At 33.1% G+C, this 67709-nt stretch overlaps 2 protein-coding genes and 1 long non-coding RNA gene across 3 annotated transcripts; 1 reads left to right on the forward strand and 2 right to left on the reverse strand.

Moving 5' to 3' along the window:
* The first annotated feature begins 3293 nt into the window (after positions 1–3293).
* Positions 3294–5140, forward strand: LOC148271536 (uncharacterized). The gene is made up of 2 exons (XR_015825069.1): positions 3294–3404; positions 4970–5140. It is a non-coding gene; the product is annotated as an uncharacterized LOC148271536 (long non-coding RNA).
* A 2695-nt stretch (positions 5141–7835) lies between these two features.
* LOC148271537 (cytosolic 10-formyltetrahydrofolate dehydrogenase) lies at positions 7836–38428 on the reverse strand. The gene is made up of 15 exons (XM_088241272.1): positions 38136–38428; positions 37886–38027; positions 37326–37423; positions 25738–25874; positions 22347–22498; positions 21367–21485; positions 19870–20127; positions 17551–18155; positions 15843–16170; positions 15318–15480; positions 14949–15067; positions 13870–14067; positions 11567–11739; positions 9570–9769; positions 7836–8180 (listed from the first exon to the last, which is right to left on the reverse strand). Exons 1-15 carry the CDS (start codon positions 38205–38207, stop codon positions 8125–8127), a joined length of 2820 nt encoding a protein of 939 aa, XP_088097398.1. The 5' UTR covers positions 38208–38428; the 3' UTR covers positions 7836–8124.
* Positions 38429–46716: 8288 nt separating this feature from the next.
* On the reverse strand, positions 46717–61854 carry LOC148271538 (vanin-like protein 1; the record flags this gene model as incomplete). The annotated part of the gene is made up of 9 exons (XM_088241271.1): positions 46717–47131; positions 48370–48538; positions 49500–49633; positions 50957–51288; positions 52805–52891; positions 54598–54812; positions 57427–57596; positions 59321–59440; positions 61726–61854. Coding segments are annotated over 9 exons (1575 nt in total), but the record flags the coding sequence as incomplete, so codon positions are not given.
* Between the last annotated feature and the right edge of the window lie 5855 nt (positions 61855–67709).

The following is a 67709-nucleotide window of genomic DNA, read 5'->3' on the forward strand; positions in this document are numbered from 1 at the left end:
TAAGCGCTTGTGACAGCTTATTCCAACCATCTACGACCCTATTGCTCAGGAAATGCTTCCGTGGATTTAGATTGAATCTGGTTTGCTCCAGCCTGAGACTGTGGCCTCGAAGGCGAGCATCTTGTTTAAGATTGAAGAAGATGGGATCCAAATTTGGGCATCTATAAGGACGGTTGAGTATCTTGTATGTCTCTATTAGGTCACCCCTTTCTCTCGCCGTTCCTGCAGCAATGTGAGGCCGAGAATTTATTCTGAACCGTTTTAGATTTCGTACACTCAAAGACATCAACAGATGTCTTTGAGCTTCTAATAAGAAGCTTGATGAAACACTAGCACACGAGGAATTATTAAAATTATCACCACGACAGCAGTTCAAATGAGAGTTTCTGAAAATTGCCTAAAATTTCGAACTGCCAAAGCAATACCTAGCGGCCCAGAAATGGTTAAGCGACCATGAAATATATCATTTATTGAATTCTAATTAAGAATAATCTAAGAACAAATTAATTCCAAACTTGATGTATTTTTTCCCTTATATAAAAAAATAATTGACAAAACAAGGTTTGTCTTAAAATTGATGGATTTTAAGATCCCCATCAGAGATGGAGAACTCTTGTGTGGTCATTTACACCTGTAATCATCACATAATGGGAAAAAATACTGTTAAACACCAATCTTTCTTACTATCAAAAGTACTTTTTTTTCCTGTCAATAAATAAATCTTAATGCATATGAAGGGTTCATATGCACAGCAAAAATGAGTTCATTATATTTTTTGACATAGTGCCTTTTTGTTTCTCCTGAATGAGTTCTATAAATTAAAATCATCAAAACTGACGAAATTTATCTTCGTGTCTTATGAATTAGGAATAACGTCTTATAACGTGTTTTTTTTATTTCTTAATAGCCTATCAAACTAAGCCAAAAATTTGAAAAAAATATTTTTATGTACCATCATGATTTTATAAGTTTTGTAATTTTGAAATTGCTCCACGTGAGACCTTACAGGTTCTCTATTGTGAGTTGTCCTGATTGGTGGGTTGGCTTCCCGGTAACCGAAAATGTATCATGACACTGTCATCGGTTGATTTTGGAGAACTAGTGATGTCATTCAAAGTAGTTCATTTTTATGAATTTTTTGTACATTTTAGAGAATCTTGCCATACAATAAAATGCTTTAATTTTTACTGCTTGTAAGAAAACAATTTTTATATCCAATTTCCCGTTGCACTGAATTTCCTCATTATTGGGAAAAAATTGATATAAAATGTGCTCATTGTATGCAAAACATTACAAAAATAGGCACATTGTGTGTAAAACAGCAAGCTCATTGTGTGTTAAACAGCTAAAATATGGGCTCATTGTGTACAAAACAGAATAAAAACAAGCTCATTGTGTGTAAAACAGCACAAAAACGGGTTCATTGTGTGAACAGCGGTTAAACGAGCTTGTCGAAACAATTTATTAATTTTTTAATTAACAAATCCCCATTTTATTTTGTTTCTAAAATCTATATGCACAAAAATATTTTTCATTTATGAATACATTATAAACGTAATTTTGCATCATCATTCCCCGTGGAAAGTTGACTTTTTAAAATTAAATTCATTTTATGAGTCAGCACATCCCTGAAAACAATTTACACGCAACTATTTATAGAAAACTCATATTTTTATTATTTTACAGTATTTTATTTGTTTTTTGTTGATGTTAGTCCATTGCAGAATCTGTCAATTGATGTTAAGTACCCAAAAATCCTATTTAATATTTTTACTCTTTCTGTGGATCTGTTGATGTCATATTTATTTTTGTCATCATCATCATTCCCTTTCCGCACATCCACCACTTATGGTACATAGGGCACTGCATCGGTAAACCAATCGCAGTGTATCTTGATCAGAGGCGGTTCCTTAGTATGTGCATAAGTGCAGTACATTGCCAAGGAAAAATTTGTGTAAATAAATTAGTAATTTTATTGATAGTAAAAACATGTTATTAGTAGCTACAAAGAAACAGGGATTCGTTGCAATATTATACTCGTAAACATCATAATATTCAATACTAGCGCCAAAAAATGGTTACTAAAATCAAAACAAAATGGCCGTCTTTTACACCTTTGGAAAATGCGCCGAATGATACATCAAAGGCTTGGCATGTTCCGGGTCACACCGGTCAAGTGGGCTTCATTACTTCCATGTTGGAACATTTCTGCGGCTCCTGTAACCGTATCAGGTTAACTGCTGATGGAAACTTAAAGGTTTGCCTATTTGGAAATGCAGAAGTGAGTCTAAGAGATGCTATCAGAAACAGTATTAGCGAAGATGACTTGAACTGTCTCATAGGAGCTGCAATAGGTAGAAAAAAGAAGCAACATGCAGGCATGCTGAATCTATCACAAATGGAGAATAGACCAATGATTCTTATTGGTGGATAGCACACCTAATAATCAATAAAATATACCCAGTTACATCTGACACGGAACAAAATAAACCGAACCAAATATCACATTCCATTGCAGAATGTATTACTGAATAATTGGACTACTCCATCTTCACCCACACTCGCACGTTGTTACTGCACGGGTAAAACAGAGAAATGCAGCAAACTCAGTCACGTGGATGAAGGCGGCAGAGCTAACATGGTGGACGTCGGCGATAAAACCCCCTCCAAACGCATGGCTCGCGCGACAGGGTGCGTACGGGTCGGCAGACGACTTATCAAACTGATTACCGAAAACAACAACGTAAAAGATCTAGCGAGATCGACTCTAGCGGACGATTTTCTCATCTTGTCTACGCATGTGCAATCGTCCCCGTGCATATTCTGTTTTGCACAATTCTTTGCCCTGAATTTGTATGAAATATACCATATCTCCTAAAATTGTCATTTGAGCGAGACAGACAATGCTTCATACCGATGAATTGTGGGTTAGAGGGAGAAGATAATATACATATTCCGGGCATTGCCAACGCATGCGCAGATTTGAAGTTTGAAGTTCGTTTATAATGTCACTTTGAATATGAGTAATGACATGATATTAGTACGAATTTTGTTACCTTTAACGTGCGTATTATGTTGAGCACATTTAGCGTTTTTGGTTCCGATGCGCGGGCTGTCAAACTATTGCTCGTTTATCACGTCAGACCTATCATATTATTTTAATATTATAAAACTTAATATACAAGTTGACAAAATGCACTGCCAATGGTTTCGGTCAGGAGCCGCCAGTGATCTTGATCATATTTGTTACAGGAAGGTGAGATTTATTTTCTTATTTGTATAAAAATGTTTTGTTCTAGGCTGTCAGATAACTATTACTACGCTCGCGATGCCAGGAGAGAAGTAACTCCTCCAATAAATGCCATGGGACCGGCACTTCTTCAAAGCAGTGACGCCAAAACTGGGTAGATTATCATTATTATCGATTTCGTTTAGTAAAAGATGTTTTTAATTTTACCCTCCGTGGTAAGGTACTTAGCTTTTGGCTATCTGAATTCTGATTATTTTTGTCTTTTTGTTTGAATGCTTTTTTTATATTTTTTACAGATACTAAAATCCCACCAAGCTATTTTCTGTGGCTTGTTGGTGGAGATTTATATTAATAATAACATATATAATATTACCTAATTTTATAAAACAACGAGTATACAGATATAATTAGCAGCCGGAAAGATCAGTTGTATAGATAAAAATAAACTGTTTTTTTTTTCAAGTACAAGAAACAAAATACATAAAAAATAAAAATATTTACACATTAGCTATTATTCGGTCAATTTATTAGATAAAGAAAGACTGCAGATTTTATTAAAATTCTAATTTTTCCAGTGGCATGTATAGCGTTTTAAATTAGGGTAAGCAGTCGAAAAAATAACACATTACATATTATGTTAAGTTTTTAAACTTATCTTACCAGACAACTTCCTTTACTGTCAACTGTCAAATATTTGTTTTGGAATAATTATAATTTGCCATGTTTTTTTTGCTAATAGTGTGTTTTTGCTAAATGACTTAAAGTTATTTGAGAAAACAGTAATATTTTCAAAATGGTTTGACCTTGTTTTCTTTACCAGCACAAGTTTCATTTTTTTCCATTTGCACATTTTTATTGTTATATAGTGGTTTAAGTGGCCACTTAAACCAGAAAGTGACAGGTCATAAGCCCTGTTAATGCCTAGACATGTTTCTCAAAAATGTTTTTCCTCTGTTGCAACAAATTTCATCATCATCATCATCATCAAAAGCTCGACAGCCCCGGGTGGGCCTTGGCTGAATCCAGGAGTCTCCTCCACTCTTGCCGGTCATATCTGCGCTGATGCAGTCCATCCATCGCATTTTGGGCCTTCCAACGTTGCAACAAATTTAGATCTTAATAACTCCTTTATGAGGAAACCCAGCATGTCTACAAAACATTTGGGCATACTAAAAACATTGTTGAAGGCATTTGTAGTTTGCGTCTTTGACGCCACTGACCAATGGTGGCTTGGCGCATCGGTCAGGACGGTGCGGATGGAGTAACCGAATTATGCTGAATTGTTCTTGCGATTTAAAAATGCTTGATATAATTTATTGCATTTTAATTATTTAATGTTTATATTTTAAGGGATGATTTAGTAGGGTAGGTACTGCTTATTTGCCTGTGTGGAATACATGCCATTGAATTACGCCAACTTCACACTGCATGAATTCACTCAATTATTTTCAATCATTATATAAATTGAATCTCTGGTTCTTATCTAAAGGTATCGAACTTAAATTTTCAGGTGTTAATCAAACTAAGTAACTTTGAGCAAAAGTTTTTTATGTACTTTTCCGTCACAATGTTTTTTATCTACCCATTGATTAGTAAACAAACTGAAATATGACAGTAACTTATAAAAGTTATGGAGGTATTTGGCATAAGCCAGACACCTCCTTACCTACTAAAATGAGTGATTTTTATTTCCAAATTTGTGACTTAATATTTTTTCAGAGAACCAACTAACGTCGGCCTGAAAAGAATTACCCCTGGGAATGTGTTCAAATGGGATGAGCATCACTATTGAAGATGTCATAGTACTCGGTAGCCTTTCAATTACTCTTGTTCAAAATACACAGTCCATAGAAAATGTAAATAATTATCAATAAACTGATTTCAACGGAATGGTTTTAATTTAAATATGGTAGTTTATTCCAAATCACTTTTATAAGTTGGGGTGTAGTCCCGCAGTAGTGTTACGGACTTAAAGATCAGAGGTTTATAGTTTGTCGGCCTCGTGGTGCAGTGGTCATCGCGTTTGCCTACCACGCAAGAGGCTTCGGGTTTGATTCCCGACATGGTTGACATGAAATATTAATTGAAAACATTGTTTTTACACTAGTCCCTGGACTGGTACCTGAAGCGTATGACTGACATCTCTAACCTTCATGTATACTAAATGATCAAGATACACTGCGATTGGTGTACCAATGCAGTGCCCTATTGTAAAAACACCGTTTTAAATAAATATTTCATATCAATCATGTCGGAAATCGAACCCGAGACCTCTTGCATGGTGGGCAAACGCGCTGACCATTACACCACGAGGCCGACACAACATATATAAAAAACTGTCATTAGTTTAAAAAGAGACAATATATCTACTAGTCAAAAGTTTTCATCTGTTTTATTTTATATACAGGTTATTTATTTATTCATGTTAAAAGGAAACAACGTATTACAGATAATTATTTAATAACAGATATAATGCTATAATAATTCACAAAAACAAAGTAACATTAAATAAAATATATGTCATCTGGTAAGTATATTAGCTACTGTTTATGCTAATAAAAATATATATATTTTAAATTTCAATCATCCATAGTTGCTTCCATATCTTTTTACAAATAATAGGGTAAAAATAATTAATATTATTTTACAACAATAACATATTTCAAAGTGATAATTATTTTCCTGTGTCAATTTTATATTATCAATATTACATAACATTAATTTTCCACTATGCAAGGGTTGAATGACATGCTCTCCATCCCTGACCCGCTTCGAGCTGACCGGTCGAGCTGAGGTGTATGCATTATGTAGCCTAACATGACTATGTAAAAAGTACCGAGCGACAAGTTGAAACCTGCAATGGTTTAGTTACAAAAGGCCGCTGACCACTGCAAAATGCTGGTCAGTTCTAAAATTAAGTTTTTTTAATTTAAAGGGGTTGTCTCCTACTCAAGTTCATTGAAGAGTTGTTGACCACCTTAAACAATTCTGCAGTATGCATACCTTCTTCAAAATCAGATGCATTTAAATAATATGATTTAAATCCATAACTTGCCTATTTTTAGCGTTCATCATCATCAATGATGATATACTTCTAATGGTGCATAGGACAATGCATTGGTACACCAATCGCAGCGTATCTTGATCTTTTTTTTTGTTATGTGAAGGTAAGATGATCAGTCTTGCGCCTCGGGTGCAAGTCCAGGGACTATAACATATTCTAGTTTCAAAACACCTTTTTAAAATAAATATTTCATGTCAACCATGTCAGGCATCAAACCCGAGACCTCTGACATGGTAAGCTAATGCGCTGACCACTACGCCACAGGCAAATTAGAACAACAATATTTTTTTAGCATTTAGGTGTGGAAAGGGAATGGATGATGATGATGGTGATGAATAATAGTTTAAAAAAATAACACATTTTGAATGCATATCTACCAAAAAACATTAATGCATATTTTAAAATAATAATTTAATATCCACTATTCAACTTTGAGTTGTAATTTCACACAAGTAATTTATGACTGCTTGGTTAAATAATATAAATATAATGGCGTATTTTATAATAAATTAAAAACACATAAAATTAGCAAACATACTTTGTTATCAGGTATATAGAGTTTTCTATATTTACAGTAATTAAAATTCATGGTTTAATTCCGAGTGGGAAAGGAAAAGTGCTGTGAGTCAATATTCAAATATCTGGAGAGTCAGAGTGAGGTATATATATATATATATATATATATATAAATAATAAGTACTAGCCAAATAGGCAGATAAGTATTTAAAGCAGTTCTTTGCCAAGTAAAATAACTCATTTCTCTTTTCCTTTTCCACTCTGAATTATTTTCTAAAAATAAAATAATATATTAATGTACATATTTATAGCTCTTTAGCTATCCTATAGATAAATATAAATTTCTGTATTTTAGATAAACTATCGTAACTAATAAAATGACATTTGAATATCTTGAAATTCACAATTGTTTCATTCATTTTTAAAATGAAAGGTAGAAATTGATATAGTACTGCAAAAAAAATATTTTTTAGTTAAAATTTTAAAATGTAAAATATTTCAATGGGATTTTATACATACATAAAATAAAATAAAAATTAAAGTGAAAAATTCACACAATTATACGACATATTATAAGTTAGAAGAATTCGGAAGACATTTGGTAATTTTTTTTCAATTTGTACTTTGATACAAAATGAGAAAGGAGTAAAAATTAATTACGTCAAAGTGAAATTTTTGAGATTTTTTTAAAGTTATGAACTACGATGATCAATTTATAAAATCAGATAACTTATGCAATTACAATTTTAAATAAAAAAATCCAGTTTTTTTTAATTCCTAACGTACAGAGCTAAGAGTAAAATTTTTGATCCAATAGTACAGATTTTTACTAAGAAATGGGTTACTGGGCTAAAATAATAGTACTTTATTAAAAGGTGAGTATTTTTACATGTAAACATATTACATATTATCGTTGACAGCAATCCATCACCACACATGTAACATCACTGCCTGAGTCTTCCAGATATATCATTCAGCGGTAAATATATTAAATTAGTTTTTATAAAAAAAAAACATACATAATTGTAAAGTACGATTTAAATGTATAATTTAAATGTTGGACAAAATTAATTGCCATTTTACTGAACACACATTAATAAAAATATTTTAATCTCTCTCCTCCTAAAGTGGTCAAAATTGTCTTATGAGGTGATAAATTTCCGTCGACAATATATTGTATTACATGATTTAAAAATTAAATAAAGGCATTAGTCGTACAAAAATATATATAAAATCGGTGTGATTTATGTTCCACGGATCCAGTTTTGTTGACAGTAGATTTGTTTAAGTGTCTTTAATATTCCATAGTAACACACTTTGTTTTCAGGTATTCATTGAGAGCTTCTTGTCCTAAAAAATGAATATTTATTTAATGCATAATATTAAAAAGAAAATTTTAAAGGGACGTTTTAGTTCATTTAGGAGAAGAATTTGCGGTGCGGATTTAAGGATCATTTCATAATTTTATTATACTCTAATGCTGTTATGTCCGGTTCTGGACGGATGAAGAACACAATTCTGTGTGTGAAATAGAACCAGAACCCTGGAGGAATGATTTCCGCTCGACGGCTACTCTCAGGTAAAAATCTTGGAAAAGGAAATCGAGTTGAGATAAGTCTGCCTCGCAATAGTGATTGGCGCGTTCGCATGCTATGCTTGAGGTTTTAGGTTTCGATTCTTGACAGGGCGGATGTGAAATATTAATTTTTAAAATCTTCATGGACGGGCACACTTAAAGCTTAATGATGGAACGTAGAGGACTACCAGCAGCCAGGACACAGCTCTGGACGTTCTATTATTAAGACTGATCACTTTACCTTATATGCATCAAAAAGGGGCAAGATACGCTGCGATTGGAGTACCAATTCAGCGCCCTATGAAATGATTACAATGTTACACAACATAGTTCAGTCAGATGAATCTCACCTACATCAATAAAAATATCAGCTCTTTTGATTCATAAAAACCGACAGATGAAAGAGATGGGAAATATGAATGTTCAACCATAGGCAGAATGGCGCATGTTACTCAGCGTGAAAAGTGACCATTTAAACCAACCAATGACAGGTTATAAATGTTTAAATATATTTCCTCTCTGTTGCAATAATTGTCAACCTTGATAACTCCCCGGGGCGTGAAACCCGGCCTCGTCTACAAACATTTGGACATACTCAAAATTATATTCTGCCGTTGTGAACGCATGACTTCTGAATCTTCTGATTGTAATCGCCTCCCGGGAAATGATTATGCCACCCATTATTTCTTCTATAGCATTCTAGGTTTTTATTAATTTATTTATTTAAACGCCCAAAGGCCTTTTTACATTTTTATATACAGTATAAGTGATGAAAAAAATTACATGGGTAACAAAAAATACAAAAATAAAGCAAATGAATGAACGTGAGTGAAATTATTCTGATAATGAAAGCACTCATCCCCATATATCCGAAAACCGTTAGGAAGACCAGTTGACTCATACTAAAAAAATTTTTTTTGTCAAAAATCAAGTAGCTTTATTTATTTTCAATTCCATACCTGGCGATTTTAATTGAATTTGACTCTACTGCTTTTGTTGCCCCTTTCATATGGAGGGTTTACATCGGATATTGTCATTCTTCATGTCTTCCTCATTGCCAAATTTCAACTACATAAACACTGGCCAAAACTGCCCTGAAATGTCTGTGTAATGTTCGGCACCCCTAATAAAGTATCGCTTGGATTATGATATGATATAATTACCTAAGTCCTTCCCAAAGCCGGATTGCTTAAAGCCCCCAAAGGGCGCGGCCACATCAGTCTTGTTGTAGGTGTTGATGAACACGGTCCCAGCGTCGATCTTCTCCGCAAAGTTCATGGCCTTGGATATGTCCCTCGTGAACACCCCGCTCGCGAGACCGAACTCGGTGTTGTTGGCTCGCTTCACTACGCCGTCCAGATCGCTGGAAGAGAATTCATTTAATTTCTCGCGCTGGCAGTGTCCGTTAAGTTACATTGTAAAAATTGTTGAGGAGATTAATAAAATAATGTAGCTTTTGTGATGGACTTATTTTTTATGTTTTTTTATTGATAACAAAAAGGGAAAATACAAAATATATCAAAATGATAATTGTGTAATCTTAATGGAAGTCCCCGTTGAATTTCAACATTCGAAATTGCGATCAGCTCAGTCAGATCAAAAAGAGAGTTTTGTTGGTTGGAATCAGTTTTGGCAATCCTCAGATTCAAACAAGGGAATTTGATACAAAAATATACAAAATTCCATCCGACCCTCTCCCTGTTATCTTGCTTACAAATTGTCTAAAAGAATCGTCTCCAATATTATCAGACTGAGAATGGGCCACTGTATTGTGATTTACATTGTGTATTGTGATTTAATAAACATTTGTTTAAGATCAAGATAGTGGACAGTCCTTGGTGCGGGTGCGGGAATGCACAGACCACGCGTTGGTTGAATGCCCCACTCGGGATACATATCTTTTGTACTCTAAACTAAACCTTACCCTTCCCCTAAATTCATTCCATGTCTTGCCAGCCTTATCACCAGAAGTAGTTTTGCACTTGACCAAATTTATTATTTTAGATGATATAAATTTTTTGGTTCAAATATGTTTGCGTTAAAAGCGTACGGTATGGCACAAATCATCCGTGTAGGATGGGTTGCATTAACCAATAAAAAAAAAAATGAAATCAAAAATACTTTTAATAAAAAAAAATCACTTAACAGATCGTAAGTATACTGGCAAAAAGCTTTAACTCTCAAATCCCTGTTTTGAGAAATCAAGCATTTAAGTTTTGCTCCAATTTTACTCTTTTATATTTTATTTTAATATAGTAAGATGTTAAGTGCTTAACATGTTTTTAATGTTTCCGTTTCTTAATTTTATATTCAGTTACGGATTTTAGCCTGAATAAAATACCCGGTATACGACTTAACCTTAAATTTATTTTTAAAACTACAGATATATGAAATTTAATATGACTTAGTGTATTTTGCCAGTTTGTAGAGCGTTAAAAACTTTACAAAACTGCATCATTAAGTCAAATCCGCATATTTTCGAGATAATGTTTTTCGCCAGTATACCCACGAAATATTGCTGGCGCGATGACAATATAATATTTAGTTTGTCAATTTTTTTGGACTGGAATTTACAAGTCAAGAGATCTACGAAGTTATTAAGATTAAAATCTTACAACAGAGATCAGAACAATTTTTACGGGAATATGGAAATTTAAGTTAGTTACAGGGCTTGTGAGCTGTCATTTTCTGCGTCCAGACAGATGAAGAATACAATTCCGTGAGTAAAAAAGAGCCAGAACCCTGGACAAGTGTTTTCGACTCGATGGATGCTCTCAAGAAAAATCTTGAATAAAGAAATTGCGTGGAGTGTATTATTATTATTATTGATTCCTGGCAGGGTGGACTTAAAGTATTGATTTAAAAGGTCGATTGAACTGCAATATTTCATTGTTTACGGACTGGCACCTGAAGCGTAAGACTGATCACCTTACCTTCATGTAACATGTGATCATACGCGGCATTTGGTAAAATAATGCAGTGCCCTACGCACCACTTAGTATGGAAAAAGGGAAAGATGATAACGACCTGTCATAGACAGGGGTTCGGACCTCGGATCTCTGTTCCATGAGTCTGCAACATTACTACAGGACCATAACTTGACTCTTAATATTGTCTAGAGAAAAATGAGATGTTATGTCTCTGATTTTCATCAACTTACTTGTCCTCAAATTTAGAGATGATCATGATGGGACCAAAGGATTCCTCTTTAGCGATGTACATATGGTCCTCGACTCCCGAGAAGATGGCCGGCTCCAGGAAGTATCCCGGCCTGTCCAGTCTCTTGCCTCCCATCTCCAGTTTGGCTCCTTCTTTTACTCCAAAATCGCAGTACTGGAAACACAAACAGTACAATAAATAGACATGTCATTTCCTAACTAGCCGCATCTCATATTTAACAAATATTGTATGCAAAGGGCTATGGCCCTCAATCAATAAATAAAATAAGGAGACAGATAATCACGATACTCATGCAAACATGAGAGAAAGAGATTTACATATTTTTCGATATCTCATTGCCATAGATACAACACAAGCTGTCACTTATGTTCTTTAAAATGGTGAAACATTGAGAGAAAGATGATAATGAAGATATTACAGTTATTTACATTAAGTTATGTAAATGACTGTAAAGTCGGCCTCGTGGTGTAGTGGTCAGCGTGTTTGCTTACCATACAAGAGGTCTCGGGTTCGATTCTCGACATGGTTGACATGAAATATTTATTTGAAAAGGTGTTTTACACTTGAATATTTCATAGTCCCTGGACTGGCACCAGAAGCCTAAGACTGATCATCTCACCTTCATGTAACAGGAATGCTGCGATTGGTGTACCAGTGCAGTGCCTTATGGACCATTAGGTAAGGAAAAGGAATGATGATGTTATTTACAACTCGTTAAACGGCAATATCTTATGTAGTTAAATATTTGGCCTCATAACATAATTTAGTATTTGTCGTTTGGAGTGCAATCTGTTTAAAACTAACTCAAGTCGCACATCTGAAAACTGTTTAAAATGCAGACTCAAAAAAATAAAGTCTAAAAAAATTATAAATTTATACCTTGGTATGGGAATTTCAACGTTAACTGAAGTATGTTGTATTTATACCTTAGAAATAATAAATAAATATTCCACATAATGCTTGGGAGGTTCATTATCACTAAAAAGTTGATTACTTTAAGAATCTGTAACTGGCGTTGAAAATCTGTAGCTGATCTGACGATGCTCTAACACAACTTATTACAGTAGAACAGCGATATAACGAAATCCAAGGGACCAAAAAATAAAAATTCGTAATAATGAATTCCCACATATAACGAAAAAAATTAAAAAATCATACTAAGTTTGTATATGTTACGCGCCGTTGCAAAAAAAGATGAGCGGCTTCAAAAAACAAAACAGACAGACCGACGTACTCGGCAGTATTCGGAGAGGTTCGGAGGTTTTTCTTCACACACCCGCTTACATACATACACAAGCACACACTGGACACGCACTTTGACAGTTCTGGGTGCTGAAAGACCGCCGCGCGCCGCTGAAAAGGTGGTGGGTGCGCCTTGAAAGTGCGAAATAATATTTTCATCTTTTAACATTTTTTTTATTTCATTATAAATTTACGTAAATGTATTGGAATTTTTTCGTATGAGACAAAAATGATTTTGCTATACATATTAACGGGATTTCGTTATTATAAATGCAAATTGGTTTTAGGGAATAAATTTTGATTTTTTTTATATACGTCATTTTTTGCTATATCGTGATTTACTGTATTTGGTCAAATTATAAGAACACAAATACTTTTAATAACAAAAAAAGTCCTTAAAATGTAAGATAATAAGAATGACAGTTGTCAGAAAAAGTGACGACATAACTTTGTAGTAACGTCAAAGGAGTTATTTATATTGACACACGAAAAATCATTTGTATCTGGCGCGTTCATTTTTTATTATTACAATGCTTGAAACAAAAATCAACATTAATATATAAAATCAGCTTTAAATCTAAAAAAAAAACAAAATAAACCTAATTATTAACGACGTTCTTACAAGGTTACATAATTTTGCAAAAACGTTGGAGATGGGACAAATTGATCAATGTAATTTGATCTAATAAAAAAATCATTAATTTGATAATGTTCACGAAAAAAGTATAAATGTCTTATTTTTGGTAAATAATTGTATTCAACACACTATAATAGGCTTGTTTTTGCGTTTTTTTTAATCAATTTTCGGAAACAGAGTTTCATGATTGCATGAAATAACTGATAAAATAGATTTGATCAGTGATCAGTAGTTTTCCATCACCAATGAAATTAGTTTGACAGCTGTATTAGAAAATCAAGCTATATTTTAAGGACTATGGGTACATTTTATAATAAAATTTAAAGAAATCTCTATTCATGTATTAAGGTTTCACTAGATTTACATAAGTTCATTCGATTCAAAGTTACACAAAATTAGCTTACTTCGAGTAGTTTGAGCAGGTGTGCTTTGTGATTCTGCGGTCCGTGTGCCGTACTCCTACTGAGGGGGTCTCCGATAACCAACTTCTTGGTCTCCTCCTTGACTCTGCGGATGAACTCGTCATGGATGGAGGATGCCACAAACAGCCGACCGGCGGCGATGCAATTTTCTCCCTTGTTGAAGAATACAGAAGCCATGCCCTGATAAAATGAAAAAATAGTACCAGTTATTTTTGGTTAGTTTACACACTTTTTATCATAATTATCGTAAAGAATTTTCCACCAAAGTATCTTTGGAGGCTAATTTCAGGGAATAATAGCCTATTAAGAACTATTTATTTTGTATTATTACAAAACCTTAGATTCTGACGCAGTTTTTAAAGTTACTCAGAAACTAAGGAATTGCCTTTTGAAATTTTTAATTTAAAGTGGAAAATTCAAGTCTGACTCGCTCGAATGTAAATTCTGCATTTTAGGTCAAAACTTTTGTAGCTTTAATTAATGTGACAAAGCTGATTATCTTTTATGCGAAAGTATAATTTAAAAAAATGAGTTACAAAAAATAATCCTGAAAAACCTTCCAGATATTAAAAAAAAAAAAAAAAACCGATTCAGTTGAAAATTTTCAAAGACTCATTTAAAAAAATCATAACTTGAAAATGACGCAAAATCGCGGAACATACATGGGGGTGATTCGGATACCCCCATTGATGAGGCACATACATTTTTCCTTTGGAGGTCACTTCTACGGCCATCATGTATAGTTTAGAAATGTTGATAATTAATGATAATTAAATATAAGCTAATATTAGGACATTCATATTTTATAATGTTTGTACTATTTTAAGGCCAAATTTAATTTTTAAAAAAACATTTATTATTTATTTTTTACTTCGAGCATATATACTGAAATAGAATATTCTATAGAAAGAAATTCAAAACTAAACAAAATTACACCTTTACAAAAGTATTTTTAATGGAGAGAGAATATAGAATCAATTAGACTAAATGACACAATCTATTTTACATCAATATACATTTTATACAAAATGAGCTAAGTTAAGAGGAACACGTGTACTTACAATTCTAATAGCTTTTTCTAAATCACAATCTCCAAAAATGACCAACGGAGATTTACCTCCTAGTTCCAGAGAAACTTTCTTCATGTTGGATTCTGCACATGTCTTCATGATCACTTGACCTATACAAAAAATAAATAAATTATATTACTGGAATGTATTTTGCTATATGAAGTTTGATAAAAAAAATACGCAGAATATTTTAATTCTGAATTTAAATACAAAATTGTTAGAGCAAATTTTGTTTTTTAGTTTGGTACACATGTTTATAATTAATCGCTCACGCTTTGCGGTTTATTCGGGACATTTTTACGAAAAACCAGACCGCATTGACGACCCAGACACCAGAATTCAGAGTGAAGGATGGCCTACCGATCTCTGTACTCCCGGTGAATCCGAGTTTCCTAACCATGGGATGTTCCGCCATGGCCTGGCCACACACGGAGCCGCTGCCCGGCAGGATGTTGATGACCCCAGGCGGAAAGCCCGCCTTGATGGTGAGCTCGGCAAACTTCAGGGCTGTCAATGGGGACACCTACAATAAAATATTGAATAAATTATATAGGGTTATTAGTACTGACCACTTTCAATTTAGTATCTTCACCGGTGACCAGGTTTTATAGTGCTCAAATCAGCAAGCTTAGCGTCTAATAGCGATATTTGATTATTTATATAGCCCACTTTTTGATTAAAAAATTAACCAAGCGTGTAACGTTCAACTACTTAGCCCCTCCCCCACACAAACCTAATTTTAGTGCATGTTCGAACATGGTGGAGTCTTTCTATATATATATTGTTTTTAAATTTGGCTCTTCATTTGTTTTTAAGGTGTTTTTACATTCTGAGATATAAAAACACATTTTTCTATTTTTTTAAAAATGTATAGAGTGAAGATACCTGCGCTGGTTTCATAACCACGGTGTTGCCGGCCGCTAGACAGGCGGCCATCTTCCAGCTCAGCATCATGAGCGGGTAGTTCCAGGGGGTGATGAGCGCGCACACTCCGATGGGCTCCTTCCTGGTGAAGGTCAGGTTGCGGGCGGGGCGCGCGTGCGACACGGGGATGGTGCTGCCGTGCACCTTGTCCGCCCAGCCCGCGAAGTAGCGCCACGTGTCCACCGACATGCCCACGTGCGTCTTCAGGGCCAGCGTATACACCGCCCCCGAGTCGATGCTCTCGATGGTCGCCAGCTCTTCCTTGTGTTGCTCCATCAGATCAGCTAACCTGAGAAATATTTTATATATTTTTAATACGGGCAGGCGGGGGACATTTTGTGTTTTGATTTTTGTAAGTCTCAATTTCTTGTACACATAATTAAATGTGTTATTTTTTAAGATAATAAACAGAAGCTGTGCGAATGCAAGTTAAAATTCAGTCATCATTAGGGCAAACAAGGGTTAAATATCGCTAGTTAATTTTTTGTAGATTATTACTGGATTTAACCGGCCTGGGATTTTATCTAGTTCACAGAAATATTAACAGATGACGTTCTAATACTTTTGTATTAGAAATAATGCGTTAAAACGTAAGCGTTTGACTGCACATTGGAACCTGTTAGTACACAACTAAAAAAAATTAAAAAAATTAATGGTTTTAAAATAACACAAATTTTTTTTTATTTTTTTTAAACATTTATTTAATAATGCGTAATAGCAATATGTATATTGCTAAAATTATAAAACTTTTTTTTATTATTAAACTTAACCTAACCTATCCTTATTTTTATGATAACCTATTGTATGTTTATTGTTATAATTAAATGAGAACATTCCTTTTAAATATTAAAAATAAATGTTTGGTTATTGATCCAGATTTTAGGGATCTAAAACGTTTATTTTTATTTTGTTCTCAATAACTAATTATTTGTATCTGATACAAAGCAAGCAGAATGTTTGTTGTTTATGATAAACGTGGCTAGCCAATTTGTAAAATGCCTAATCTTCGACAAGCCGTTTTGTAATTTGCCTAGGCAATATGTAGTCTGCCTAAAATGACAATCTGTCTGCGAAATATCTATACAAGACAGACATAACAAGGATATGCCAACAAAATAAAATCATAAAACTAATATAGGGCTACCCTCCTGAACCTCTAGGTCTGAACTTAAAAACACGTCAGTTTGACATAAAATATCATCCAATGCCTCGACATTTTACTTAATAACATCTTCATCTATCTAGTGTCAAATAATCACAAAAAATCCACAGATCACCATGTGATGCATGATTAAACATTTGAATAATGGGCTTAATTCTTTGAAATGGGGGTCAAGCTCCCGACGTCATGCGACCTGTGAAGATCTATTGTGACGAATTACCATTGATTAATTCTCGCCCTCCGAGCCCAGGTCTTTAAAGAGCTTGTCTAATATGTGGAGGGCTGGAAATATACCCTTTGAAACTCAAATCCATAAAGTCGAAGGCAAGCCTTTAACATTCTCAGGTTAAACTAGTGTTCTCCCGAGGGTGCGGCTTCTTTTTATGACAAAGGGCTAATATTGAAATACTTAACTCTCGAGTGGAGCCAATGTAATATTTAAAAAAGCATACAAATCAGGTTCTGCTGTTTAAAAAGGATTGAAAAAAATATTTTGCAACAATTTACCTATAAATAATTTGTCCTCTCTCCCGGGCGCTGATCTTGGACCATTCTCCTTCTTCAAACGCTCTCTTAGCTGCTTTCACCGCACGGTCGACATCATTAATCGATGCGGACTGTACCTTGCAGATTTCTGTCTCATCGGTGGGGTTCACGATGAGCAACGTTTTGCCATTATCCGAGTTCACAAACTCTCCGTCAATTAAGAGTTGCGTGGGGAATTTAACCTTCATTTTGTTGATGAACATTTCGCAGGCGTCGTACTCGATTTCCTTAACGTTATTTCCACCTCGCGATTTCAACACGGCGGCGGTTATGAATTCTTCGAAGGTAGTGTTCATGAAGACGTCTTCATTTTGTAGTTCGAAGCCGAAAGCGTCCTTGATTTCTTCTATTAACCTAACGACGTCCATGGACCCACCTCCGCAAGCGAAGAAGTCGGTGTCATCTTCTATATCTATTCTGAGGATTGAGTTCCAGATACTTCTAATACTCTCTCTCATTTCTATCTCTACGCTAGTCAGTTCTATACTAGATTTTGATCCTTGTCCTTTAAAGTAGTTATTTGCCGCTAACATTTTCCCGTTGACTCTCATTCTTTGTATGTTAATCTGAAACAGAATTAAAAAGTAAAAATCATGGAATTTAAAATGAAGTAAGGAAGACATTTACTATTTATTTCACTGTTTTATAATGAATTTCCTGTGCCTAGACCGGAACGGATCTTTTTTGTTAAATGCGTTTTTTTGTGATCAAAGGTCAGAGGTTAAAATCCCACCCCATCACAATACTATTCCCATTTTTCCAACACAATTTATTTACGACTTTTAGGAAACAGTCTAGTCGAAATTAGAACCCAAATAAATATTTTTCCAACAATGTTTGATTATGTCCAAATGCTTGCAGACTGGCTGGATTTCCTCCCTAGGGAGTTGTTCATATTTAAATTTATTTCAACAGAGAGGGAAAACATTTTTGAGAAGGGAATATGGAAGTCTAGGCATTTATAGGGCTTATGACCTGTCATTGGCTGGTTTAAGTGGCCATATCACCCACGTGATAAGGGTTTCAGCTCTTTTCACAAAAGTCAACAGATGGAAGAGTTGAGGGAATGTGGATGTTCAAACATGGGCAGAATGGTGAATCAGCCAATAACAGGTCATAAGCCCTGTAAATGCCTAGATTTCCATATTCCCTTCTCAAAAATGTTTTCCCTCTCTGTTGAAATAAATTTAAATATTTTTCCAATCAAAAAAATCTATTTCCAATGTGGTATTTTCATGAATTTAATCACATCAATTTAGGTATATTTTTTTTCAGAAGAAGTGTACAAGTTTGGATTTTGTCCAAGAGAAGAGACCATTGCAGGAGACTGCTGCGAGATATTGCGTAGATTTATATAATATTAAATGTGATTCAGATGTTTATTAAAACTTATGTTTATACAATAATTTTTATTTTTTGTATTCTTCAATAATATGCATGCTTCCCACTTTCCATTATGTTGTATCCCAACTCAACGCAGGATATTTTGGCCTCAGAGTTAGGGATAGGTTTTTTTTTGTTATGTGTATCTTTACATGAAAAAAATAAAATAATATTAACAGTGAAAGTACTTCCATGTTTTAAAGTGCTGGGTTTTGCTAATGGGGCATGCTATTGTGACTGGGGGGACATTCGATACCAGAATTTAACCAACTTTGAATTGTAACTATGTCATCAGAATCCATAGAATAGTCCAATATTTTTTCAAAACAAGACAAAGAACCATTTTATTACAACAGTCAATATGTTCAGTGTAATTAATATTTGGTGACTTGTGGGACACTGGAAGATTTCAACATTTTTGTGCAACTGAAGACGAATTTATGCCAATATTAATGAGAGATTTTTTGTGATACAAAGCATGTATGTAATACTTATATTTTAATAAAGTTTGTCTAATTAAAGTTGTAGAAAAAAACAAAATAAACCAAATTGTGACTGGTGGGACAGAGTTTTGTGTCTGGTGGGATTTCCAAATATGTGTGAAGTAACAGTTTTCATAGACAAAAAAAACACTATTTGTTTTTCTGAAAAATATTTTTGTACATATTTATAAAAAAAATGTGTTATTATTTAATTAGAGGTGATAAAAGGAAATTCAAAATTTATGTAATTTTCCCACATTACATGAAATGCTCCCCATACAAAAAAACAATTTTTTTATGTCAATACACGAGTTACTTTAAGAAAATATTCAATTTTATATATCGCAATTTAAATTGAATTGGTGAGTTTGGAATATTATATCATTATTAACAATCGAAAGTACCCATCACTTACAGAGACTCCATCATTAGCGGTAATAAGCAATCCTGCATCATGCACAACAGCCGGCTTCTTCAGGCCGACAAACTGCAAGGGTTCTCCTGCTGGTAACTCACTTCTCCACACACTGGACCCATACAGTCGGACCTCCACCATCTTCTGGTCTTCATCCGCGGAGCCGATCTCCGGGCGGAGGAAGGTGCAGGCTCCCGGAGCGGAGTCCATACCGCGAATAAAGTTGTGCAGGTCCTGCCCACCCTTGGACCAGTCAATCTGAGGAAGTATAAGAGTGAAGGGCGAGTGTTCTAATATCGCTAAATTTACCCCTCCAAGCCCAGGTCCTTAACCAATTGATGATGAGAGCTCCATATGGAACATGAAATGGAAAATGGAAAAAAGTATAGGTATTCTATACGTCAAATTGAGTTGTCTTGTGACAATAACCACGCAATCAATAGTTATTTCTAGTCTCAATGCATGTAAGTACACGTTAAAATTTAGTTGCCGTAAATTCACCCGCGAGTGACAATGTGAGCAGAGTTAGTAAACCATAAAACTTATAATAATTTATTTGTTTTTTTTTTTTCAAAAAGTCTTATTTACAAATGTAAAAACATAAACAAAAAAACACTATTTTAGTATAAAAAAAGCAATCCAAATGATACCCTCATATACGGAACTGTTTTATCGGGAGGCTTCCAGGGGGTGGGGAAACAAATTTTTTTTACTTCAATAACAACCATTCTTTCAGCACGGAATTTGAAAAAAATAAATCTTCATCATGATTGCGTTAAAGTATCGTCAGCATTGCCATAGTTTAAAATCTTATAAATTTTCAGAATTTTAGCTGTGGACGTTTATAGAAACTTGTCTATTATAATTTTGGTATTTCATCACATTTACGTCAAGATGAAAGTAACAATGACTACGATGAACTGAAGAAAGACATTAATCTTTATATTGGTTCTGAAAAGAGTTGGGCATTTCGTTGTAGTGTCAGGGACTTAGGGATAAGAGATCCGAGGTTCGAGCCCTGCTGAGTAATTTCGGACTACTTGAAAATGCCCCAATATTTAAATATTCTTATTCTTTAAGGTGGGGGGCAGTGCTATCCAACCTCCTGACGTCACTGCGACCTGTGAAGAACTATTGTGACGGGTCCCCATGAATAGTTCTCGTCCCCCAAGCCCAGTTCTATAAAGAGCCTGGCCACTGTGTAGAAGGCGAGAGCTCTCATTTTGCTAAATATCCCCTCCAAGCCCAGATACGCAAAGCAGGGGGCGAGCTCTTTAACATCCTCGGGTTTAACCAGTGGTCGCCCGAGGATGAGGCTCCTTTCATGATGTAAAGTGTCACATTCACACATAATGTGTATAGGTGTTTCCTCATCTGCACTGCAGAACCTACATCTAGAAGTTTCGGAAAGGTTCATTCTAGGGTGTTAAATTGAAATATTATAAATCATAATAATGCAAATAATTTCTTTTAAAAAAAAACAATAAGAGGACAAACCATATGTGTCTCAGGTTTGAAGAGTGCCGCGTCATAGGAAGCCCCCTCCTCCGGTTGTTCTAGACGGGGTGCGGTGCCATTAGCTATCATATTCACTGACTGCGAAAGTGCCTTAATACCTGGAAATAAATATGATAAGGTAGATCAAAGACACAATATTTTAATTAACGATGTTTTGATAAACTATGTAGTATAAAAAGAAGTATGAAAATTGAAAAAAGTGTTTTCAGGCATAGTCTAGTAGGTGAAATAATTCAGACAGATGAATCTCACCCAAAAGAATAAAGGTTTCAGTTCTTTTATTTCACCAAGAGTCGACAGATAGAGTCGAGGATATACGGATGTTCAAACATAGGCAGAATGGTGAATGTTAAAAAAATCTAGAGCCTCCCACCATACTTTTTCACCACAACAGACCTTATGGCCCAGTGTCAAAATCACATTTAATTTGTGTGTTCTCACCGAAAATCAAACCCAGAACCTTTTGTGTGTGTCAAGTGTCTTAACCACTACACCACGGAAGCCCATGTACCATATTATATTTCTGAGTTCAAACTTACACGTTAAAGGAGCCCTTTTAATAAGAGCTATTAAAACACACACTTAATCATATTATTTAGAAGTATTTTTATTCAAATTAAAACAAAGCTTTCAAAAATTTGTCTAGTGTGAAGATGAATCTGATTAACTTAAATGAGTTTGTTAATATAAGACTGCCTCAACGCCTTCTCTGGGCCTTCTACCACCCCCCTGAAGGCCTTCAGTGCCCCCGAGGGGGCGTTATCGCCCACTTTGAGAAAGACTGGTCCGAGTGATCACATTTCAACCGCGTTCATTCTGCCGTCATCCTTCCACTGCCAGCTACATGTTTCATTTAGAAACATAAAATTTCTTAGAGCAAACAAAATGAAAACACTAAACTTATTTTTTAACTTGGATTACTGACAATATTAAAGTAAAATAAATGATATGCAACGTACCTTCGGGATATAAAAATCTGTTGTAAAAGGAGTCCACAGTTTCATCGGGAGTGATTGGGCAGGATTTTTGCAGAAGAATAGGTCCAGTATCCAGTCCATCGTCAGCCCAAAAGATTGATAACCCCCCGATAGTGTCACCTTCAATGAGGGTCCTATTTAAAATATAAAATCACCTGTTTATGACACTGAGAAACTTGCGAAACACAGTTTGCTAATACATACAAATCATTGATATGTAGCTTCTAAAATATTTTTATTCATTTATAAATACAGTCGAACTTGGTTATAACGATCACGGAAATAGCGAGATCTCGGATGTAACGAGGAAACATTAGTTGACATTTTAGTTCATGGTTTTCTCCGTACATTCACTGTTATAACGAGCTACTTTTCGGACATACCGAACAAAAAAATTATACAAAAAATATTCAATTGTTAAAAACATCATTCTCGAAATAAGAATCTAAGTAATAAAATCTTAACAGTCGGCTAACGTAAAGGATAAATACCGCCGGGCGTTGGGATCGGATTATGTTTATGATAGCTATGTGAGTGTCTAATTGGATTTTTCGCTGACAATATTGAAAAATGAACACACATGGTTTTTAAAAAATCCAAGCTTTGTCCGGCACATTGTTACAATTTACAGCTGCTTTTGTAGTTTATGAATGACATGCTTGTTTCGGGGGTTTTTATGAGGTTTTTTTTTTATTTTTTAATGTTCTAGGCTTATTTCAATACACAATAAACATTACAAGTGGGTGATATCAAATGAGTTCTAGACCAGATTGGTTAAAACCTAACCCCTGTAAAAAAATATTTATGAATTATATGCACACATGTGTATTTGCTTAGTGACATCGTGCAATAGCGATTGTATAAAAAAAAACCTTTCTCTTGTATAACGAGTAACGCTTAAAGTGAGCAAATTTAAGTGGACCCATCTTCCTCGTAATAACCAAGTTCGACTGTAAATACATAATGCTAAAGTTCATTATTTGAAAAAAAACACTCAATCAAAACTAAATCGTGTGAACAAATGAGGAAGTTCAGTACTACGGATACAAAAAATGTTTTCTGACATGCGGTCAAAATTAGAGCACTTGATTGTATGCATGACGAAGTTTCTCTAAAGTCTATGAAAATATTAATAAAAATGAACTGAGTATTTCAATTTATAACTTATACGTAAATCATTACTCAACAACAAAATGTTATTCCATTTACAAATAAAGAACAACATTTTCTTCCTTCTAAGAAATTTCGTAAAGGAATTGTACGTCAAACAATGATAAAACAAATGTACTTAAATAATATTTAAATGAAAATAAAGATTAACGTGCATCACAAGTTTAATAAAATAGTGTAATAATCTAATATATTGCGTTAAACATTCACTTCTCATTATGATTAATATTGTTTTATTTTTCTTATCAAAAAGATAATGTGGTTTTATAATTGGCAACAAAAAAAATACAGATCAACAATATTTTGAGTACGTCAAAATCTTATAGAAAGTATGCTAGGAAGATTGCATTTTAGTTTCAGAATTATGTATGTAAAAAGCTAAAACCATGGCACCAAATATTATAAACCTAAACTTAATCGGCTATAATTTATATTTTAACATCAAGGAATATAATATATTATTATTTAGAGTTAATGGAATTTTTGTACTTCTTTTTAGTATCTGTAGTTCACGAAAAACTCGGTCTTACTGACAAATCAGAAACATTGAACTACTACGAACTAAATGTATATTTGTGTCGTTTCTATCGTACGTGTCTTGTGTCTCTAGTTCATTCTTTTGATGCCCATGTGAGTGCCTGCTTTAATCCATTATGCATGTGCAAATGACACATTACTCAAACAACTTACGATTGCACAAAAAGCTTTGATAAAAATTATCCTAAAAGTCCTGGTCAGTACGAGCTCCCTCGACATATACGAAAAACTTGAGGTTATGACTACTAAACAAATTTTTGCAAATATTTTACAAATGTATGCACACAAAAATTATTCAATACCTCCCATTACACCAAACAAAACTACAAGAGTTACTAGACATTCCACCCTGATGCTGCAAAAGCAATCGAAAATGAAAACAACTTTCGGTCAAAGAGGATTGGCCTACTTCTCTATTAAAGTGTACAACCTACAACAATATTTTGAGTTTGATTTTTGTAACTTTTGTAGACAAGGACTGGATTCGACTCCCTGCGGAGCTGTTTATATTAACATATTACAACAGAGATGAAGAACATTTAAGAGAAGGTAATATATAGAAGTCTAGGCATCTACAGGGCTTATGACCTGTCAATGGCTGGTTTAAGTGGCCACTTTACACACTGTGTAACATTCACCATTCTGCCTGTATTTGAACATCTATATTCCTTCAATTCTTTCATCTGTTGATGTTTGTGAAGTTAAAAAGCTGAAACCTTAATTTATGCGGGTGAGATTCATCTAATTGGATTATTTCACCTACATACTAGGCAACGCTTCAAGGAATATAGATGTTCAAATATGGGCAGAATGGTGAATGTTACACAGTGTAAGTGGCCACATAAACCAGCCATTGACAGGTCATAAGCCATGTAGATGCCTAGACTTCTATATTACCTTCTCTTAAATTTTCTTCATCTCTGTTGTAATATGTTGATGTACAACCTACCTTCCATTGTCCATAAGGACAATCAGTCAATACAGTCTATATAAAATCGCCACTAAGAAATGGATAATGGAGGTGGGGTGAGCACAAATCGAAGAGTGGACAGGCCGAAAAGGTAGAAAAATATTTTTATTTTTAAGTTTTATGTTTTTTATTATGTTTTATAGGAATTTGATATTTATTTATTTATACATACGCCCAATGGGCATTTTTAAGGACGTGTGTCTACATAGAAAATTATTATAAAAGAAAGTAGAGAGACACAATGGTATATAGTAGAATTGGTGGGAGTGGAAGCGGAAGAGAAGTGTTTTTAAAATTAATTTTGATTCCGTGATCTTATGAAAGAAGACAACTTGTTATCAAAGAAATCAAGACTGGCATGTTTGTTGGCAGACCTAAGAATTCTGGGCATAGGAGAATGAAAACCATAGTTAGTTCTATGGTTATCCGTATGAAAGAGTAAGTTTTGTCTGAGGTTTCTAGTTGGGATATTTAATTTTGCTAAGCTCAGTAGTTCAGGCGCATCAAAGAGTGAGTTGAGAGTTTTAAATATGTATTTAATTATGTTTAATAAGGCATGTTTCAAAATTATGTAAAATACCTCAAACATTATCATTAATGTAAAAAAAGTAATACATACATTGTAAAAGAACAAATAAAATTATTACTGTTGCAAAATAATATTTAAAATAAATAAATAATTTATGTTTTATTCACCATGAGATGGATGATGCCCCTCTGTGTCGGGGGAGGAGTGAGGGGTGGTATATAATGCTCTGATACATGGGGAAGTTGATCACTTCCATGGGAATAAACTGGCTGCAGAACGGTAGAACATTGAGTTCTGCTCCAACCTGAAAACAAATTGAATGTTACAAAATCTTTATGAATAAATACTAAATACCACTCCACTGATTTTTTCATGCAATCTGTCTCGTGGTCGAATGGTCAGTGACGAATTTGATATGCATAATAGAAGACATGAAATATTTATTCAAAAGTGTGTTTTTACATTAGATTATTTCATAGTCCCTGGACTGGCACCTGAAGCGTAAGGCTAACCATCTTAGCATCCTTCTTATCTATTCTTCACTGCCCATTCGCTCTACATGTAAGGGTATTACAGTAAAACTCCAATTATCCGGATTGATGAGTGACAGATTTGATTGCTTTTGAAATAATACAGCGAATTGGAATCACATTAAAAACTCACTTAAACATATCCAGCAAAGTTAATTGCACAATTAAATTAAAATTAAAAACTTTTCCTTCATTTTTAATTTTCAAAAATGTATTAAATGTCAGTTAATATTATTTTATCATTACCAAAAATACAGTAAAAATAAATAAATGGGAATTAATGGAAAGAATATGATTGGTTGCATTTGTGCAGAAAATTTCTTTACCAAGTTGATTATTTGGGATAGTTGCTGAATGTACATCTTGAATAGTTTATGCTATGTATATGTATCACATTAGCATATTTAAAAAAAATATTTAGAACAAAGACTTATTGTAACAAGGACTTATTGTCTCAAATAATGTACAATAACCTTATGTATGTAAAAAATAAAAGATTTTTTTTTAAAATACAATATAAAAAAAAAACAAATGATTGCTTATTTCTGCAGGGGAGAAGTGAGGGGAGCGCGGCGCAGTATCAGACTCCCCCCTCCTCGTTTCTCCCCTGCAGAGGTAAGCAACCATTTGCTTTTTTTGATATTTTATTTTTTTAAATTTTATTCATTCTAAAAAATTATTTTGATGTGCCAATATGTCTTCTTGCTCATACTGATCATCGTGGATTCGGATGTGACAGGGTTTAATTAACACCCTGTATATACGTATGCGTTCATATATGTGTTCATGGATGGCTCGGAGTGTGCATTCAATATTTTTATTTATTACCAATAATAACCTCCATGGAAAATGCAAATGTTAATTATTAAATTATTATTTTCTCGCTTAAGTTTTTTCTTTCTTTAAATTTTGTCACATTTAATGTTTATATCTTTTACATAGTTAATGAAAACTTAATTGGTCTTTTTTATGTTTGAAAATCTTTGTTTTTAATACCTAATATGTACGACTGTATGTGTTTTTTAATGAAATAAATATGCATTCTCGCCGAATGCAGCCCTGGTGGGTCGACAAATAAAACATTTATGCCCTTAACTTTTTTTGTTTTCATCAGATATTAAGAGCTATAAACGTGCCTAGGACAAAGCTCATCAATTTGCAAAAAAACCCCATGTAAATCGGTCCAATAGTTATTTAGTCTATTGAGTACACACATAGGAACATTGCCTTTTACATGAATATAGATACTATTTTCACATTTATCTCCAGATGGCAGAGCGGTATTTTTCTTGCGTAATACTAATATTTGAAATTTTGTGTAAATTAGGAAGAAAACAAGACATTACTAGATAAATCTAGAAAATTATTCTAATATCAACAACTTCTTCATATCATAGATAAGTGTAGTCCAAATTAATGTTTTTATCTGCCAAGATACTATGTTATGAGTATCGTGTTTTTAAAAACAATGTGGTGAACGACCTTTATAAATAAGGGTTACAACTACTCAGAATAGCTTATCTGAAGGGACATTTATGACACGTATTTGAGATAAAATATTATAACTAAGAAATTTTTTAAATTATTAAAAAAATTGTTTTATTTGACATAATAACAATCAACGATTTTGATAAAAATAAATCAATAAAATTCATGCACTAAGTTTTATTTTGTTTAATTTGAACAACGAGCGCTGTCACCTGAAACATCTTCAGGACTGCATAATTGTTTACAACTTTTCAACTTTTCTTATATTTTTTACAAGGTTTTTGTGAGATAAGAAGATCAGGATAGTTTTTTATTATATTTAGGGACAGCCAACTTAAATATATTTATAATTAATTTGCAAAACAGATCATTTTAATGTTCGGAAAGTTTGTTACCGGACCGTAAATTGGATTAATAATTACTTCATTTTTGTCCTAGCTTTAATTTTTCTTAGTTGTATTATATTTCAGTTGTACCTATATGTATTTTTAAAAATGTGTTTGTCATTGTTGAATGGACTGAATAAGGCCGTAAATAAATAAATAAAAAAAATAATACAAGGTGGGGAAAGAACACATAGAGAATATAAAAGAGCAACAGAGTGGAAAATACAAATTGTAACAGATTAGGTTAGAACAATACCTTAATTTTATGACAGGGAAGTTTATAAATAGGATAAAACATTTTAAGATACATAAATATTACATTTTTGTTTCTGAACGAAAAAGTTATAAAACACAAACAAACCATCATTCTATTTCCCAATTGGGGTAGGCAGAGAAGATATAATGCAATATCACTATGTCTTTGCACACAGACCTCGCTCCATCTACGTTCATACATACATCTTCTTATGTTTGAAAAAAGCTACTATAGAGTAGAAAAATATTTGCAGGACAAGACAGCATGGCATTAGATTTAAATGTATTCTTGACTTTAATTCAATAATAGTTGAATTGTATTATACAGTAGTAATTTATTGACTTTTATAAGTGATTCAACGAATCCTATGCAAAGAATATACTAAACGATTATAATTTATTTTTTGAAACTATGCACGCATGCTGATTATTCCTATTACCATTTTTATGTGACTAATATTACAATACTAGACAAATGATCGAGATGAGCTACATTTTGTTGGGTTTCTGGCACAAGTTGGTAACTAACGTTTCAGTAATTGTGACATATTGCAAATTTAAAGTTAAAGAATCGTCGCAATATATTATAAATCATTTTTTTGTATTCATAAAATACACATTTTTATTTATTTATTTTACACTTTATATACATGTACAATAAATATACATATAAGGGCGGGCATATTGCCTGAAAACAATTTCTTCCTACCTACCCCAACCATTCAGTTTGAGAAAATTACAAATACATGGACTTATTCTAGGTTTGAAACAAAAATTAACTAAAAATATACACTTTATTATAAGAGCGGAAGGGAGATGGGAAGGAAAGAAGAAGGAGAAAGGAAAAACTTATATATTTAGACAGCGACATTTCAATTTTGATTTAAATTTAAATAAAAGAAGCGAGGTCTCTAACATTAGTGGGTAGATTATTCCACAGCCAAGCAGCTACTACTGTAAAAGAGGAGGCAAGAAAATTAGAGGGGTGAAAGGGTATTAAGAGGGTTCTCTCGTTACTAAAACGAAGAGATAATCCATATTGAGATAGAGGATAGAAGAGCTCTCTCAGATAAACAGGCGAAGCGGGATTATTTTAAATATTGTGAAGAAGTGATGGAATGTGAATATTTCTTCTATGCCTGATACTGAGCCAGTGTAGTTGCATGCGTTTTTCGGTTATGTGGTGGAATTATCAAGCAGTTCAGAATTAGCATCTGGTTAACAGACATCTGCATAATCAAGGAGTGGGAGAAGTAGGCGCTGGACTAATGTTTGCTCAATAATTATTGGCGAGAAATTCTGCCATCTTTTAAGTGAGTGCAAGCTGCTATAGAGTTTACGACTAACTTCGTTAACCTGACTGTGCTACTTACTTTTTAAACAAATATTATTTGATGACAGTTATGAATCAATTTTATTTTATAATAATTTGTAGTTGCTAACTCGTGCCAAGAAACCCGATGATTCAATGTTCCAATGCGCTAATCCAATCGGGAGTGAAAAGAGGGGTATAACAATGATTATTAATTTATATTTTTCCCTTTCCACACCTAATGTTGCATAGGGCACTGCATTGTTTTACCAAATACTGTGGATCTTAATCATTTTTGTTACATGAAGGTAAGATGACCAGACTTACACTTAAGGTGCCAGGGACTATAAATATTTAAGTGTAAAAACACCTATTTAAATATTTAATGTCAACCATGTTAGAAATCGAATCCGAGACACCTTGCACGGTATTCAACCACAAGGCGGTATTTTTGCAATACTAAATGAAAAAATTCAATACATTCAATTCAGAATTTGTATACAAAGATCTAGGCATGCCTAAAATGTTGTTCATACATTTGTATTATCTATTCGAAAATAGGCATTTCAAACTGACAAAAAACAAACAAAAAATACTGTAATAAATAAAAGAGATAGCGGTATCATTAAGATTAAATGCCCGAGAACATAATTATTTTGAAGTAGAAAGAATATTAAAAAACAGTATGTATAATAAAATATAAAAAAACAAAGATAATGGAAGCCAAGCCTGCTGACCCCTAATTGCACAACCGTTTTATCTCCCAAAAAGAGAAAAATAAGATCTCTATGGTATAGAACATTACTAATAAGTAGGAATTTAAATACGTCATCAGCAAAAAAATTTGAATACTGTAAAGCTAGTATTGCATGTGTCAGAAAACGGTGTAAGATCTTGCGCAAGATTTGACCAAATGAATATTGCCACATACAACAGAGATAAAGAACATTTTAGAGAAGGGATTATAGAAGTCTAGGCATCTAGTCATATTTATGTTCCTTTAATTATGTTCATGTTATTATCACATTAAAATTTTGAATCGGTCAACTATATTATGAAAATCCCTCTCCTCAACTCTATTCTTCATCCTTACAATTAAACATACAAATACATATTATACGCACCTACATAATGTATAAATAAGAATAACATATAATTTTACTTTGTAGATAAAATTGAAGATAAATGTTAACTTCCCATTGTAATCGGGGCCCAGGACCTTAGAGTCACCCATACGGAGAAAAATCATTATATGAACCGGGTTGTGGTCCCGTGGTAGTGTTGTGGACTCACGGACCAAAGGTCCCAAGTTCAAATCCCTCTCTACCACAACTCGATTTCCATTTTTCCAGTACAAGTTATTTACGACTTTTAGGAAATGGTCTAAAAATTTCAATATTTTAGTAAATAATAAGAACTTTAGAATTTCTCTTTTTCCAAAAAAAACCAAAAGATTATTGACCACGAAGTTAGCTATAGATTACAGCAATACAACGGGCCGTAGGCTGAAAATTGGGTTGAGAATTGCGAGCGCAAACCGAAACTGTTCGTTACAAGTTTGTTGTCAAACTAAAAACCAAACTAAAACCAAACCAAAAATTTGGAATGCTTCTGTTCTATGCAATAGAACTTGAACTAGAACTGACACCAAATACAAAGACAAAAATATTGGTCTGAAGCTGGCACAGACAAATTTTTACGCAAGATCAAAATAATACGGGGGTTGGATTGTATCAATTTAACAGCAGAATAATAATGTTGGATAATTGTTACCAAGTAAAACAGATAAATATGTTTTTATATTCACTCGATCAAAAGTTCAAATGGAAATTCACGAGGTCAAAATTAATTAAGATTTAAAATTGAAGGTCGATTATACTACATACACGTGAGATAAACTGAACTGATTTGAAACTATTTCATTTTACAGTGTGTTTTGATTGAATATTTTAAAAATGTAAATGATAAAACGCAAATATTGCTTTTGATTATTTTTTTTTTACTTTTGTATTCTTTTATTCATCGGGGTAAATTTATTAACTGATTATCGTTTGACGGACCATCATCCTTTATCGAGGAAAACCAGGTACATTTTAAATGAGGTCAAAATTACAAATAGAAGGACAAAAAATCAACAGTGCTTTGACAAAACGTTATTTAGTGCTCGTTCGAGTCATGGTAGATTAAAACCGAAAAGTCCTGATCTCGTCATGAGTTTAGAATACGACAAAAATGGAACATTGGTGGATTAAAGATAGTTTGATATATCAATGCTGATTGAAAAATAGCACTGCAATAGCTTTCTTAGCGTACGGGTAGGAACATTCAACGTTATTTGTCCCAATTGTGATGGTGTGTCAATAAGACCATTTAATACGTAGAATATACAAATAGAGTCTATGTTATTTCTACATCTTTGTAGACTCTAAAACATTTAACACTGACTCCATATCAGCATACGAAAAGTCACTGTTCTCTAAGCCAAACAACCACGCTACTTTTCTAAGTTGGAAATGTTGGACCAATCAAATTTTTATTTTTCGTATTATCAGCGTTATGATTTTTTAAAAGATTTGTATATCTGTAACGTCTCAAGTTCTCTTCCGCTTCTTCTCGGTCAGTTCTGCTGATTGGTCCGTTGACAGTAAGTAAACCGGAAATCTTACACAACTCTCTTATTATTGGTTGATTCATATGAACTAGTGACGTCGTTCAAAGTAGTTCATTTTTACATATTTTATTCATACATTTTCAAGAAACTTTGCGGTAATTTAATGCTCTAATTTTTACCGCGCGTAAGAAACCATTTTTTGTATCCAATTTCCCGTAGGGCTGAAGTTCCTCATTGTACAAACTAATAACAACAACAATAACAATACTAGCAAATTAAAAAATATCACACCAATCAAGTCACATTATTACTCGCTGGTTAGAAATCGTTTAGAGTATATTTCTCCAGTCTGGTCGCCCCATTATAGTGTACATTCTGATTCATTTTAGCGCGTCCAGAAGAAATTTCTAAAATATATTAATTTTAAACTACATATTCCAGCTGCTTTATTCAATCATAATCAATTGTTATTATTAGCAAATCTTTTAAAACTTGCCAATGGGAGAATCCTAACAGACCTAATATTGGTTTATAAAGTGATCAATTCATTTATTGACTGTCCAGATTTGCTGGAGTTGGTGTGTTTCCGTGTACCTGATCGACATACCCGCCACAGATCTCCTTTTTGTTCTGCAAGTTCTAGGACCGACTATCACATGCACTCGCCTATCCCTAGGCTCCCAGATATGGTAATCAGTATGAGGACAAGGCTGATATATTTGGTTCTGGGCTTGATAGTTGTAAAACGAGTCTGATTTATTTTTTTCTCTCACAATATAATTATTTATACTTATACTTATAATATTAGTATTGTTATATATGTATTTCTTTTTCATATTTATGTTCAATATATATGTTAAAGGCAATTTATGCCGTTTATGTCAAAAAAATAAATAATAAAGGCGGCCTCGCAAAGGTTCGCTATAATCAAGTGAGGGTTATCGCCAGAGCTCTTACAGGGTACTGCAGATTGAATAAACACTCAGTAGAATGAACCTTTTTGAGACTTCTAGATGTAGGTTCAGCAGTGCAAACGAGGAAACGCATATTCAAATTCTATGTGAATATGATGCTGTTATCATAAAAGAAGCCGCATTCTCGGGGGACCACTGGTTAATCCTGAGGATATTAGAGAGCTCGCCTCTTACCTTATATAGCCCGATACTTTATAGATCTGGGCTTGAAAAGAGAGATTTAGCAAAATGAGAACTCTCGCCTTCCACACATTGACGGAGAGCCGTCACAATAGATCTTCATGGGTCGCAGTGACGTCAGGAGCTTATATAGCACTGATCCCCATTTCAAAGTATAAGAATAAGAATGGACCAATTTAATGTGATTTACTCGGCTCACATAGAAGGGAAACCAGACCACGAAGGCGTATTCTAAGAGAGATCAGTGATTTATTTTATTAATATGGAAAAATTCATTAGGGTGGCTTTGAAAAATAATGTCCCTTTAATCAATAATCAAATAACCTTTCAATATAGGCCATTACACGATGTTCCATTGTGATGGTCAACCTATGCCTAGTAAACTCATGCTCCTCCCTTCCTACTCTCCCCCTTTCTTTGACTATTTCTCCCACAACATCGGACATTTTCATCAATCATGTTAGCGTAACCCGCTAAAAGCATGTGGTTTCAAATCAGCATGTTGATTTTATATTTCTGCGCAACAACTATGATGAAGGTGTATAGTGGGATTTGCACGTTAGTTTAATCATTATATATACGTATCCGTCTTTTCATCGGGACACCAATAATTGTCGTAATAAGAGACGGATACGTCTCGAAAACGGTAGACATAGAAAAGAGGGTAAAGTGGTTATATTAAAATATTTAATAATATTTATTAATTCCATTTTTGCGGCTAGTGAGAGAATAATGTGTACTTGTTACTGGCAAAGAATGTTAACTCGAAAATATGCGGATTCGACTTAATGATGCAGTTTTGTAAAGTTTCGCTCTACAAACTGGCAAAATACACTAAGTCATATTAAATTTCATATATCTGTAGTTTTAAAAATAAATTTTAGGTTAAGTCGTATACCAGGTATTTTATTCGGGCTAAAAGCTTAAAATAACTTAATATCTGTACCTCAGAGGCAGACGGATGCAAATCCAGAATTCGATGAAATGACATTTCGATTTTCATATCCAGTTTCCATTGATTTTAAAGAAATGTAAGCCTTATAATGAATGAACCAATTTATTAAGATACTGAATCTACAAATTAATGTTATAAATTATTAGAAATCACTTAGAGAAAATAGATTCTTTAGGCTTGTGTTGAACATTTGACGTTTGGATTTGCATCCGTCTGCCTCTGAGGTACAGATATTTACTTAATATAAAATTAAGAAATGGAAAAATTAAAAACATGTTCTAAATGAGCACTTAAAATCTTACTATATAAGATATAAAAGAGCAAAATTAGAACAAAAATTAAATGCTTGAATTCTCAAAACAGGGATTTGAGAGTTGAAATTTTGTGCTAGTATACCTACGATATATTATGTATTTTTATATAATGACATCATACAAAAAATTTCCACTGTTCAATGCTACAATTCAAACATGGAACAAAAACATCTGGTACTTATGTATACAGGGAATGAAACTTGGATAAAGCTAAGCTAAGTTAAACAAATATATTTTAAAAGACGCCTTAGAAAATGTGTTGTTAATGAAACAGTCATATCAAAGCAATATGTTAGGTGTTAACCACAGAATTTTTTGCAGAACAAGTTTGCATACATCGCACTGTGTCCAAAAATGTTGCCAAACCGCGAAAAATATATTATCATAACACAAATATAAGATAATTTTGTGTTATGCAAATGTTAAAAAAAATATTAAATAATCATTATTTAATAAAGGAAATTAATATCGTTTATACTATGTACTAAGGGCTATTAATAGAAAGTCGGGTAAAAAAATTGATTACCCTGGCAATACTAACAAAATGTCCATCTTGTTTTATTTCACAATCTGACAAGACGGTAAAATAATCGAATTCTAAAATAGTAAACTTTTCTGCTCACTCAAATTTAAAATACACATTTGGTCATGATATTCACAATTACAATACACGTAATTCAGGGAATCTTCATGTGTCTAAGTTTCGCTCAACAAAGTTTGGCAGTAGGTCTTTGGAAAATATTGGCCATTCGGAATATAATAAACTGCCTGATGAGCTAAGACACGAAAAATTGAATAAAAAATCCAGAGGTTTCGCAATTAAAAAATATTTCTTAAATCTTTTTGATAGTGATAATTATTAATGTAATTTATATAGATGGTGTTTTATGTTTCTTATACAATGATGTTTTATTTATATTTCTCATAGTAAAATGTTTTTTCTTAAATACGGTCCCAAATGAGTTTCTTTAATAACTCTTGGGAGTATAATATGTACTTTTTGTATTACATGTTTTATTAATAATATAAAAATAAAATTAAAAAAATAATTATTTGTGAATTCGTTACTTACACATGAAATGTGATCCAACCCTATTCCCTTTTAATCCCAGCAGTATTTTGACAATGAGGAAGTTCAGTGGTTTTTTTTGAATTTTTTATTTGTTAATAGACTGTTAAACTAAGTCAAAAAACTTTTTTTAAATTTTTATATATCGTATTATCGGCGCTACGATTTTTCAAAGTTTTGTATTTCTGAAATAACTCCGCGTGTAACGTCAGAGGTTCATTTCCGCTTATTCTCATTCAGTTCTTCCTATTGGTCCAGAAGCGACAAGCAGACCGGAAATCTTCCATAGCTCTCAGATCATAGGTTGATTCACATGAACCAGTGACGTAATTTAAAGTAGTGCGTTTTTATCAAGATATTTTTTATTATTTTTTCTGTACATTTTCAAGAAACTTTGTTCTACAATTTAATGTTCTAATTTTTACCCCGCGTAAGAAAACATTTTTTGTATCCAATTTCCCGTAGGGCTGAAGTTCCTCATTAAAAACGACACAACACGCCGTAATTGAATTTAAATTGGCAGTTGCGTACTAAGCGACGTCAACAGAGTAACTAATGGCCAAAACGTAAAATTACTCATTTATGAGTAGTTAGTTAGTTAACGTGGTGTAGTGGTCAGCGTATTTGCCAACCATACAAGAGGTCTCGGCTTCAATTCCCGACATGGTTGACATGAAATATTTATGTAAAAAGTGTTTTTACACTAGAATATTCCACAGTCCCTGGACTGGCATCTAAAGCGTAAGACTGATCACCTTACATTCACGATCTTAAAATTTCATATTCTTAGCGTTCTTATAATTTAGCCAAATATTTCTATTTTGGTGGCCATATTTTCAACATTAATAATCTACACAGCTACACAGAAATAATATGAACTAATGAAATATGTATATCTCTTTTTTACACAAATGTTTATATTTCACGTTCCTGGACAGACACCTGAAGCGCGAGGCTGATCACCTTACCTTCATGTAACATATGAACGAGATAAGCCGCATTTGATTTAACAATAATGATAATATAATAGTTCATTAACAAAAATTACAATTACTTTATCTACTACATACACACTTAGGTAATATATTTTTCTGGATCATGTCTAGTCTGCCTAACTAGGTACAACCTGTTTTAAGGCAGACATTTTTATGCAAAAATAAACAATAAGATTACTATCTACTAGTTAATTTACTATACAGTTATACAATATTAATTTATACCATTTATTATTTAAGAATGCATTTTGAGTCAATTTTCCGATTTTTCTCGACCTTAACTCAGTAATATATTTTTTAAATTGAATCCGGGTCATAGTTTTGCAATATTTGGGTAACATTTCGAATATTTTGGGGCCCAGAAACCTGAAATTTCTTTGCCCGAATTCAGAGTTTGTGATAGACCCCATGATCCATCCTCTAGTTTGACTTCTGGTAGTTTGAGAGTGTTCCTTTTGGGATTTACTAGAATAATTTGCTTTCACAAACATTATTATTCTGGAAATATATAATTGCCTTATATCTGAGATCTCAAATTCCTCAAATAACTTGATGCTAGGGTACCTGAAGGGCTTTTAAAAAATTATTTGTGTGCAGTAATGCAGTGCCCTTTGCACCATCGGGTACGGACAGGGGTTTGATGATGGTTAGATAAATGATTATTAAATATGTTTATTTATACTTACAGATTTGTAATCTGCCACCACTTCTGGAATAGCAATTCCTTTGGAGCGCCATGCTTTTACTTTAAAAACTGGTGTTTCATTCGCTTTTGCAATTGTGGCTACAAAAATAATTACACATAAGTATTAAGTTATCATAAAATGCACACTCAATTATTATTAATGGTCAAAAGAGAAAGGGAAATTACATAAAATTGCATGAATGTTATTATCATTAGAATGTAATAAAAAAATGGCCGACAAAAAATGACGAATTTTCTCTATGGATTTTTATCATTTACTGATATTTCCTAAAAAAGAAGTGACTGTGATGTTAAACTCAATTCCAAATCTTTAAATTGCACAATTTAAGAATAAAGTAAGCTTTTTTCATTACAGAACTGTAATGAAAAAAGCGAAACATTTATTTACATAACAATATGTAATTTTAAGTTTGGGAAACTTCAAACAAAAAAAAACAAGTGAAATGTGATAAAGAACAATAAAAATATTTCAAACATTTTTTGCAGTTTTTTAAGTAGGAACCTAAATTTTAAAATAAAAAATATTTAATGTTGACTCACCCAACGGATCTTCTCTGTTCCCTTTGTCTAAAACAGTAAAAACACCGACAATTTTATGTCCATCTTTTTGCAATAATTTGAAAACTTCCGCCGCAAATGTACTCTGACCAATCAGCGCGATTTTCAGCGAACGTTTTGGCGCCTAAAAACAACAACTGTCAGTGAACTGAATGTAAACATAACCATAAATTACAATCAAAGGAAAATTATGTATTCGTGCGAAATTCAATTGAGTATTTTTTTTAATCACCTCCTCGGAAATGGATATCGGCGGCATTTTCAAAAGTAATGAGCCGAACTGCCTGAAAATTTGTCTTGACATGCACGCATGTAAAACCGTGGAAATTCGGTGAAACGAACCCAACTGGCGCCGGAGAATGAATGATCAAATGACCGGATGGAACCACTACCGGGTACGAGGAACAGGCTTGTTATCTTTTTATGGTTCAATTGGCGTTTTAGTGGGGCAATTCGTAAAGAATATACTCGCATTCGGTATACAGGTTTTATTAAACCTCAAAACACGAACACCGGCCCAGTGCTGCCAGTTGCCATGTTTACGTATTTAAATTCTATATATTTACACATTTTTATCAGCTGGGAGGAAGTCGGGTAAAAATGAACATAGTTTTTTAAAATAAATTCTTTTTTTAAATTAAAAAAAAAACATACGATACTTTTATGCCGCATTGTGTCGTTTTAGAGTGTAGAATTGCTGCTGGGATCAACAAGAAACAGGATGGGATCGCATTTCATGTGTAAGTTGCAAATGCATGTGTAAGTAGGCATTACTCAAAAAAAAAAAAAAAAAAACTACTTGTCAGATTGTCAAAGAAAACAAAATGGATATTTTGTTGGTGATGCCAGTGTAGTCAATTTATTTACGCTACTTTTTATTAATAAGGACATTGGTTTTAATTGATTTATTGGAATTTTAGCTTCCCTGCTAGATTAGAAAGAAGGAAAACGGAGTGGATAAAGAGTACGGCGAGATGAGTTTTAGAAACCAATAAAGCAAAGCATAATTTGCTCAATGGATTTTGAGGAGAAATGTTTTTATGACACAAAAGGTCATTTATCTTAATGTAAAACTTTAATGATTCGTTTAGTTTCTAAAAGGCAATATTACAAAAAGCTTACTCAACAAAGGGGAAATTAAAACTATCAGATATTGATATTTTCTTATTAAAAAGGTACTATTTATATTAATGAGTAAATCGGTAAAATGTTTTAGTGGACTGTTTTACTCTCGAAAATAGTTAAAATGGCTTTCTTTTAGACAGATCAACATCCAATTTCTTTCTCTGTTATACAACATTCTTCGAATCCCGGCACCTCGGTATTTATCTGAGATTTTAGTTTCACTTTAAAGAGTGAATAATGTGTTTTTATTTGAATTTAATTACTTTCCGTATATCTATGTAAAAAATCTAAAACAATTCACTATGTAAAAAATATATGTATCACACTAAAATAAAATTGTAAAATGTCTTCCTCGGCACGGGTTTTCCCAGTGAGGAATGCATTCTGAATTCAATTATGTAATATATTTTTGTGAAGTATTAAATAAATAAATGAAAAATAAAAAATCATGGACTAGCGCTTTGCTTATCTAATGAGAGAACCAACGAAAATTGGACCTCTCGGATTAAACAACACCGTGGTGGACATATTTAACCGAAATTATCTTTAAAACATTGAATATTATTTTACATGACGTAAAAATATATGTTTATGTAAAATTAAATTTGTTTTATTTTTTAAGTTCAAAGTTCATTAATTTAATTTCTCTTATTAAATGACCCTTTACTTATATACTCTGTTTTGTCAATCAATGTTTACGCGTATACAATAATATTTTAGAGAAATTAACAAATTGTTTTTTTTTTAATACCTTACATTTGTGTTATGGTTATATTTTTCGCGATCTAGCAACATTACGCGGCGACTTCAACTATGCACGCGGCGAAAGTGGGGCAGAGTGGGGGGATTTTCGGACACAGTCTGATGTATTCAAATATGATTCTACGCTCCTTCTGGACTATTCTTAATTCTATGATTTAAATAGGTAACCCCTCACCTGTCAAATCATGCGAAACGTTAAAATACATGGCTACCTGGAAACTGGAAACCCAGGGGAGTAGACAATAAATTCAGGAGCCACAAATAAAATTCAAAATACTCCATGGACAGGCTCCGTGGCGCAGTTGGTTAGATGACTATCTGTAAAACTGGCGTCGCGGGTTCGGTTTCCGCCAGTTGCAAGAAAAAAATCCAAGAAAGTTTTTTTTCTCAATTGGTCTGGATGTTGTGTATTTTTCATTACTTACTTCCATATCCCCTCTATCCCACCTGCTGACAAGCCTCAAAATAGAGGCTTAGCGGGTTATTTCTTAAATTTTTTTTTTCAAAAATGATTGTGGTTGTTAAATGAATAGATCTTTCATTTAACATTTGTAGGAAGTATTCAACTTTCATAACATAGTGTAATTAATAATAGGTTGACACTTAGTATTAAAATAAATATAATAATAGTGTGAATATTTAAATATGGAGAAGGGTCAAGCCAGAGGAGGGGATATTTATGTTGTATTTTATTGTTTATCTTTAAAGACATGTACATTTTTAATAATAAAACTACATGGTCCTTAAAAAGGACAATCTTTACTATTCTATGAGAATTATCATTTTACTTTTTAAAAAAAATCTGCATAACAATATTCATTGGGCCATCCCACGGCCATCCACTTTCCCATTCGTATATTCAGCCTAACTCAAATATTTCAATTTTGGGGACCATTTTCAATGAGTTCTAAATAACTCACCATTAGAAAATGGGAATCAAGTTACATAAACACTTTTATACTACGCCTTGGTGTCTAAACTGCACATGTTTTCAATGTGGGAATACTGGAAGCCTCCGTTTTGTAGTAGACATCGGCAACTTTGAATAAGTCACGAATAAGCGTATTTTTAATAAAATGTAAGCAATTTGAAGAATAAGCTTTTTTGAGAAATATTGATCATTCCATTTAAACGCTAGAACATGAATAATAGATTACCAAGTACTACTTTAAATTGCAAATTTTACCTTAGAGGTTAGCTTAATCCATTTTTTATTATGTCAACTACTGGTACAATTTTTTGTTTGTTTTACCAGTAGTTGAGAGGTATGTCAATGTGCATTTAAATTATTGCTTGAGTCTACGTGATTCTAATTGTATTTAATTATATACGGTCATTTCACTACATTTGGTTGTTTACTATAACCTATAAAAAAATCTTTCTTACTGTATAATATGTGTTCAAATGCACCAAATGCTATTTTTCATTATGTTACTCTATGTATCCTAACTGCTAGGGTGCTAACTATTGCTAGCAGTTGATTAAACAAATTTATGACAACATAGATCACCTTCGTGGTTTTCTGGATTTTTTACCTCTCTACAGAGTTTTTTTTTTATTTCTCTTTCTCTTTGCTTCCTACAATTTTTTTTTGATTCTCAACAAATTTTGTGTTAGTAAAATAAAGGCTATGATAAGGAGTAACATTTCAAAGTCGTTTACACGTAGACAATACAATATTGTTTTGTCCCCATTGTCCACGTGTAAACCACCAAACAAATTGTTCTAAGACATTGCCACCAAGATTTACGGTCATGCCTCCGCGGAAATATAATTACCCCCCCCCCCCACCGCTCGCGTTGTCCTCGGACATGGACATTCATTTATCAGTTGTAGTAGGTTAATAAATAAAATGTTTATTGTGGCTTGGTTCATTTTATTCACACTCCCCCTCTTGTTAGATCAAACAGTGAATAGCTTCCAGAGAAACTAGTTATTACCAGAAATCCAAGCAATTACAAGCCATTTACACAGCTTTATAATACAGTTAACTTTCTTTTTTACATGCACATACCAATTATACTTTTGTCTCATTTTTTTGCCATTAATTATATCATGGCACTTCTCAAACATTTCCAGCTGAATAAATCATGACAAAAACAATAAATATAGAATGATATTACAGTTTTCAGATAAAAATCCTAAATGCTTTGAGTAAATACTTTTCAAGATGTTTTTGACAAGAAATATCTGAGAGTGTTTCTTCTACTCTTAAAAAACATTTTTTCAAAAAAGATAACATGAAATTCGAAACACAATTTGCAGGGTTTTGAAATATAATTAGCTGGTGCAAGTCTAGTGATCATTATTGGTAACTGATTTCTAATAATTCTTTTTTCTTCTTGTTCCAGCATGTCAACATCACCTGATGCCTCCAGGAGACCCTTTCGCTAGCTAGTGCTCTCACCTCCCCTCATGTCAATTCCGTGTCCCTTAGTTCTGCCGAATAAAACCAAAAGATCGTCATTGATGGCCTTTCAAGATGGCTGGAGCCCACTGGAGTGAAGAAGAGGCAACTCGGATTAAGGCTCTTTTGAGGCATCTACAGCACGTGTCCAAGTCATATCCACCGCCACACTCTCAAACACTCGTTACAGGGAACTGCTGTGTCTGTTCTCGGACCGCAGTTTTCATAATAAAATCGAACTAGTTTATACCAAATATTCTTCACAAGCAATTTTTAGTTTTTGTAAGGTGACTGGATTCGCGCCCATACAGAAATACTGGCATTATATAAGAGTTGAATAACTATAATCACGGATTATCTTTTCATTCTAGTAACGAGAGAACCCTTTTAATTCCCATTCACTGCTTTATTTTTTTTGCCTCCTCTGTAGCTGCCTGATTGTGGAATAATCTACCCTATAATGTTTGAGATGCCCCTTTTTTATTTACATTTAAATCATGATTGAAATGTCACTTTCTAAATATTCGAGTTTTTCCTTTCTCCCTTCTTCTTTCCTTCCCATCTCCTCTCCGCTCTTCATAATAAAGTGTAGATTTTTAGTTAATTTTTGTTTCAAACCTAGAACATGACCATATACTTGTAATTTTTTAAAACTGAACGGTTTGGGTAGGTAGGAAGAAATTGCCTTACAGCAATATGCCCGCCCATAAGGGCAGAAAAATGAAATATAAATGTAAATAAATTATATGTATATGAAATATTAAATAAATAAAAATAATCAGAGTTCCGCATTATGTTAAAAGTTGCTCCACCAATTCCTAAGCGGGTCGCAAGCTGTTTGTGGATTTCTACTTTGGTTGCTGTGTCACATTCTTCATTTTGCCTATATTTATATCCAGATGAGTAATCTCTGGTATCCAGTACCTTAGTGAAAGCCTAATGAGAAAGCTTAGTGCTTAACCCAATGACATATTTTATAATTAAATAGACACGTTACTAGCTCCTAGTTGATGGTATTTAAATTGGTGGATAATTGCCCTTTCTTGCCTTTATTATCTTACAAACTTTTGTCGTTATCAGACATGACGCTAGAAGGAAAAATTCCATTGTCAGTTTTGAGAAGATGCTTAATGCAACAGTATTAAATAGAACAGATATATTGTTTCATTCCTTAAAACAATATATTGAAAGAGTGGATTATCATTTGAAAAATGCAGCTTCTCTGGCCACTTTCAAGAAACGCCTGAAACATTATTATGTATCATTAGAACCCTTACCCTCCTTTTCTTTCCTGGTTCCTCTTTCTGTCTCCTTCCAAACTCATTACCTGACCCCATATTCTTACACCATCAATTGTAATAGATAATGAAAAACTTAATGAAGTCACTGAAATTAAATATTTAGGTGTAATGTTGGATTCAAAACTTACATATCACCAAAACGCTAAGATGCTAATAAATAAGATTGCAAAAAAATATCAATTTTGGGAAGGATCAGAAGATTTATTGATAAGGACTCCTGCAAAACTATTTACAAAGCAATTATTGAACCACACGTTAACTACTGTAGTAGCATTTTATTTTTATCATCAAAGAAAACATAGATAAACTAACTGTATTACAAAATAAAGCCTTTAGAATCATTTTGAAAAAAAACAAATATACTAGGGTAAAGTCGATGGTAAATGAAATGAAATTATTAACATATAAACAAAGAATATTTTACAATACAATGATATTTGTTCATAAAATTATAAACTCTAATAAAAAAACACAATTTTGGAAAAAAATTGATCGGAACCAGCGTGAACACGATCACAATACTAGAGAAAAAAACAAAATTAGACTTCCATTTAGGAAAAAGGCAAAGTCACAAAATTCAATTTTATTTAAAGCAATTAAAAAGTATTACGAAATGGAAAAAAATATTTATGAAGAAAAAAACATATCAAAATTTAAAATAATGGTCAAGACATATGTGATAAACAATTTATAAATTAAATATATTTGCAATGTTATTATTAGAACACACATAACAATATGTATGATATGTGTGCCCTACTTTAAGATTTAAATAAAAATAATAAAAATAAATATTCTTCATCCTTTAATGTGTATAACATAATGTGCTTTTATTAAATTTATATGTTCCAGCCTTATCTCCCCATTCAAAAACAGCTGTTATTTTATATTAATTAGGTTTTTCATGAATGTCTCTTTTTATATGTATTTTGTTTTTTAGATTTTTTTTTTACTAAATCTTCTTTTGACCAGTCTTATTTTTGGTTAGCTGGAAGACATTGTTCTTAGCAATAAGTCCGCCAAAGTATTTATTCTTTGAACTTGAAGATTCAAGTAAATAATTTGTTAAATTTTAAATGCTTTTTAAAAATTTTAGAGAACATAAATAATAACACTTACACTGGGTGTCACAGTTATGGTAACAAGTTAAACAAAAAAATTATTAAATATGTATCCATGCATATCTTTTTCACACACAAATAATTGACTATCACGGCATTTCTCCGTAGAAAATAGAACGCCATATCATTCTGCATACAAACCTCACTTCTTTTACATTCATACATCTTCTCATGCACGCACGCCGATTATTCCCACCTTTGACTCGACCATCATCAAATATTTGTTGGATTGGTCATGCCAAGTCTTCCCCATTTTCTGCATTCATGAACATTCGCATGATAAATATTTTTAGCTGTTCTTTCGCTCTGCGTGTCCAAACCAACGCAGAATCCTTTCTTGATTTTGTCCATAATGCTGATGCCTTGCATAATACACGGATCGTGACGTGTGTGCACCTGTTATACGTAACTTTACCAGACAGAGATTGCATTTTGACAGCATTCAGCCTTCTTCCTTATTTCCAACACACTTCGCTTTCATTTATACAAGCCGGCACCAGGGCTGTAAAATAAAACAAAATCGTCATAAAAACGAGTAGGCGTTTAATTAAATAAATAAATGTTATTTCAGTGGTATATTTTGAACAGCCCGAGTATTTTATAGGCGTGATTATATTATGTATGTAATTATTCAAATCCACTTAAATCCGCTGTATATTGACAGAATAACAATAATGGTCGATTTATTTCCTTGCGGTTAACTGGTTTAAACTGGACAGGTAAAACTTCGAAACTAGTTTTACGTTCTGTATATTGTTTATATTTTCATTATCTTGTGTCATAATATAATACTAGTTCTTCAACTAAGATTTTCACAGAATTTTAACAGATTTACGCATGATTCACTTTTTGTAAATACAATAGGAAAAATATGTTTCACATTACATTTATAGACCATATTTATCTTTCACTCGATTATTTTGGACATAATATTGACTTTGATTAGTGATTGATTTTAAATGTCAGTAATATTTTGAGAACGTCCAAATATTTGCAGATAGGCTAAATTTCCTCCCTAGGGAGTTATTTCGATCATGAAATTTTTTTAACATAGTTAAAACGGTGAATGTTACACAGTGTGTAAAGTGGCCACTTAAACCAGCCAGTAATAGGTCATAAGCCCTGTAAATGCCTAGACTTCTATATTCCTTTCTCGAAAATGTTTTCTTTCTCCAATGCAACAAATTTAGATCTAAATAACTCTAGATAGGAAATCCAGCCTGTCTACAAACATTTAGATGAACTCAAAACTTCGTTGATTAAACTAACTGGTATGAGTAGGAGTATAAATATCGGAAAATTGTTTTCAGGCATTGCCTAGTAGGTAAATTGGTTCAGCCGAATGAATCTCACCAATATGATAAAGTCTGGTTGACCATACAACCTAAAATGTACATTTTGCAGAAAACAGTCAGCCCTAGTAAAACTCTGATGTATGTTGTGTCATTATGTATTGAACATATTAAATTGTAAAAAATCAATTGATATTTTATAATAATTGAAATATGTGTTAAAGAAATTTTTGTGAAAACAGCCACATCTAATATTGAGTGATACCTCATTCAAACTTAGAAATCTATAAAGCGACATTCTGTATTAAAACACTTTTTTTTTTACAGGTATGTTTAAATTAATGAATTTATAAAATGAAAATACGTATGTATTCATCCATTTTAATTTATTTAAGGCATTAATCTTCCCATCAGCATCTGTACCGTAAGATTTTTCTAATGCTGTGGGTGTTTTCTGTGAATTGAGAAATGGCGTTTTTGTGATAAACACTATTTTCAGGTGATTATTACAGTTTTTAGTATGAAAGCGGCTTGGCTGTTTTTAGCAGAACTTAGAATTGAGCATGTTACACTCGATAGACAGCGGAGGAGGATGGCACAGAACCGGTAGGAGGGGAGGAAACAGGGCGAGGCCTTTGTCCTGCAGTGTACCAACATAGGCTGATTAAGAGGACTTGAGAGTAGCCATCGAGTGGAAAACACTCGTCCAGGATTCTGATTTTATTTCATACAAAAAATGTATCTTAGTACACCCGGACACTGACAGCAGTACTAAGTGACTAACTGTAATAAAACCAGCATAAAATCATAAACAAAATTGTGTATTTCTTAAAAAACTCATTTAAAATACAATCATATAAAAAAACATTTATAAAAATCTTACAAAACTGGTGGAATCAAAATACATACAATGCAATTTGACTATCTATGTACATTAAAATATATATTTGTTTGATACAGTATTTGTACATGGGTTTATACATTTGGTATTATTTGACATATTATTGTTTGTAAAGAACATTAAATAGCATGCACATTGCTGGCAGTAATAAGATCAATGTCCCTGACAGAGAGTTGGCACCTCCTGTGACCGGTTGACCATCTTTATCAAAAACTCTTCCCATAAAGCCAAATGTCAAAAGATCGGGATAATGTCCGCTTACAAGCTTCATTGACAGCATCATCTGTTTTGCATTGCCCTCAATCTTACTGGATTCAAACTAAAAAATATAAATGTTTGTATATAACCACTTACCTTTAACATGCAATAATTATAGCAAGACCTTAAATTACTAGAAAATATTTTTAATTATTAATATTTAAAGGATTAAGTTTGTGGTTAAACAATTCAATAAATGTTCATTCATTTTCATTATTCTCTTTCCGCATCTAATAGTGCATAGAGCACTGCATTGGTTCTCCAATAGCTGGGTATTTTGATAATTTTTGCCACATTAAAGGTAAATTATCAGTCTTATGCTTCAGGTGCCAGTCCAGGGCCGTGATTATGAACGGCTATCTTCGCCGGTATATACCGAGACGGTATAATCTAATATCGATATTTACGTACAAAAGCGTATATATTTGTATGAAAATTTAAAGTACCTTCGTTGGTAACCGGTAATTGAACATGTTGAGAAAAAAAAAATTGTAAACATATCGACGCTGGAAAGGGTACATACTTTAAGCGACAGTTTGCAAACTTTACAGGAGTCCTGCAGCCATTTTTTTTTTTTTTTAATTATACCAATTACAACTATTAATTATTCAGAACATTGTCTATAGACGGGGTAAATCATATTTTAATGTGTATTCGCCTATTTATTTAAAATATTTTTAAAGTCCCGTGTCATTTAATGTAATTAGTTCTGTCGTAATTAAAACTGCGATGTGGCTTAAAGTAGATAGAGCCTTTCCAGCGTCAATATTCTATTTTTTTATACAGAAATCTTAATTATACTTTGTAGATAAAATTGAAGATAAACGATAACTTCCCAATGTAATTGGGGCCCAGGGACTATGAAATATTTTAGTGTCATTAAATAAATATCTCATGTCAACCATGTTGTTAAAAAAAAAAACATTTCCCTATTTTAAAATAATTCAATGTATTTTAAGGGAAAAAAAAGTTTTCCTATTTTAAAATAATTTCATGTATTTTTGGTAAAAAAAAACGTTTCCCTAATTTAAAATAACTCCAGTATTTTTGGTAAAAAAATGTTTTCATATCAAATATGCTTCCACTTTTAAAGGTATAATGTGTCCCAATTTAAAACGGAGTTCGTAGTCTCATAAAGTTGGGAATACTTAGAACTATTTATGTATGGTATAAAGGAAATTAATACGTAAAATATATCTATATATATATTATATATTGGCTACATTATAAAGGTAGACATTACATTGAAATGAAAAGATAGAAAGGAATTAAATGAAAGAAAATATAATATAAATTTACCTGATAGTTTTTGATATTGAGAGGCATAATACTAGTATCCAATGTAACAGGGTGATAGACAATGTTATCAGCTTGTAACGTTGTATTCATTACTGGCCTAGAAACTAATGCTGCGATCTCAATTTCTGTGATCGCACTCGATGGCTTGACAGTGGAATGGTCTGGAAATCTAAAAGAAGAGAAAAATAAGTTCACATATTACAATTTCTTAGATCTCTCGGCCATTCAGATGCCAAATGAGTTTTTCTGTATTTGATTTGGACAGCGTCACAGTCGTTGCAATCTGACAACACAGAGTTCAGATACCCAAGCTGCAGATACAAAGGACTGCGACATGATACAAATCTTGAGGACATTAATGTTATGTCTGTTGAACAAATTTAGTTAGAGACTCTGCTAATAGTATTGCATAGGCAATATGTTCTCAAACATTATTCACAACCTCCCATGATACAACGCACAGATTTTTATTTTCATTTTACTTTATTTGGAAGTTCAAAAAGGATACATAAAATACCTACAACTTGCAAGTTAGCATTGGGATCCTTCCTTATATATATCCTGAATCATAGAACTCCGCCATCTTTCATAAATTATATAAAATAAGTGTGTAGCTTAATCAAATAAATTTGAGTAAGAATAAATATTGAGTTAAAGATAAGACTAATTGATTTTTAAAGGAAAGAAAAGAGAAAATAAGAAGACATAAGTATTAGAAGAAACCAAATTAATTTATATACACAAAAATAAAGACTGGACATTTGATTTCAGAGACACGGCTGTATTTTTTTATAATCTTTTATTCCATCATGATAAATGTCATTATTTTATTTTTTCCTATTTTGTGTTAAAATATGCCATATTGTTTGTAAAAAGTTCAGTTCTCCAAAACCAGTGGATAAATAAGTGGTTACAAAGTGTTATTGTTTTAATTTTTATTAGAAAACAAGGGTACAAATAAAACTAAAAACACCTTTCAAGATAGAGCGAAAATGATTTTATATATTTATAATTCTTTGAGAAGGAATTGTTTTCTTATTTACAATGGGAGGATTAATATTAATGAATCTCTGAACAGTCGTTTATGGACAAGTTCTATATAATTCTATAGGAAAATATGGTATTATCACCTTTTAGCACAGGACATGAGAGAATTGCTAGTGCAAGCTACTATGGCGCAGTTGGCCACACCACCCGTCTTGTATGTGTAGGATCTCACTCCATCAAATACCACTGCTCTGTATACGTATTGGTCATCCCCTCCCTGCAATATGATGTAAACATCTTATTCAGTTGCTAAAATGATAGTTATTTATTTGACAGACAAACTAAAGGCCGTACTTTTGGTCAGAAAATGGTACAGGATCTTGTGCAAGATTTGAACCAATGAATAATTAATGTGTCTAATCCAGTGTCATTATTGAAATTATGATTATTTTCTTTCAGACGGTTTGCGAAGTCAGCGAATGCAAAACTAGTCGGTGAAAAAAAAAAAATTAGTGGTTAAAAACAAAATTGTTTACTTTATTTTATTACAATGAATAACCACAAAGTTAATGCTTCAAATATAAAATTTATATTAGTAATTTGCGTTTGTTTGACTAGAAAATAAAAATGGCCGCATAGGGTACAGTGGATCAAATACCGTAGTACACAGTGAATCCTGATCCACTGAGTATCTAAGCTATCAAAAGTATTTCATATGCTACCCACATATTCACTTAAGTCTAAATACATATTTATTTACAGTGTATGAGAACGAGCCACTGTTGATTTATTTGTGATACACTGTACCCGACCTAGAGTACACAATGGATCATTTCTAAAAAAATACAATGCAGTCCGAAATACCAAATTTTAGCTTTTGTGTTCCAACCATAACAAAATTACAGCCCTCCAAAAAAGTTTGATCTACTGTCTGCACCCTGCCCTAAATATATTGTAAGTTGTCAGTAGTCGTGTGGTCACAATATAGCTCGGTTTGTCAATTCTTAACTCTAAAACTGCCTGTTATTTATCATGGCGCTGAAAATATCAATGTATACTTCTTGGACTCTTTAAGAATGCTTCGAGGTATTTTAATATAGAGTAACATAAATGTCACACTCCGCTTTTTAACCGTTACTCCATTATATTATTAAAATTTAAAAAAATCTAAGAAATGAGTGTTTTGTTATTTTCAGAAAGCTAACAAAACACCTGGAGGTGATAACAAACGCTTTTTTCACTGGTACATATCGAGACACAACAAAGTAAAATGTATATTTATGTACGAAAATGTGTATATTTGTATAAAAAATTAAAGTATCTTCACCGGTGACCTGTAATTGAACATGTTCAGAAAAATAAATTGTATGCATGTTCTATTTTTCACACCGAAAACTTAATTTTACTTTGTAGATAAAATTAAAGATTGAAGTTAACTTTCCATTGTGATATGGGCCCTAGTATTTTTTTCTTTTAAATAAGAAGAGTTATAAAGTTTTTATATTTTTACCAATAGAAACATTTTATACAAAAATAAACATCGCATTATTTTTGTCAAATACAAGTTAGGAATTAGAATCTAAGAAAGAATAAAATTTACCTCTTTAAGTTTTGGCACATTCAACTTCATCTTAACTTGGAACTTGCACTCTAAATCTCCATAAGTAAGATTAAACTCTTGTTGTTCCTTGACTTCCAGTATTCTGGTTTCATACACAGTTAGGTTATCTTGTTTGAGCCATAACTTGTCCATAACCGACACTGGGTTATTGGAGTCGAATTGTGCGCGGACACTGTTAGACCTTTCTCTCTCAACCTGGAAACTAGAGACCGAAGGGTCTTTGGGTAGACTTGACACTAACATTTGGTTCTTAGCCTCTCCGTTCATGACGGCTTTCAGAGTTCCTCGACTGCCAGAGTAGATTCCAGTACCTTGGTGAATAAAAACAGGTTAAAATTCAGTAAAAAATTTAAGCTATTCTCAAGAACAGCGTTTCTTAACCTTTTTAGTGTTGCAATTGCTCAAAAATCTTTAAAAAATAAGTTGAAAAACCTTGTGACCCCCCTCACCATAATATTTTATAGTTTTTCAATATTAACGTGACAAATTTACTTATGTATGTTTGCAATATGGGAAGATGATTGGTCTATTGAACAGTCTTGTCCATGCTGGGATTACGAGTTTTAGACTCCTCCTCTCTAAGTACCATAATTTATATTAGTGATTTCTTTTTAAATATGTTTGTAGATATTTTATTTCTTCACATTGTTACTGAATTATTTCAGTTAAATGTTACAGTTGTCTTTGTTTGCTGTAGTTTTAATGGACAAATTATTGCACCTTATCAATCTAATCTTTGTCGGCCTTGTGACTACACAGTGGTCAGCGCGTTTACAGAGGTCTTGGTCTCGGATTCGATTCCCGACATGGTTGACATGAAATATTTATTTAAAAATGTGTTTTTACACTAGAATATTTTAAATCCCTGGACTAATTCCTGAAGTGTAAGACTGATCATCTTACCTTCATGCAACAATCAACAATGCAACAACAAATGATTATTTTACACTGCGATTGTGCACCAACGCAGTGCCTTATGCACCATTAGGTGTGGGAAGGGAATGATGATTATGAATCTAATGTGAACTTTTTTCAACATGTTTTTATAAATACTTATATATGTACAGTGGAATTTGCAGTTGTGCTGTATTGTACACTTAATTAATTAAATAAATATAAAAAAATATTTAAGTGAAAAATAACGAAAACCATCGCATTAATAATTAATTACTTCAAGCAACTTTAGCTACGAGTATTAGTTTATTTTACTAGGTAATTGGTACGGTTCTTATTTTTTAGATAGTTTGCAAGCCTTCTTATACCTCATCGCGATCCCAGGGTAAAGAAACGGTGCCCTAGAAGAAGCGGCCAAGAAACAGACTAGGAAGAAATTATGAAAATAGTATGAAAAAGATAATGATTTTTCGCAGAGTATGGAGGAGCGTAAATTGGAAAAAGACGGCCTAGGAGATAGGTGCCGTTAAAGGGCAAGCCTAGAAGAGACCAAATCCCACTCTAAAATGCCCAGGAAAGATGGAAATATGTATGGGAGAAGACAAGAACATGATAGAAAACAGGCATTAAATAATAGCCAGAGACAAGAGCCGTTGAAAAGTTCAGAGGGCTGTGTGGAAGAAGATAGAAGTAATAAAAACGGGCGTGAAAATTGAAAAGTATGGTCAAAGGTAGGAACTGATAAGAGAGCATGTCAGACAAAAACTCTCACTCTGAGATTTTTTCTTTCAAATAACTTTTCGTTTTGAAGGGGGATTGTATTTAAAATCACTGTATTCTGCCAGTACTCAAAACTTGGGTGTCCTGTGTTTACTGATATTTCATTGAAGACGTTTACATCTAAAACGATGTTTAATTACTGATGTGATTTACCTGTACTTCCTACTTGAGGATTGTTAGCTCCAGCTGCCAGCAGATTAACATTGTGTGTATTAGCCCAACTTTCTTGAATCTGAACCGCTAAACAAATAAACAAAAATAAATACAACAATATAGACACAAACAATTTTTTTTATCAAGCAAAAATCGGTAGATTCTGAAGAACAGATAGATCATAGAGGTGTGTAGTTCGCGAACGACCCGGTTATAATGACAAGGTCGGTAACATTGAACTAGAGATATGTTTCTCTCATCTCAGTCAGTTAGTTTGCGAACGAAACGAGCGCCGAACTAAATGGATCTTCGTGTTATTCGTATATTTCATATCTTCGTGTCATTTGGATCTCTAGATCATTAAGTTCATTCATTGAACGAGATTGTGTCCTTATCTCTGTGGTTAGTAGGGAGATTAGGTACCTGACCTGCATATATGCTCTGTATCTATAGTAGGTACGTAAATGCCTATACTGGCTGCTTTGTTCTTTCCCTTTATCGCCCGCGCGCCATGTCCATGCAGGCAGGTAATAGAATGTCACTTGAAATTTAATTGACACTAATTATGAAATGTCACAGTAAAAATGCTATTTAATAAATCATTATTTACGGTGAGATGTACACATTAGGTATTCATATTTCATTAATGTCCTCAAATGTGAACAAGAGGTTAGTTTGTTCGCTTAAGTTTATTAGATATTTTTCTGTTCAATATCAATATTTAAAGAAACGCTTTCATTAATTTATTAATTCATTATAAAAACATTCATATTTACTAACCTATTATAGCTTTTTAGGCTGTGCCTGTATTAAGCCATGATAATTAACATAAAAAAATATAACTTAGTAGTAAATAATCCTCGCATTAAATATAATTTCTGTGTTAATTTGTTCCATAAAAAATGCCTTTTAGTATTAACGTTCTTTTTGTAAATAAAATAACATATTACAACAGAGATGAAGAAAATTTAAGAAAAGGTAATATAGAAGTCTAGGCATCTACAGGGCTTATGACCTGTCAATGGCTGGTTTAAGTGGCCACTTTACACACTGTGTAACATTCACCATTCTGCCTATATTTGAACATCTATATTCCTTCAATTCTTTCATCTGTTGATGTTTGTGAAGTTAAAGTGCTGAAACCTTTATTTATGCAGGTGAGATTCATCTAATTGAATTATTTCACCTACATACTAGGCAACGCCTGAAAATGTTATTTTTTCAATTTGTATGCTTCTTCATGGACCAGGTAATTTATCAACAATATTTTGAAGGGAGTTGAATCCAGTCCTTGTCTACAAAAATTTGGACAAACTCAAAATATTGTTAAATAAAATAATTTATCTGTTTTCTACAGGTTTGTGATATTATAATCTCTAAAGAATAGTATTATAAAATCTATTACAAAAATCATGCTGACAAACCAGCTAAAGGTTTAGAATTATTTGTTTCATTCACAATTCATACGCATTCGGCTCAAGCAAATAAAAGAAAGAAACGAACTAGAGACACGGAAGACACGAAAGATATAAATACACAAATGATATGAAAATGCAGAGATATGATGACCTAAATGAACCGAACGAGCAAAAGATACATTCCTTTAATTAAACTACTTAAAAGATTCAGTCACTTTGGTGATGCAGATCAAGTGATACGTATCCTCTTGGTGACAGGGTCTTAGATGTTCATTATCGATGGTACGTAAATCTGTGGCTTGTTTTCTGAATAAATTAATATGACACGCATTGAACTTTATTTTTAGCACGGAATAAATAAGCAATTTCACATACCAGTTAAAAATGGCAATTCCGAGAACCACATTGTTGGGAAGATAATATTGGATACATTCTCTCTGGCAATAATTTGTACGGCCGGATTTTGGAACATGAGGTCAAAGCAGATGAAATGGCCAAATTTCACACCAAAATCAGTTTCGAATACTCCCAGAGCTTTGTCCTTGGAACCAGTGAAGCCCCGTTCGCCAAACAGGTTTATTTTACGATACCTGAAAATATTTTTTATTATAATTGTAACAAATATTGACCAGCAAAATAAAAAAAATAAAATAATGTCGACATTGTGGCAAATTTCTTGATCTGCGTCCACTTGAGTGCTAAAATTATTATCATAGGCAGTGGTTGCGAATTATGTGGGTGTGCATTTGTCGATTATTGTCACAACTCAACATCTTTTTACCCACAACTGTTCACTTCCCACCGCCAGAATCCTTTGATAACCTGCCACAGCAAGACCTCGTGTCGTTATTTTGTTGAACGTGTGCCGCATCATAGACTTTGTTTCCACCAACCACCAGTGTTCAGCTCCAGATCGGGGGCCTGTCCTAGTGTTGGAGCCGCTCGCAATCGACTAGTCGGACTGCCGCAATTCCATCAAGAACGAACCAGGTTAGTGGCTTCCATTCCTGATCCATTTCATTTGTTGGGGTTGTGACTGATTGACATTGCATACCGCACATCAAAGATATTAATTTATTTATATATTAAATTTAAAATACAGTCCACTATATCGTAGAAGCCCTAGGGCTTTGCCCCCGCTATTTCTCGCCCCGCATCCGTATGGGAGTTCGTTTTCCCACAAGGCAGATTCGGAAATAAACTGCATCATCCTCCTGCTCAGGAACATGATTATAGGGAAAGGAAAAATAATATATTATCATCGTTTCATCATTCCCTTTCCGCATTCAGATGCCTGTCCAAGAACAGTAAAAGATTGCATTTTAAACAACCTTTAAAGTCAATATTTCACATCCAATCTTTCAGGAATCAAACCTAGGACCTCAAGAATGGTAAACGAATGCACCAACACTACAAAACGAGGCGGACTTATATCTGTTCGATTTCTTTGATCAGGATTTTCACCCTGAGCAGCCATCGAGTCAAAAACACTTGTCTGGTTCTATTTCACACACAGAACTATTACAGTTCGCTTATGTTTACAGTACACTTATGTATGGAAGTGAAACATGGATGTGGTAGAGGAAGGATGAAAGCCGAGTAAACGCGGTTAAAATGCGATCTCTTAGGCAAATGTGTCGGAAATCAATGTATGACAGGGTTACGAATGATGAAATCAGGCAAATGTGAGAGTGTAAATCTGAGTCAAGTATAATTGATAAGATTAAGAAAGGGTCTCTGAGATGGTTTGGTCACGTAGAACGAATGGACGACGAAAGAATGGTAAAACACTTGTTGTATACTTATAAATGGTGAGACGAGGACGACCAAGGAAGACAGATAAACCAAAATCTTAAGTCTGGTCATGTCAAAAGTAGACAGGACCGATGGGCATGTATGACAAGATGTATGAATGTGGAAGAAGAAGGAATATATGCCAGGATAGACATGTGTGGCAGTCCATTTTCTCTGCCTACCCCTACAGAGAAATGACATGATGGTAGTAGTAGTGTTAGAGTACAGTTCTGTGTGTGAAAAAGAACAGAACGATGGCTGCTCTCTGGTGAAAATCCTGAATGAGGAAATCGAGTGGAAATAAGTCCGCCTTCTTGTGTAGTGATTGGCGCATTCGCCTACCATTCTTAAAGTCCTGGGTTCGATTCCGGTATGTGGACGTGAAATATTGATTTTAAAGGTAATGGAATTGAGTTGATTCATCTAGCCAAACCACTGCATCCAGCATTTGTCTGCGAAGATTTGGATATACTTAAACAATATATGGACACTGGCAATACCAAATGCCAAGCCCACCACACTAACCAACCGAACACGCCACCCGCTGTTGCAAAACGGAAAGGCTTTCTCAGATCAGCACTACTACTAGACGGATAACGCAACATAGTTATCGACACTACACAAAAAGTAAATTCAACTCATTTATTGTAATAGCTAAATTCAATCAGTATTGTCTACATTTCTCATTATTATATTCGAACATCTGCCATAGTTAATTAAGCTATTAAATTAGTAATAAAACACCTTGTAATATAGTGAATCTTTCATTTTAATACATGCAACCAATACATCAAAACTTCTGGTAAGTCCAATTTTAATATAATCATCTTTACACGAAAACAGTTGACTAAAAATATAATGCTTGTAACCAGACTATCTACTGCACACCAGTTTTTGCTTGTTTCGGCACATCTCTGTCTTACTTGAAATCATAGCCAATCAATGATCATCTTACCTCTAACCTAATTATGTCTCCCTCGCCATCTCTTAGCCCCTATATTAAGGAATGCTGGAGCAACTACATGCAGAATATGCCTTGAGGCCATTCAATAGTAACAGATTTCCTAACGAGGAATATTACACCTAAACAGCCAAGTCCTCTCGTCTCCCACTGAGCTGTAAGGTCTGATGAAGCGCTTCCCAGGTGCGGAACACTTTACTAGCACTCTCCACCTTATCTGGTGAACCGAGTACATACCTACCCGGTCATAGGTCTTTTACTGTGGCGAGTAAGAACCTTTTGTACCCCAAAAGACAATAGACATTTTTTTGTGAGACAGTGCGCCGACCCTAATATTTATTGCTTTTCATTTGTGTATAGTTTTTTCGTTGCACCTGATAATATAATAATTAATAATACTAAATTGACTATAACCCCGCTACGTGCTTTATTAATAAAAAAACACTTACTTGGATATGATGGTCCCATTACGGTCGAATACAACATTTGTATTAAAAAGATAGTACTCAATCGTTGGACAATCCTTGTCACTCGTTGTATTGCAATTATATTTCTCTGCTAAATTAACAACCACGTATATCTTTTCAAAACTGGCTGCGCAGGACAGACGGGTCAAAATCTGAAATGAAAGAGTAGAAAATAAACTAATTTCGATAAGGACGGTAACTATCAATACTATTACCGGCACGCCATTTCTCCATAAAGGTAGGTAACGAGGATGGATCGCTACACACATTTATCCTAACATACGATACAAGTTCCTTCCACATTCATACATCTTGTCATTCAATTCAATCAATTGATTTAAATATAATATATACATTACAAACATATATTCAATACATACATATTATAAAAAAGAAAAAAATACATGAAAGAGACTCATGTCAAAGTAGTAGGAGAATCCTGCTCCGGAAAACCCCTTCGGATGCATGGAACAGATCAATATCCAGAGCGATGTTGTTCAGCATAGCAGTAGCCCTTCCAACAGGCATAACCATAGGCAGGTTGGTCCTGTATATCGGAATATGAAACAATCTATGCTGACGCTGTCTTATGTAATTTTCAGGAACATACAAACCAATGCTCATCATAATCTCAGAATTATCGATCATACCGCCTAACAATCGATAAAAATGTGTAGTCAAATAGCCATTTCTTCTAGTCTCTAAACTGTTGTAGCTAAGCATACCCTGGAGAAACTCGATTAGGTAGAGCCAAGGATAATACCCGCACTCTCTCATGTAGAGATATCTCTTGGATTTTCTCTATCATAAGAGAGTACTTCAGTTCATGTGGCCTAAATCATCGAGCCACTCTTGAGTCTACTTCGCACCAAGGAGTTGTAAAGAGTTCTCAGTACGCGGGTATTTTCAAAAACCCTGGCAGTACGCAGAACAAATCCTAACATCTTCAATGCATTACAACTGATTGTCTCATACATGTCATACATGCCCTTCGGTTGTGTCTGTTTTTGACATGACCAGACTGTGTTATGAATAGTCTGCATTGTCGTATGGCTGTGAGATGGCCAACACTATGAACAGGCTGGAAGCTTTCGAGATGTGGTTACATCGAAGAATGCTTAAATTATCTCGGAGAACTCGGAGAACTTAAGTCGAGCTAAAACGAATAGAGAACTCTTCATAACCTTAAAAGTTTGTAAAATTTCATACAATGCGTGGAGAAAGGTACAGCTTGTTACATTTAGTTTGAGGGTCGCTGAGGGGCTAGAAGAAGACAGATGTCCTGGTTGCCTAATATTCAAGACTGAACTGGCTTCAGGACTGTGGAGCAGGTTTTCAGGTCTTACAGGACAGAGAGAACTTCCCCAGAGTTATTGCACTTTGAAATGGCACTTTGAGAAAAACAATTGAGATTTTGATCTATCTGATCATGTCGCGTCTTTCTTGGTCGTCCTTTTCTTATGTTACCATTCATTCTTGCCAAATATATCTGTTTTACCATTATTTTGGCCTCCATTTGTTCTACATGATCAAGCCTTATCGTAGTTAAAATAAACAGAAACTGATAAAAATTTGAATATTCAATTGAATAAATAAATATGAACTTTCAAACATAGGCTGAATAGCAAATGATGCACAGTGTGTTAAGTAATCACTCAAACCAGCCAATACCAGAAATATCTAACCATCGAATGAACTTCCTAACAAAACTTGGCTGTGGAGAAATAAAATAGCCTTCTCCGGAAAGTTATTTGTTCACGCTCGGTTGATGCATTCTTAATCCGCCTGGAAGAACACATTAATTTATAATTTTTTCTATTGTATTGTATAGGTACACACACAGGCAATACACACATTTTTTTAAACATCGATTTACCTCGGAATACTTTTCTGATTGGTTACAAGGGTTGGCGTTTTCCTCTTCGTGAGGTATTTCTATCTCTGTTCCGGTATAACGATTAAGTGCTGATTCCGGGAACACAATAATGTCAGCTGCCTAGAAAATTTACAGAACTTATATAAAAAAAATTTAATACATTGTTTTTATGTTAAAACTAGAGACCGGATTATATGCAACAAAAGAAGGCTGAAATATGCAAGTAAAGTATGAAAATATGCAACATATAAATATTTTAAAAATACTGTTATTATTTTTTAGGAAAAAATGAAGCAATGTTCATTTTTGTTTACACCGTGCCATTAATAAAACTCTTAATGAGGAACTTCAGCCCTACGGGAAATTGGATACAAAAAATGTTTTCTTGCGCGGGGCAAAAATTAGAGCATTAAATTGTGGTGCAAAGTTTCTTGAAAATGTACGGAAAAAAATATTTTAATAAAAACGCACTACTTTGAATGACGTCACTGGTTCATGTGAATCAACCTATGATCTGAAAGCTATGGAAGATTTCCGGTCCGCTTGTCGCTTCTGGACCGATGGGAAGAACTGAATGAGAATAAGCGGAAATGAACCTCTGACGTTACACGCGGAGTTATTTCAGATATACAAAACTTTAAAAATCGTAGTGCTAATAATACGATATATAATTTTATTTTTTTTTAATTTGACTTAGTTTAATAGTCTATTAACAAATAAATATTTTTTTAAAACCACTGAACTTCCTCATTTGGCATAGTGGTTTGAAGCCAGGGTTGTTTTGTAAATGTTTTCAAAATTTTCTCAAAGTTTAAACAGTAATATCTCAGGTAATTCGGAGTATAATTCAGGCTCATACGAGTCATGTATTTCACTGTTTTAGTCGGCAACAACTATTACCCAGGCCCCATAAGCAGGTTTTTAGTAAAATATGCTAAAACCTGTAAAAATAGCCTAAACATGCAAGTGTATATGCAGTTATGTAATTTTATTTGGCAATAATTACATTAGTTTTTTTTATTGAAATGTGCTCAAAGAAATACTACTAAAAGACTATCCATAGAATTTTTCAAAATTTTTAACAGAAAAACAAATCAGAAACGTTTCTTCGTTTTTTTTTTTTTTTTTAAAGAAATATTTGCGTTCTTATGATTTACCCAAATATTTTATTTTTAAGGGCCATTTTCAACGAGTTGTAAATAACTCACTATTAGTAAATGGGAATCAAGTTGGGGTAAAGTGGGATTCGAACCACAGACCTTTGGTCCGTGAGTCCGAGACACTAGCCACAGGACCACAATCCGATTCGATCCGTTTAGTTAGGGAAACTCCAGCGGTGCTATTCTGAGCCGCTCTCGCGGCCGTCGATAACACTTTTATCTCGCGTATTTTGTATGTAAATAAAAGTGTTTTCTATGGCCGCGAGAGCGGCTCAGAATAGCACCCCTGAATCTGAATTAAATCTGTCTGTTGTAAAAAATATTTCATATTCTTCTTTTTCAGCCTGTAGCCGCCTACTCCTGAACGTAGGCATCCTCCATTCTTCTCCATGCCGCTGGAGCTGGGGTCGTCGGGGTTTCTGGTAGTAGTCCGAGGGCGCCAACGCAGGAGGCGTTTAGTCCACCTATCATCTGAGCTGCGAGCAACATGATCAGCCTAGCACCATTTTAACGTTGCAACTCTTCCAATAATGTCCAACACCCCTGTTTTGGTTCTTATAATTTCATTTCTTACTTTATCTCAAAAATAAATATTTGTTCTAAGAGATTCATATGAAAATTTCATCGTTTTTTTCCCTTATTGTTTAGAAGTTATTGCTATGTAAGTTTAAATGTACATTCGGTTTTAGATTTAGAGGAATGTTATTTATTCGTATGGGAAATAAATACCAGTTGCGAATACGTACGAAAACTGATTTCATTAAATAATAAATAACATTTTTACAATGATAACATTTATATAACATACCTAAATTTAGACATATTAGGTCGCAGGTCAGTTGGCATTTGACCTTAAATAATGCAAATATTGACAGAAGGTATCAGGTGCTCTAACGAGAGTCGAACTTTCAAAGTGTGAATGCCATTTTAGGCGGGATTATGGAATATGGATCGCAACCTAGCGGGCAAAAATAGACGCCATAGAAAAGATTGCCAACAATTAGACAACAAATATCGGACATTTTTATTTGATTTATCAGGGGAAAAAAAATCGTAATGTTAGTGTTTGTTTGAACATCGGTACGTACGGTCGCGGTAAGGGTTAAACTAAAAAAGGAAAGAGAGTCTTCGTTTGAGTCAAAATAAATGTTAGATTAACGATTCAAAAGTTTTGAGAATTTACTGATTATACGAATGCGCCAAACACCTCTAGATGTTATAAAAATTTTAAGATGGGTGACTTACATTTTCCTTGGCTTCTTTGATAAATTGGCCATATTTTTCAAGAGCGATTTGTATAGCGTCATATGAGTTATTTCCTATAGGATGATATTCTACAACAGCGGCAACATATGTATTTAAATCATCATGGACCTGTAAAAATTAACAGATAAAAAAAATTACATTCAAATTTATCAAAATTCACTTACACATCATATTTTTATTATTTACCAGCTAACCCGGCAATGCTTTGCTATTGCAAGATTTGAGTACATACTCGTACTTTTTGTCGTGTATTAACCCTTATACTGCTAAACAACGATATATCGTTGTTGTTAATCCCTATCATTAAGTTCTAACTAGACTGATGCTGACGTCATAATCCCCAAAAGGGTAAATAAATTCGGGAACTGCTTGTTGCACTTAACCGTCAGTGGTATAAAACATTTTCAAAACATAAAACTTACTTATTCGACGGGTTATTATTTAGTTTCGTACCAATTTCAGCCCTACGGAAAATTTTATACAAAAAATGTTTTCTTACGCGCAGTAAAAATTTAAGCATTAAATTGTACGGCAAAGTTTCTTGAAAATGAATAAAAAATATTTTAATGAAAACGAATAACTTTGAACGACGTCACTTGTTCATATGAATCAATCAATGGTAAGAGGGTTGTGTAAGATTTCCGGTTTGCTAATCGTCAATGGACCAATCAGCAGAACTAACCGAGAAGAAGCGGAAGAGAACTTGCGACGTCACACGCGGATTTATGTCAGAAATACAAAACTTTAAAAGATCGTAGCACTGATAGTACGATACATAAAAATTGAAAAAAAAAGCTTTGTCTATTAACAATTTTTTTTTTTTTTAAACCACTAAACATCCTCATTCTAGATTTACTTTTGATGTTTAAATTCGCAGTGCTTTTAAGAAAAGAGAAACGACTAAACACAGGAAACTCCTAGCTAATCGGGACCTGAAACAGTGAACTTTTTTACATTCCAAAAACAGTGAAATAAAAAAAAAATCAATGTTAATAGTTAGATTTTTAATCACCTATATGATATTTGAGGAAAATAATTATATTTGGTGTTTTCCCCGCTATTGAACCCGATTCAGTGATTACGAAAATATTGATGTACTTCCGTAATGAATAACTAATTGAATACTTTACCTTTAATATAATAACTCTTATCTAATGAGGTCCCTATATCACCGGAAAACCCCATAATTAAGAATATAAACAAATAAGTAAAGAGCCATAAAACATACAAATAATTCACCATGGAACCTAATGATTGTCAATTAGGACGTTTGAATATTAAAAAAATCATTTGTTAATTTATTATAATGGGTACCCACAGTAATGGGAAATCAAAATGTTTTAGCTGTTCATTAGGTAGTAATTATTACTCTACTAACAAAACGTAATTATTACTATACAAACTCTATTCTACAAACTATTCTACAAACAAAACGTAAATGAGGTATATCAGCTCGATATTTATCCAAAAATACTTCAGAAAAAGCTTCTTCGATTTCGTGCTCTTCGTAAGAGTCATATTATAAATTATTATCACTATCACTTAAAAAAATATCGTTATTGTCTTATTCACTTTTGGAATAGGTTGAGCTGCTAAGTCTCCGAGTTTCTCGGCGAGGTACTATTAATTCTTTAATCACTTTCACTATCCGTTATCATTTGGAATTATATATTTTGTAAATTTATTCATAATGAAAAAGGACGCTTTGCAGAGTTAAATTGTTAGTTAGAGTAACAAAGTAAGGTTAAAAATATATATAAATGTAAAAAATATGTAATTTACCTCAGCTGTTTGTAATTTCGGCAACTGTTGTCTATCTCGCTCAATCCATTATGCGTGAACTAGCTCTTAGTGAAACGGAATATTTTTCTTAGAAGAGATATCAATTTGTGAGACAGTTGTACAAAAACATTATTTTTTTAAATTAAAATTATATTAAAACAACTACCAAGAAATAATATCACTTCTTAGTACATTTACCGGTTACCTTTAAGTTTCAATCTAAATAACTCCCTACAAACATTTGGACATACTCAAAATATTGTTGATTAAAATAACTTGCATAAAAAAATTAAAGTAATTCTAGACATTACTTAGGAGGTGAAATAATTTATCTAGATGAAACTCACCGACATCAATAAAGATTTTAGCTCTTTTAGTTTTCAAAAGTCAACAGCTGGAAGAGTTGATGTAATGTAAAAATAATCATGAATGTGGATGTGTAAACATACCCAGAATAGTGAATATTTCGCAGTGTGTAAAGTGGTAATTTAAACCAGCCAATGACAGATCATAAGTCCTGTAAATGCCTAGACTTCCATATTCCCTTGGCAAAAATGTTTTCCCTCTTTGTTGCAACAAATTTCAAGATATATTTTACTCAATTTTTGTTTAGATGCATTGATGGAAGTGGTAGGTTTGATAATATATAACAGAGCACTTTGCCCCGCAATCAACAAAAAAACTATCATAATTATTTCGTTTCAATAATAACAATGCGCCTTGAGATTGCAGTACGAGATCAGTTTTGTCTGTTTTTATTTTCAATTAAGAAAAGGTTTACAACCGCTGTACGAAAATTGTCTATTTGTGGCACGAATTGTCTATCTTGCTCACTCCATTGGGCTTGAATTAGATATTTATGAAACGGAAGATTTTTTTTGGAATTGCTATTAATTGATAAAACAGTAGTGTGTTTGGAAAACAACGTATTCGATAAAATATTTTTGAAATGTATAAATAAGAGGATTTCTGATTAGATTCTTGAAAAACTGCGTAGCAGCGTAAGGGTTAACCCTTATACTGCTAAACAACGATATATCGTTGTTGTTAATCCCTATCATAAAGTTCTAACTAGACTGATGCTGACGTCATAATCCCCAAAAGGGTAAATGAATTCGGGAACTGCTTGTTGCACTTAACCGTCAGTGGTATAAAACATTTTCAAAACACAAAAATTACTTATTCGACGGGTTATTATTTAGTTTCGTACATATTTCAGCCCTACGGAAAATTTTGTACAAAAAATGTTTTCTTACGCGCAGTAAAAATTTGAGCATTAAATTGTACGGCAAAGTTTCTTGAAAATGAATAAAGAATCATTAAAAATATTTTAATGAAAACGAACAACTTTGAACGACGTCACTTGTTCATATGAATCAATCAATGATAAGAGGGTTGTGTAAGATTTCCGGTTTGCTAATCGTCAATGGACCAATCAACAGAACTAACCGAGAAGAAGCGGAAGAGAACTTGCGACGTCACACGCGGATTAATGTCAGAAATACAAAACTTTAAAAGATCGTAGCGCTGATAATACGATACATAAAAATTGAAAAAAAAAGCTTTGTCAATTAACATTTTTTTTTTTAAAACCACTAAACATCCTCATTATATGTTTAAATTCGCAGTGCTTTTAAGAAAAGAGAAACTACTAAACACAGGAAACTTCTAGCTAGTCGGGACCTGAAACAGTGACCTTTTTTTACATTTCAAAAACAGTGAAATAAAAAATAAATCAATGTTAATAGTTAGATTTTTAATCACTTATATGATATTTGAGGAAAATAATTATATTTGGTGTTTTCCCCGCTATTAAACCCGATTCTGTGATTACGAAAATATTGATGTACTTCCGTAATTAATAACTAATTGAATACTTTACCTTTAATATAATAACTCTTATCTAATGAGGTCCTTATATCACCGAAAAACCCCATAATTAAGAATATAAACAAATAAGTAAAGAGCCATAAAACATAAAAATAATTCACCATGGAACCTAATGATTGTCAATTAGGACGTCTGAATATTAAAAAAATCATTTGTTAATTTATTATAATGGATACCCACAGTAATGGGAAATCAAAATGTTTTAGCTGTTCATTAGGTAGTAATTATGAATCTACTAACAAAACGTAATTATTACTATACAAATTCTATTTTACAAACTACTCTACAAACAAAACGTAAATGAGGTACATCAGCTCGATATTGATCCAAAAATACTTCAGAAAAAGCTTCTTCGATTTCGTGCTCTTCATAAGAGTCATATTATAAATTATTATCACTATCACTTAAAAAAATATCGTTATTGTCTTATTCACTTTCGGAATAGGTTGAGCTGCTAAGCCTCCGAGTTTCTCGGCGAGGTACTATTATTTCTTTATCACTTTTACTATCCGTTATCATTTTGAATGATATATTTTGTAAATTTATTCATAATAAAAAGGACGCTTTGCAGAGTTAAATTGTCAGAGTAACAAAGTAAGATTAAAAATATATATAAATGTAAAAAATATGTAATTTACCTCAGCTGTTTTTAATTTCAGTAACTGTTGTCTATCTCGCTCAATCCATTATGCGTGAACTAGCTATTAGTGAAACGGAATATTTTTCTTAGAAGAGATATCAATTTGTGAGACAGTTGTACAAAAACATTATTTTTTTAATTAAAATTATATTATAACAACTACCAAGAAATAATATCACTTCTTTGTACATTTACCGGTTACCTTTAAGTTTCAATCTAAATAACTCCCTACAAACATTTGGACATACTCAAAATATTGTTTATTAAAATAACTTGCATAAAAAATCAAAAGCAATTTTAGGCATTACCTAGGAGGTGAAATAATTTATCCAGATGAAACTCACCGACATCAATGAAGGTTTCAGCTCTTTTAGTTCGCAAAAGTCATTAGATGGAAGAGTTGAGGTAATGTAAAAATAATCATGAATGTGGATGTGCAAACATACCCAGAATAGTGAATATTTCGCACTGTGTAAAGTGGTCATTTAAACCAGCCAATTACAGATCATAAGTCCTGTAAATGCCTAGACTTCCATATTCCCTTGGCGAAAATGTTTTCCCTCTCTGTTGCAACAAATTTCAAGATATATTCTACTCAATTTTTCTTTAAATGTATTAATGGAATTGGTAGGTTTGATAATATATAACAGAGCACTTTGCCCCGCAATCAACAAAAAAACTATCATAATTATTTCGTTTCAATAATAACAATGCGCCTTGAGATTGCAGTACGAGATCAGTTTGTTTGTTTTTATGTTCAATTAAGAAAGGGTTTACAACCGCTGTACTAAAATTGTCTATTTGCGGCACGAATTGTCTATCTTGCTCACTCCATTGGGCTTGAATTAGATATTTATGAAATGGAAGATTTTTCTTGGAATTTCTATTAATTGACTAAACAGTAGTGTGTTTGGAAAACAACGTATTCGATAAAATATTTTTTAAATGTATAAATAAGAGGATTTCTGATTATATTCTTGAAAAACTGCGTAGCAGCGTAAGGGTCAAATTAACACAATCAAAAGTTTGATATTTTTCTTCTTATTGTTTCGTTAGAATCCAGTTAGAATCTACCTGTAATTTAAATTCATACTTTATCGGGAAATTATTCCATTAATTTAACCCTTACGCTGCTACGCAGTTTTTCAAGAATCTAATCAGAAATCCTCTTATTTATACATTTCAAAAATATTTTATCGAATACGTTGTTTTCCAAACACACTACTGTTTTATCAATTAATAACAATTCCAAGAAAAATCTTCCATTTCATAAACATCTAATTCAAACCCAATGGAGTGAGCAAGATAGGCAATTCGTGCCGCAAATAGACGATTTTCGTACAGCGGTTGTAAACCCTTTCTAAATTGAAAATAAAAACAAGCAAAACTGATCTCGTACTGCAATCTCAAGGCGCATTGTTATTATTGAAACGAAATAATTATGATAGTTTTTTTGTTGATTGCGGGGCAAAGTGCTCTGTTATATATTATCAAACCTACAACTTCCATCAATGCATCTAAACAAAAATTGAGTAAAATATATCTTGAAATTTGTTGCAATAGAGAGGGAAAACATTTTTTCTAAGGGAATTTGGAAGTCTAGGCATTTACAGGACTTATGATCTGTCATTGGCTGGTTCAAATGACCACA

The sequence above is a fragment of the Micrasema longulum genome, unplaced genomic scaffold (assembly GCF_059751315.1).
Source record: "Micrasema longulum isolate JH-2025_06_02 unplaced genomic scaffold, ASM5975131v1 h1tg002813l, whole genome shotgun sequence".
NCBI classification, from domain to species: Eukaryota; Metazoa; Arthropoda; class Insecta; order Trichoptera; family Brachycentridae; genus Micrasema; species Micrasema longulum.

Coding starts and splice junctions, on each gene's coding strand:
- LOC148271537 (XM_088241272.1), bottom strand. CDS start 38,207: ATGTCAAGACAAATTTTCAGGCAGTTCGGCTCATTACTTTTGAAAATG. Junction 20,128..21,366: donor TCAAACCTGAGACACATATG/GTTTGTCCTCTT, acceptor ATACTTCCTCAG/ATTGACTGGTCCAAGGGTGG. Junction 9,770..11,566: donor ATCTCTAAATTTGAGGACAA/GTAAGTTGATGA, acceptor ATTCTCTTCCAG/CGATCTGGACGGCGTAGTGA.